Genomic DNA, 67,860 nt, shown 5'->3' on the forward strand with positions numbered 1-67,860 from the left:
TATATATACAGTAAAATAACTGCAGCATCGTGAATAAGAAAAAACCTAGACTATACAATAAAGAAATTATGACATATTACATCCACTGGGCATCAAAGTTCGCCACTATGATAATAAAGCACAAGCAGACAACAGATTACATACACTGGGCATCAAAGATTGCCACCAGTGCAAATAAACACGTCGACAAAATAATATATAAAACCGACAGCACTTCAATGGAGTTCAAGAAAGGTTAGCCCTGCTGGGGAGCTGCAACGCAAGCAGCTGAGCAAGATGATGAGACTTCGCTTGTTCAACACTTATATCTTCCTCACTCTGAAAGATAAACAAGCAGACAGATGACAAATTTTTCACATAAAAGTATCAGTGCTGACAATTCATCACATTCCTTACTGACGAATAAAGTGACACAATTTAAAATTGCATTAACACAATATGGTATTGTTCAGGTCAAGACATGGCAGGAAATGACATTGTGAAGGAGTTGGCAGCTTCACGACACCACTGAATTACAGATCAAGAACTCATAAGTATCAATGGTTAGTGTGCTATCAATTTATCCCATTTTAGATTGGCAAATAAAGAGATGGTTTAAATAATAGTAGAATGATATGACATTGTTCATAGTTAAGACATTGCAGAATATGACGTTGTGCTGTAGTGGGTAGGTTCACCACACCACTGGATTACAGATGAAGAACAGAAGCATACATGCAGTGCAAAAGAAGATCACTTGCTCTGTATAGTTTAATTTACATGGTATGAAGAAGGAACTTGGTTGTACAACTGAAAACTTAAATTGAGAAGGACAAACTTTTGTTTATGAACTACATAATAAACTTTAAACATGCAGTTTGATGGAAACACCAAAAATAAACAGCTGTTGCAGTCATGCCTAACCAAATATATACAACAAAGTTTGAAGGCTTGAGAAGGACAAACTTACATTATTGATGAAGACAGGCTCTATAAAGGCCTTGTCCATGCTGATGGGGGGGGAGGCAATTCAAGAAGTTTACCACATAATCTTCTTCTTAAGCATTGCCTTTATTCTACATTTTGTTAAGAGTAAATATAGATGTGATAATATACAAAAAAATGGAGAATATTTAAGATAAGATGAAGAGTGATGCTACATAACCAAGTAGCTATAAATGTAAGTACAGCGATACAGGCAAAAGGTACAACCAAGAGCAATGCACAGCTAAACTTCTTCAGTACCAACCTTATGGTAAGAGTAAATATAGATCTGATGTGTAGAAAATGGAGGGCAAAGGAAAATAAGCTGCAGAGTGATGGTACATGAACAACTACCTGTCATTATAAGCACACTGATAAAGGACAGCATGTACTTACAAGAACAATGCAGAGCTAAAAAGAACATTGGCATTGGATATATTCTACACTAATGTAACCATTCATACAGATCAGATAATTTGGAGCGAGCAATTGATAAGCAAGCTATCATGCATACTGCTGTCACATAATGAACCAGGTATGTATGCAAGTACAGTGATATAGGACAACAGGTACTAACAAGAGCAAAGCAGCGGGCAACATATTTGCGATATCTTGCCGTTCTTTTCAAACCGGAATTCTTCTTTGAGCATATTTCCTGCAAAAAGATACGTAAGGCACATGCGGAAAAGTAGAAGTTCAAATTGTCATGTGATTTCATAGACATTACCTCATCCTGGGAACGAGACCAGTGCATAACAAGGTTTTTCCATTCAATGTCTTCTAAATTTTAGCACAGGAGACTTCACCGGAAATTCGTTTATAGACTTGCCATCAAAGTGTGATTTCCTCAGGTAACACCGATACTGCTGCAATGCTTCCTTGAAAAGCACAGGCAAGCTTTGCTCGTCATGACTATCCAGATTGACCCTCGCCTAGTTACAACAATGTAATGTAAATCATTGATGTGTTCAATCAGCAGAAAACAGGAAAGTAATAACCATGAATAATAACACTTACACGTAAGTTGGACAGGAAGATGTGAAAATGGTGTTTGTCTTCACTATAATCTTCCCATGATGGGAATATATGCACGTAGTCCCTAACAACATTGAAAGCATTGTCTTTTAAACTAGGAATAAATGGAATGGGGTTCCAATCTGCAGGAATTGGCCGTCTCTGCAGTTAGGATAGGTCTTCAGCCGGTGGACTTGCTGTACCTTTTGCTGGAGTGAGATTTTTCTGTGGTACGGCTGGTGCTATGGCAAATGAAATCGGTATACCTTTTGCTGGAGTGCAGGTCCTGTGTGGTGGGGTTAGTGGTGTGGCCAGTGAAGTATGTGTACAGTCTGCTAGAGTCGGTCCTACGTTTTGTGTCACTAGTCGTACATCCAATATAAGTGGGGTGTTGTCTGATTTCTCCGGCACCACCACGTTTTTCAAGGACTTTGCTGGTGCTCCTTCAGGTTCGGCAATCACCCTCTTCCTTTTTGATGTCTGATGCACAAGAATCGCATTTGAGTGAAAAAATATGGTATGATGACAGATGGAATATGTATTGATAATGGATGGGCATGGCATCTCGACATATATGATGAGTAAACTAAGCAGATGGCGGTGCAACAAAGTAGAAGAAATGCAAGACAACATATGCAAGATACCCGCAATCAATAAAACCTTGCCAAATTAGAACAGGCACCTTGATGGGTGAACAGGACAGGCCATCTGCCTTTGACTCCTCGAGGTTAGAATAGTCATTAGGATCATATTCTGAACAAGAATCAACAGGTGGGGAGCGTATGAGTTTCATTGCATCCAGAATGGCACTCAATGCCTTGGTGCCAATTTTGTAAGTCATTGTAGTGTTTAGCTTCAAGAGTGCACTGCTGCTAGTGCGACACAAAGCAGCTACATAGATCATAGTGTAGATATAACGGGGAAAACCATAAGCATCAGAGTAAAATCAGCAAAGTGGAACTTGCTGGAATATATGTGCTAGTATTGCCGGTACGACTAGAAAGGCTTCGGATACCAGCTCTCTTCAAGTGAAGGTGCGGTACTGTTAATATTAGTGTAACTCTCAAAGGCGACACAGCTCCCCGCATTTCCTTGCTATTCTTATAGGATTCAAGTGGGCAGGCCACTACAAATCCTATTCCTATGTTTACAAGATCCTACGAATCAAAGAGGCTCAAAGTGTCCATCACAACCGACCGTATAGACCTCTACACTGCAAATGTCCCTGCTCATCTTCAGTACAAGGAACATACTATACTACTATCATACTCCCTCCGTTCCAAAATATAAGTCTTGGTAGAGATTTCCACTATGGATCACATACAGATGTATCCAGATACATTTTAGAGTGTAGATTCACTCATTTTGCTCCATATGTAGTCCATGGTGGAATATATACAAAGACTTTTATTTAGGAATGGAGAGAGTACATATTAAAGAAGAACGGAAGAGGAACATGGTAAAGAAGAGCAAGCAGATTTTGGATAATAAAATGTTGGTTGCGCAGTGCCCACACATGATGAACCAGAGCGCATTAAGAATGCAACTCCCAGCTGTCTCTCGACCATTTCAGGCGGTTGGATGAAGATCCTATGTCTCCTAACCCTTCTTCTTCCTCGTCTCTGCTTCTTCCCATACAGAACACCGCACGGGCCGCCGACCGGACCAGCAGCCCTCACCGCCTATGTTCCTTCGCCACCCCCACCCCCAACCCCCACCCGCGTCGAGTTCTCTTCGTTCGGCGAGGCCCCACAACCACCCGATCCCCTTCGTTCGCACCGACGAACTCCGGCAAGCTTTGAAAAATCGACTGACCCAATTTTGAAATTTAGTCTACTGTGATTTAACTAGTGTGGAATATAAAAGGGGAAAACCATAAGCATTGGGAGTATAGTGTTGAGCGTGCCATGTCGGATCTGAAGGTGCAAACCGGACAAAGGCAACTTCGCAACCAAGACAAGAAATCATAGTAAAGCAGTGGCGATCTATTTTCTTGCTGTGATAAATAAGTTGAGCAGATACGAAAGAGTACCGCCTCTGGTGCGACATCGTGTAAGCATCTGCGGAGAATTTGACGGTGCTGCGGTAGCGATGGCGGTCGGCAGCGTGGAACCAGATCTAGGAGGGTAGACGGTGGCGGCATGGCGCGGTGGACGAGACGGTCGTAGGAGCGGCGCCGACATGGTGGACGACGGTGGGGATGAAGCGAGAGGACGTGATGCAAGGATCCCGGTCCGAAGCCGTGGATGAGAGAGGTCGATCTCTTGTAATGGATGGCGGCGTCGGGGTATCAGCTTCGACATGGTGGAGGAGGACGGCAGTGGATGGGGTGGCGGAAGGCGGCAGACGGAGGAGGGTGGGGTGGAGAGGGTGTTTTGGCGCCCACGGAGTACGAATGGGGAAAAGGAAGGTAGAGAGGAAGGGGGGAACCATGTATTCAGGGCGCGCTTGTCTCAAATGCGAGGAAATTTACAAACTTAGCCCCGTTTCAAATTTCTACTACATCACAGCAACATTAGTCGGTTGGGGATAGGATGGTAATCTCGCATACACCGAATATTTGCCGACGAGAGTTTGTTTTTGGCACCCACCATGTATGAATATGAATCGGGGAGGGAGTCGATTTCGGCCGAGGACACACTGTGTTTTGGCGCCCACCGTGTATGAATCCGGGTGAGAGGCGGTTACGTCACGTTTGGGTGAAATTACAAACCTACCCCTATCGAAACCTATAGAAATCCAGTAGATAGGCTTTGCATGATAGGCAGTAGTAATTTCCATCTTGCAGATCTTGGTTTCGGGCGGTTACTGTGACTTTCCTCGCTTCGTTCAAATTTTGCACAATGCACATTTACCGTGCCAACTCAATTCGAATCTCATTTGTATTCTATTTTTTTCAGGCGGGATCCATTTTCAATTGGAATTACATTCTATATACATCATTTTTTATATATACTTTCAAAAGCACAACAAAGAATTATGCTCCTTTATATGTATAATATGATTTACAAATACAACGATCTCAAAATCTTAAGGTTGAGTTCGATTTTTTAACCAAATTATGTTCTACTAAATGTAGGGATCAGTAATATCTACATATTAAATAACATAGATGTGCATGAATTCATATGAGTATGCATGTTTGATAGATCAATTTTGGTTCGAGTATGGATTACATGTATCATCATCTCGAATTCAAATATTTGAATCCCTTTTCTGTTCACTCCTTTCACGCCCATCTCTCTCGCATGCATGCTCCTTCGGATAGCTATCACTCTCTTTTCTCCAGCTCACCCGCACGCTCACTTCATGTTTCTCCTATCCTCGCAAACATGGTCTCTCACGTCTCCCTTGAGAAGTGTCACACTCTCCCTATCATTATACATTACATGGTTTTCATTATCTCTCACGTCTCTATTGTTCTCTGGTATCACTCGGTACCTAAGCTTTCTTTTTCACTGCCACACACACAGTCTCCACTTGTCTTTCACTTTGTCTTTCTCTCTATGGGATTCTCTCTCACACCCTATATGTCTCTACATATGACCCATACCACTAAAATTACTCTCTCTCTCTCCTATAGACACAACATTTGTTGCGGTCTCCTTTTCGTCTCCATCCTAGACTGACATTATTCATTTGTTTACCGATCAGACAACCCCCCCTCCCTCTCTCACAGACACACACACACAACTCCTGCTTCCACTCCCCTTCCTGACTACCGTCTCTCTCTCGCACACACAAAACTCTTGCTTTCGCACCCCGACTCATATTTCTCTCACAAACATTTATCGACTAGCTAGCCTCTAGATAGGTTTATACACCCGCACACTCGTGCTTCCACTATCGCATACATGTCTCTCTCCCGCTCCTTGTATCTATGCAGATTTTTCTTCCCTTCTTGAGACACGCCCTCTCGATCGTGCACACACACACTATCACCTCATTTTAAGTTGATACCTATCGCACACACACTCCTTGTGTTTTTGTCACACATGCACTCCGTCCTCCTCCACTCTCCCTCTCTCTCACACACACATGGGCTTTTTGCAACAACTAGCAAGATGCCCATGTGTTGCACGGAACATCAAGATGCATTTGTATGAGTAGTTTATCTTGTGGGGGAAAAGGATGAACGAGGGAAGGCCTTATTTGCAAATGTGGAGAGGGGTGTAGGTACCTTTTTGCAAAATTACCATAGTTTCCTTCCTATCCGTCAGATATAGATCGGACGGCCTATATTGCAGGATGGCAGGCACACGATCATCACCGACAATGCTTTTTATAAGAGTAGGGATAAAAAATAGAGTTGGTGATGATGGTGGGCCTGCCATCCTGCAATGTAGGTCGTCCGATTTATATCTGACCGATAGGAAGGAAAATATGGCAATTTACCCGCACTCTTCACCACATTTGCATATAAGGCCTTCCCTTGTTCATCCTTTTCTCCCACAAGATCTTGATGTTCCATGCAACGCACATCCATCTTGCTAGTAAGAGTAGATATTAGACATATACCACTTCTCGAATCTTGAAACCAACAACATTCCTCCCTTATCTCATCAGAACCACCAAAGGAATATATTTTAAGTGAAGCATAACATATTTTTAGTGATATACGTATTTCAAAACTAGACTTCTTTTCTATCAAATCGGTGAATATGTATTAATCTGCTTTGATCGTGTGGCAACGCATTGGCACATTGCTAGTACTTATTATAATTTTTTGGACACCAGACAAACGGTGGAGTACATATACGAAGAGAAGAGGCTCACGCACGCAGTCGGCCTCTCGCTATCTCACACACATGAGTGTTACGTAAAGGCGACGTTAACAAATAAACCCTAAAACCCTAGGTGCACGATTGCTGCATTCGCGGGTACCGGGTACGTGGTGGGGCACCTTTGCAGGAATAGTCAGATCGCGTGATAATTTGATCCGTAGGAGTTGATGGTCGGGACCACAGGTGAACGACTTGGAGCGCGGTGGTTCGCTAGTTGCCACAGATCGAGTAGCCACATTTAAAATATCATTTTTTTAGCGCGGTTAAGAGTTCCAATTTTCAATGGCGCGTTATAAGTAGTAACTAGTTTTTAGAACGATTGGTACGGAGCGAAAATGGAATTCATAGTACTACGTACCTCCTTGGCATATGGTTGTATGGGTTTATGTTGCGAGATGCTGAACCTGGTAGTTCTAGGGCAAATACTATGGTTTAGATTTAGATGCTGGTTTTCAGTAATGAAAATCGGAAGGGGAAACTCTTCTTTGATTAAAAAACTACTACCTCCATTCTGGTTTACTAGTCCCCATCATTCTTTGGGTCAAAGTTTGTCCATGAATTTTACTTGTAAAATGTGAAATTAATGGAAAACGGGATTTTGTTATACCCAAACAAAAAAGGACTGGAGGGAGCGATTGCTCTGACACGGACATGACCTCTCATAGCGCAGGCATTCAACTGGCATGCCGGCCAAGAGGGCCGCACTCGCTGCAGGCCCGGCTGAGCATGCCTCCTCGCTGCATGCAACCAGCTTAAGACTGCCCCGCCTGCCTTCATTGAATCCGCGCGTGTGCCGGCAACACGTCCTTCCGTGAGCTGGCATGCATTTTAGAACACAAAAAATGACTAAAATATAATTAATTTACGCATGGTTTTGACTTGTTGTGCTCGCACTGGTAGCAGGAACTAGTAGAGGTTTTTCTTTATTTATAACTCTCCTCACATTTTTTTGGCTTTGAAGTGAATCATGGTTGTGGACATTATGTATGAATGTGCAGATATCTGTGAACATGAGTTTGATGTGGAAGTTGAACTTGGAATGTCGGGCTTGCGCGTGAACTATACCATGTCCAATGCTTCGTCTGTTATTGTTTGGAAAGTAATTGCTGTTATTATATGACCAGAAAAAAACATTTTGTGCCACATCAGTAGATGCACGGACATCACAACAGGCATGCTGACTGGATAAACATTTGAACCTAGCTATTATGAAGGAAATTTTGTAGTGACAACAGTTTTAGATAGCAGGAGACGCCTAGCCTGCTCGGCCTCTGCTAGCTTATTTCTGGCTTCTTCCATCTCTTCTTTGGCTTGGGTGAAGAGAGCATCTGATTGCTCGTTTCGCTTCTTCAGGAACTCAGCTACATTCTCAAGGGCTGCTGCACGCTTTCTTTCAACCTTTACTAATGCCACGAGGACACGAACAACTGACGACTCCACCTGGCTTGTGTGTAATCCAGCATCATCTGGGAATTTGCACCTTGTGTCTAATCCAGCATCATTAGGGAACTGGCACCTTGTGTGTAATCCAACCTCATTTTGGAAACATGATCTCGAGGTTGACCATACTTCCCTCCTCGCAGGAACTGCATCCAGACATGAAGTTACTTCTTTTTTAGATCAATACTCAGAGCAACCTAGATCCATTTAGTAGAAGCCAGATAAACAGAACTCGGAGAAGTGAATTCAAAACGAAAATAAAAAATAAAAACAGACTACAAGGTGAGAACACCCACTTCCTACATCAAGCTAAAAATGAAAAGCATTAGGAAAATTAAGACTCTTCTTATTACACATCGAAGAACACCACGCTTAAGAGAAATAGAAACTACAACATATACACATCGAAGAACACGAGGCTAAACGAAAGTAATTGAAAGGGTGTTACTTACCAAAGCTCGTTTTACAGGTTCGGTGCAGCTCCTCTTTAACTTGCCACACTCCTTGAAGATGTCCCGAATATCCCGTGTTTGGTCTTCATTGCTCCTCTGCATGTTCGCACTCATGGTTTTAAAATCTTAACATGGCAAGAAAAATATACTACTAGTAATACTCGTGCATCTTGTGGGCAACATTAAAGCACTCGTCTGCCATGTTAGAGCATCTCCAACAGAATCGCAACGCGTGGCGCTTTAAAAAAGCGTTTACAGTGCTAAGATCGAGAAGTAGAGACTAGAGAGTAGAGGATAGTTCTCAGCATAGATAGATAAAAAAAGATAATTCAACTACTCCTCATCGTCCGACTCCTCCTCGGTGATGTCCTCCTCGGACGTCTGACTGTAGGCGTGAAGATACCAATAGTCATCGGATTCCCAGGGCGACGCTGCTCCTAGCCTCATGTTGAATTGAGCGTCCACTTTTCACCTACGCTTGTCCTCGCGATAGGCGGCTCGCTCCGCCCTCCTCTTATCCCTCTCCGCCCTCCTTTGTGCGTAGAACTCGCGCTCGTTGATGATGTCCTGCGGGAAGTGTTGGTGCCACAACGCCATGGCTTCCTCATCCATCTCGGCGATGCCGAGACAGTGCTCCCGCCTCCGGTTGTCGTGACGATCCTCGTCGGTGCTAAGCCGCAGCAGAGGCGCGAGCTCCTGTGCCCGCTCCCGCGTCGGCACGTTGGGGAAGTTCAATGTTATATGAGGCCACCGGAGGCGCCACGCTGCCACGTCGTACGCGCGGGCGGCCTCGTTGACAGTGTCAAAATTGCCGAGGCCGAGACGCATCCCGCGGAACCGGATCTCGGCAGAGAAGCCGCCGGAGGGGCGCGCGCGGATGCCGCGGTATCCCCAAGTTTCCTGGCGACGCGGCAGCATGGTGGCGCGGCGACGGTGAGGTGAAAAGGAGCGGGGAGAGACACTACAAGAAATATGTCAACTTGTGACCACCACTATTGGTCACTGAAAGGTCACAAATTTCCATTTGCGACCTTTTTGTGACCAAAAACACAAGGTCAAAAGCTGGCCATCATAAACTGACTATAGCGACCTTTCTTCTGGAATGGTCGAAGACGTTTACGACCAAAATATGTCCACTATGGCGTTTTGGTCACTAGCAACCTCCCCAGGCCACGTAGGCATCCAGCGTGGCACGCTGATGTAGCACAAGATTCAGCCCGGTCCAATTCAGTTTTCTACATGGGCCTAGCCCATTAATTCAGCCTTTCTATATTTTTTCTGTCATTTTTTGGTCGACTTCATGGGCCTGGCCCAACATTGCAGCCTTTTTTTTATTATTGGGCCTTGGCCTTTTCGTCTAAATAATTATAATTTCCTTTTTTTAATTAAATGGGTCGACTAGTTAGATGGGTCCCGGTTGTCAGGTTCTGGTAACTGGGTCTGACTTGTCATGTTCTGGTAAGTGGGTCCCATCTATCAGGCTCATATTCTTCATATTCGAACCAGTATTTAAATGGGCGGACAAAAAGCACACATAATACTTTAAATAAGAGCAACCAGATCCTTACAAGTGTAATACAGTGGCAATCACAGTAATGACTACAAGTGTAATACAATACTTTACAAGCTTTACAAGCAATCACAAACTCACAACATGCCAAACTCGTTGGACTACAATAGTGATATGAACAACATGCCGAACTAGCTGGACAACTGTAGTTAGGGCTGGGAACAAACAAAACGACCTTCAAGAAAACAGACAACATGCCTTCCTCGGTCGCCCTGTTACATGAATCAGCAGGGAAGAATCAGAAAAGGTGAAGAATCAGAACAAACCATTCAAGAAAAGGAAACTTATTTATAATGACAACAAAAATTGAGCTAGTACCATGCTTTTTGTTCTCCAGCTAGTTAAAATGAGATAACTCGTTCATACAAGAAAACAGAGACGCAATATGAACACACAGCAGGATTGACAAGTACACAGCAGGATTCAATAATGTTTTAGGATCGCAAGACACCAATATAAGCTAGAATTGACAAGTACACATCAAGATTCAATTCATCTTGCCCATATACAACAACCAACAGAAATCTAACATTTCAGCATGCACATACAATTTATTTACTTATTTTTGAGCAAAACCGCCCACTGCCAAACAGAATGTCCTTTCATTTGATAAACAAAATGCATACAAACTAATTAGCAGTACTATATATGATGCAGCATACGGACAGAATTTCTACCTTGTTATCATTAGGGAGCAACAGGGGGTGGGGGAAGATTTCGATCGGCTTCGTGTCAGCTGCCATCACCACAAACTCAGAGTCTTGGTAGCTGGGGAAAATAGAAAACGGAGATTAAAAATCATAGGAACTGAAATTAGTAGGACCGACCAAAGCACGCAGCTAGGGACTGGTCACCTTCAAGGTAGAACAATGAATTAACTAGTTTTAGTCAAAGTCGTAAGCATGCACATACAGACATACATACGAATTGAACCAGAATCCATGTATGTCTGTGCACTTAATTGCAGGTTCTATCCAACTTGCAATTGGAAGGAGTACAACCTAGTTTACTAGCAGCCTAACAAAAGATTCAGGTTCTTGGTTTGGTGCATGAATCCTGCTGTCGTAGACAGACAAAGAGGAAAGAGCACTGACGGCACAACTACGACAGCAGAGCGATGCGAGCCAGTCAGGCAGTGTTTGATAAGCTATTGATAAGCAGTTTGCACACAATTAGCAGGCAACCAAAAAAGTAATGTTGTATACTGTTCTGCAGTAAAGAGTAGAATTTCTTTCTGTTGGCTCTAAAATTTCTGTCCATGGTGCACACATGACATACCATCGATTTGAATGTGAAACTTAATTCTGCACAATTTAGTTGCTTATAAATTTCAGCACCAGATTAGCATGTCTCGTTACTAATGAAGTACTTCCTTTATCAATCATAGAATGGAAGGAATCACACAACATCAGGTAGTACTGTAATTGGATTTAGTAGTAAATCTGTAGATACATGTGGTTGGTATCTACTAGTATCTGGTGTTCTAATTAGAGAGTTGCTAGTGTGTTTTACTTACCCTTCTCTGCTCTTCTTTTCTACTCCCTCCGTCTGGAAATACTTGTCGAAGAAATGCATAAAAATGAATGTATCTAGAACTAATATACATCTAGATACATCCATTCCTCCGACGAGTATTTCGGGACGGAGGGAGTACAAGCAAAAGCAGAGCAGGGAGAGCAAGCACACTACCATAACATACAAAGCCATCTACAACCAGCCCAAAAACATACATACCTACAGGACTCACTCACGCACTGCCATTGTGTTATGGATGAGCAAGTCTAGTGTGCGAGAGAAAATGCAGACAAGTTGAGGTAAAGTGCTGACCCCACGCTGTGAGGAACAGATCGAGGAGCTAATAACTGGGCAATGCAGCACCAAGTCCGACTCTACTGCTACTACCTATGATGCATCATTGTTGATCCATGGCAGATAATAGTAAAGATTAGAATCCATGATTTTGATACATAAGTTACCTAGCCTGGTAGCCTAGCATAGAACAACACTACATAGTACTTGGCCAGCAATTTTGAGCAATTCAGTGACCGCATCGCATGACAACAAATATAAAAACTATGAACAACATTGCATACGATGTGTGACAACAGAGAACACATTTGACAATGCAGAACGCATGCGCAACCACACATCCCATAACAGGGTTACAATCTAGAGGCAGTTAGCTAGCTGCTACCAGATCGCTCACTCATCAATATAGAACTGCAAAAGAGCGCAAAAGAAATAAATCAACGAGAGCATAAGGCATACTGTAGCCAGCTAGCTAGATTTCATCTTGAGACTTATCCTTGTGCTTCTGTAGCATCTCGATAACTTGGTCCAGGGGTGGGTCTCCGGCCTCCAAAAAACCCGGTCGCCGATCTTGAACTTGTACGCCTCCGGTTGCACAGAATGAACTCCTTCAACTACAAAACACATACGGAATTAAAAGGATGCCGGTAAGAGCAGGGAAGAACAACGTTCGATAATGCTTCACAGTAACTAAGTAATCGATCCTTGATAAAGTTGTGCAACATTATTATTTCTTAGTGTATTGGCCAGTCATAACATGCACATTTTCAGTATTTGTAGTGTCCTACATCTGAGGATAATAAAGGGGGCAAAGATAGTAGTATGAAGGAATGACACGTATGATTGAAGATTTGTAGTGTCCTTTGTGCTACAGCAGTGGTATAGTGGGACAAATGCACCATAAAAAAGTGGTGATGGTAACTGCAACTGATTCCCGGATATTTGATGTGCAAACAAGCATGTATTGTAAGCAGCATTTTGTCCCTTGGAAATCAGCATGTACATACAAGTCGATTTGAAATATTTCCCCCCCAATGCAGCACCCAGTACATTGGTACAGGCACTAGTGAATCAGAAAACAAAATGATGACTGCACCAATGGTAAGCAACTGCAAGCAATCTTCTGTCCCCAAACAGTCGATGAGTCAACAAGCATGTAACGAGGTAAACAACAATGCAGCAAGTGCAGGAAGATGAAGCTGCTCCCTCCAACAGGAGGGAAGCCACAACAACAATTAGATCTACAGAAATCATCTACAAATCTATACTAGGGAGGGCGTTCTTAGGAAACAGCAGGGGGCAAGGTACAATATGCATCCATGGGGCAAGCAAAGCAGAGCGGATTATTAGGCGAGAACCATGCCAATAAACCTACTAATATGTTAGGCATAGCTACTGACCACAACTAGCAGCTGCTTCAAAATGTTACACAAATCGCAAGGCGAATGAGAGCAGGAGACCTTGTAAGAGGCCGATTTGAGAACTTGCTTGCCGAGGATGAGGAGGTCGGGGGTCTCCTGGAGCGCGAGGGCGCGGAGGATCTTGGCGACGGCGAGCGGGAGGACGCGGGCGAAGCCGTCGGTGATCCCGCGGTAGGGCCGCGTGAGGGCGCCCCAGCGCCGCATCTCGGCCTGGTTCTGCAGCAGCAGCTTGACGCGCTCCACCGGCGCTGCCCCCGTCTTGGCCAACACCGCCGCCGCGCCGCCCGCGCCACACGCGCACGACCGTCGCAGTAGGAGGCGGCGCACGGCCTCGGCGTCCGCGGATCAGACGGACGCGAAGAGCGCCTGATGGGAAAGCGGCGGGAGATCCATCATCGGGCGGGCGGCCAACCGAAGAGCCGGCGCGGAGCTGACCAAACGGAACCCTAGCGCGTCGGCCGACCTGCTCGACTCGATCTGGGGCATAGGGTAAGAGAGATGGCGAGGGAAGGGAGTGACGAGGTCGGCGGCGGTGGTGAGGAGGGCTACGAGGTCGGCGGTGGGTGGGAGCGGCAGGGAGAAGACTGGATCGAGGGAGGAGGTGGCGGCGGCTGCGAGGAGAGGAGGGAGTCGATGGGATCTGACCTAGGGTTTGGGCAGCGTGTGGGGGGTATCTATTTTTCATTTTATTTTCTTTTTTTTCAGTAGATAGATGGATGGATGGATGTGGGATGGAGAGATGGATGGATGGATGGATGGGCGCCATGTCATCGATCCATGGGAAGAGTCCTGATTGGTTCAAAAACCAGTGATTTAAAAAACTATCTAAGTACTAAAAATAGAGGGATTTTGTGAAGTAGCTATCAAAAATATTTTGCAAAATGGCACCACACAAATTTTCACTAGAGTTAGACCACATTTTATGGATAAGGACTAATTTCAATGCATTTCTGATCTTTCTAGCTATTTTTAATCATTTTCCGAGTGCCCGAAAGGAGGTTTTTTTGTGAAGGAACTACCAAATAATTGTTGTAAAATTGGACCAAATCATTTTTCTAAAATACTAGGACATATTTAATGCACAATTGACCAAATGGTTGGGTGTAAAAAGTTTTGATCCACCTCTCGTGAAAAAGACAAATTTCCCCCGATTCAGCTGGAAGCGGGTCAAATTTGAACTGCAGCTGCCTCGTAGTTTGCTATTTATTTTTTCCAAAAATCATTTCTAGGTACATAAGTATCTATTTAATCAGAGAAACACCAAAAAAATTTCCAAGATTCAACAACTAGCTAGGAACGGTCATTCCCGCCGTTTTGACCGCATTTTGAAACGGGCATAAAAAATTCAAAAAAATCAAAAAATTGGGAAACCTTTGCATTGTGTCATTATATGTGGCCAAGTTGCCAGGAAAAATAACAAACTTGTAATACGGCAATTATTTTAAAAAAGTGTTCTCAGAAATGAGCTATCATCTCTCAAGATTCATGGCTTTCAAGGCAAATGATCAAACTTATGGCCACATTCGTGGCATAGTTTGTTCAAATGATCTCATATTGTGCACAAGGGTGCATATTGGAATGGCAAACAATGTTGCCTAAGGAAGTTTTCATTTTTTTTGGACGAAAAAACCATTTTTCATTTTTCGAGTGCCCGAAAGGAGGTTTTTTTGTGAAGGAACTACCAAATAATTGTTGCAAAATTGGACCAAATCATTTTTCTAAAATACTAGGACATTTTTAATGCACAATTGACTAAATGGTTGGGTGTAAAAAGTTTTGATCCACCTCTCGTGAAAAAGACAAATTTCCGCCGATTCAGCTGGAAGCGGGTCAAATTTGAACTGCAGCTGCCTCATAGTTTGCTATTTATTTTTTCCAAAAATCAATTCTAGTTACATAAGTACCTATTTAATCAGAAATACATGGTTTGATGGAGAGACATCGAGGTTTCGACGGTGGCCGAGGGCCCCAACTCTAGAGCGCGTAAGCTCGCATGCCCGCCACGTGGTCACGCGTGACCGTGGCGTTGCCATGTGTTCTGGGCGGCCTAGGCATATCTAGTGGTTTGGGAACTCCCCAGGTAGGTGCTAGGAAGAAAATCACAACATAAGATTCTCACGAGGAGACCGATCGATGCTTAAACATGAATAAGCAGCCAAGTGTTTGATTAGCGGTACGGGAAATGTACATGGCTAATGGCCGTGAGTTTGGCTGAGGATGATCAGTTACTAAGAAGACCGTCTTCACAAATTTTCAGCTCAAAAGGAGGAGCCTAGGTGGTACTTGCTTTGCAAACCACCACACTGGACATAAATACGAATGTTGAAGCCCGGCTCAAAATAATGAATGGATTGAGCTGGCATTTGGTGGAGGATGGTTAGTTGGGCATAGGAAAGCACTGTAGAAAATGGATACTATTTGGACATGCCAAAGTGGTACTTCCTTCACAAACTGTTGTTCTGAACAAAATAGGAAAATGAATATTTTTGAATTATTTTTGAACTAGGAAAGGAAGGTTTTACATATTTGACGAAGATATGACCCAAAGAATTTATGAGCTTTTTTTGGGAATTTTGGGAATGACAGAAATATAGGTTCCTTCACAACCTAGGGCAAAAACTGCCACATGGACATGACACATAGGCAAAACTGATGAGATGGCGCCTAGTCATCGCAACCCACCACAATTTACAAGGCTATGACCATCTATATTGGTCGTTAACAACTAGAAATAAGGCAGCGGACTAGCGCTGTTTGCTTTATGACCATTTCGTGTAAGGAAATTACGACCTTTCTGACCAAAATGGTCGCAATGGTTTAGGGTTTGGAGCCCCCCGAACAGCTTTTGACCAATTGGTCTGAAATGGTCATAGATCTATGACCAATTCTTCCAGGGTCACTGACAGAAGGTCACAAGTTGACATATTTCTTGTAGTGAGAGCGGTGGCGAGGCACAGAGCGGGGAGAGAGGGGTGGCAAGGCACAGGGCGGTGGGAGGGCGTTGGATTTTATAAAGCGCGCCGAACGCCGCGCGCCAAAACTAGCGCACGCTCGGCCGCTTTTTCCCGCCCGCGCGCGATCCTTTCCCGATGTCTCTGCTATCTCTACTCTCTTCTCTACTGTTATATTTATTTTATATTTAATATTTAATATTTATCTCTACTTCTCTACTGTCTACTTTTTTCTCTATACTTTTTTTCTTGCAATATAGGCCGTCCGATTTATATCTGACAGATAGGAAGGAAACAAATGGGAATTTTGCAAAAAGATACCCATACCCCTCTCCAGATTTGCAAATAAGGCCTTCCCTCATTCATCCTTTTCTCCCACAAGATAATCTACTCATACAAATGCATCTTGATGCGTTCAATGCATGGGCATCTTGCTAGTTCTAAAAACCTTCCATCATTTGCCACACTACTGGTTGCGGATGAAAAACCTACCCAAGCACAACGCGATACAGGAGCGACGCACAATTACAAGCTGATATTCTGTTGGACAATGGAGGCTATAACCAATTACTTTTACGGGAACAATAGCACCTAGGAAATTTGAAGGGTAGGTATGAAGAAAATTGGAACTGCACATGTACTGCTAAGTGATTCAATAGACACATTACCAATCGAGGAGGAGAACGATGGTCGCGGCGGCCTCTGTGAGTCATGGTTGGCAACGGGAGTCAGTTCATTGTCCATGATGGTGGTACTTCTGCGCTTGGCATCGGCTTCCAGGAAGCAGATCCGAGACCGTGGAAGACGATGTCGGGGAAGAGGCTCCGTGTACGACGACGGCGGTGGACCGGCTCCAGTGCGGCGTACGAGGTCGTCGACGAGGTAGATGCGCTGCGGTGGACGAGTGCGCCGATGTAAAGGGGGAGGAGCACGAAGGCTGCGGTGCCGTGGAGAAGTCTATTTTGTGGTGGGGATAGAAAATGGGGAGTATTCATGTGTACTACTCTAGGTGCCGGGGTGGGGTTAGCTGGGTAGGGTGAACCTGAAGTTACGAAAACAGCCCCTACCAAGCATCACCCGTAGACCTGTTCCGAAGGCTATGATGGTAACTTCCCACTGCTCGAATCAGGGCCGCGGGAGATTTTCCCGCCGACCTCAAAATTTTGTGACACTAGACTCCCCGTGTGGCGTGTTGAGTGATTCGGCTAAGAAACTAGCGAGTAGTAGTAGTAAACTCTGCATATTAGGTTTGACCGAAGTCAAACTTCCTAAAGTTTGACCAAGATTATAGAAAAATATAAACATTTACCATAACAAATATGTATGATGTGAAAGTACATTCAATAATGAATCTAATGGTATTTATTTGTTATTATATATGTTAATATTTTTTGTTATAAGCTTTCTGAGAGTTTACAAAACTTGACTTTGACCAATGCTAATACGTGGACTTAAACAAAAACGGAGGGAGTACACATTTGTTTTCTTAGTTTGTAGTGAACTAATCATTATTGAAATTGTGAAATAAATATATTAGGCTATTGACTACGAATGTAATGGTCTATACAATTCAATAGTTACAATCATTGTCGAATCCCAAGATGTATACAAGGTCTATAGTACTTCACAACATGCTCAAACTCACATAATCCCAGTCAAATGAGAATCTAAATGCATTTCATAGTTATTACTTTGTAGGATGCAACAAAAATAACCATAACTCTACATCAGCCATTATAGAAGCAACATTTTGACATATCCCAATGTGTGAATGAAACGTGCAGAGAGAGCTTTTGAAGATGGAGCAGATAGGGCGGAAAAGATTGTATGTATGTGGACAAGAGAGTAGGAGACAAACCTAACGAGACAGAGAGAGAGAGAGAGATAGAGAGAGAAAGAGAAAGGAAGAAGTTAGGTCTGTGAGAAAGATGGAGACATGTAATATACGTGAGATGCATGTGCATCCGGATTCTATATACGTGGAAGGAGAAGAGACACCATGTTTGATGAGAGAGCTGGAAAAACATGGACGAGAGGGGAAGGATCTCGTGGGTTGAGGGATTGACAATTTTGTGCGGGGGAGAGAGGGATTGGTAATTTTGTGCAAGAGAGAGAGAGAGAGGGTGGGGGGAGTAGTCACTCAGCCGTCATCACATCACCCTGCTTCCAAATGACCCTACATTCTCTAGCGCGGTGTGGTCGCCGTCTTCGATATGCTCGATGCCCTCTTTGAAGATTGAGGTGTTGTGCATGTTGGGGTGCAAAGAAGCACAAGCAAGAGTGGTCGCCGCATAACCTTGGATGGGGATGAATTGTGTGCTCGGGGGAGGGTGTGTGTGTGTGTTGTGCTGCGTCTCTCTCTCTCTCTCTCTATATATATATATATGTGTGTGTGTGTGTGTGTCAGATATTGAGAGAAAACAAACCTAAGGAGAGAAATGGGTATTCATGAAGAGATTGTGCGGGCCTTGAGGTGGGCAGGGGCCGGGTGAGGGTGTCAAAATGTGCGTGTTGATGCATGTGTTGCATGCAATCATGCGAGGGATGGACGAATCGAGAGAGATGGTTGTTGTGTTACGGATGCTCCTCTCTCTCTCTATCTCTCTCTCTCTCTCACACACACACAAGTAAACTAGAAGACCGTTCTCTCATGTATACACACCATATCGGCATCTGTCTATGTCTCACTCATGCATGATCATTTGCACATTCACACCTCTCTATGTCTGTATCACATGCACACCGTCTCCAGATTGCCCTTCCGCCACAACACACATATGGACACATACACACGTTCTCTCTCAGTCACACACACAAAATCAGTATTAAAAAAACTAGGGCACACCTAAAACGTCCAAATCCAAATAAACACGAACTGGAGCTAAATTCAAATATATGGAAATATTGCAGCGTCAAGAACTTTCCCAGGAAAAAAAGTTGAGTAATATTCGAGGATTGTTTTCACACACAAAAAGGTTCAGTGGATGTCCTTCGAGTGCGACACGGTGACGTACCGTTCGATCGACCGTGCGGCCGCGGTTTACGCGCTTGCACAGGATTCCGTATCATGGCTGTGGTACTAACTAATAAAAGCGCTGCCTAAGTCTAATGTTTACGTGTACTAGTACGGTTTTCTTTTAAGTTTGACCAACCTTATATAAAACTAAAGTAAGCTCCCACACGTGCACTCATCAATATGCCGCCGTCGCCGTTGCGCATGCCGGCACCAGCCTGCTCTGGCCAACAATTTCTCGCCCATCACCGCCGTGTCGCCGCCATCCCTGTGCCATGAAGCCGAAGGCTCACCCGCTCACGTCGTCTGCAGTCCCTCCTCGCGATGCCGCCACGCTGCCAAGCACGCGAGAAGCTGGTGGAGCCACGTCTATGCACGCAGCGTACGAAGAGGAGGACGAGCGCGTGCTCCAGCACGCCGGGGAGGAGGAACTAGCATGTCATTGTTGTCTCCGCCCGTGCGGAGGAGGCGTGCATGGTGGCTATCACGGCGGAAACCGGTCATGCGCGCGTCGAGCCTGCAAACCGGGTGCGGACGTGGAATCTACCTTGGAGACCTTGAATGCCACGTGGATCCTGCAATCTGAAGGAGCAATTTGGGTCAGTCGATTCATGTGAGCCGTTTGATGCAACATGGATGTCTAGAAGGGCTTCTTCCACCTCTTCTACCGTCTTCTTCCTTCGCTCTGTTGAACTTCTTTCACAAATCGACTGACTCAAATTATACTACTAGTACGAACGTATTAAGTACAGTAGGAACACGAAGATACGAGCAGTAGTACCAACTGCAAGAAGAGCAGTAGTAAGACATAGTACTAGTACTACTGTACGTACTAAAGAGTTCAAATAACGAGAAAGAACACAAACATAGTTCTGCTGGGGCCTCAGCACAACACACCCTTGAAATAAACTAAGCAACTAGTCCGCTTGACACTATAGTAGAACCAGCATGAGCGACGACACTACCACCTACTCGGAGTCCGAGTCCACGTCCTCGACTTCGTCCTCGTCCCTCTTCCTCTTCCTCTTCGCCGACGCTTCTTTGCTTGAACCGGCACTGGGCTATGCTTCTTCATCCAACCCTTGTAGATATTTAAACAAAGGTAGGCATCCATTGCTGCGTACAGGATGTGATCTTCATCTAATGTCCTTGACTCCCATGCATGATGAAACTCGTGATGAGGATTCTTCAGTTTAGCGTACGAAGGATTAATCATGCCTACTGCCAGGGTCAGCATTGAAGGTTGAGAGGAGGACACCAGGCTTACCTTCTGGAGATTGAAGGGATGGCCTACAACGAGACCTATCCGACGCAGGACATCCCTGTCGTTCAGTAACGAATTTCACTCTTTTGTCCTTGAGGAAGTTCTTAAAATCCTGGCACTCAACGTCGGCATGGCATATGTGGTAGACCAAGCAAACGTTATGTACGCAAACCTGGATTATGCCGGGCTTCTTCCTCTCTTCGTCCTTTAGATCCTTCTCTCGTCCCAGGACTGTGGTGTACTCAACATCTAGCCCAGCGACCCACTCATCCGTTGAACTGTTGAACATGTGTACGAAGCGAACAAGCCATGCTTTCACCGTCGTGGATCCACGTGTGTAGATGACGATGAACTGATCACCGGTGATGGCTCTAACTTGGTACTCAACGGCGACCATGGAGATTTGGGAGGCCATGGATTTTGGAGGAGGGTTAGGAGAAGTTGAACTGTTGCACCCCGCAAAAAAAACCCGGGAGCGAACTAATGTGAAAGGACGAGACGACTGGGAGCGAACTGTTGTAAGGTAGAAGACGGGGACGAGTAGGGCGTGCGAACAGCATGGGGTTGCTGGCTTGCCCGGTGGATAAACGGCTGCAAGCCCCCAAAGAGTTCTCGAGAACTATGCGGGACCCACTAGATGTCATGTCTACTAGACCCATATCGTAGGCCTGACGGTATAGCTTCTGCCTGTTCGCACGCCATGCCGGCGCGTGGATGTAACTTTACTTAATTCCGTCAACCGTCGCGCCTCCCACGACCTTCGCCTCCGTCGCGCTGTCACGCCCTTTGAGACTTCGATCGGCTATAAATGAGCAATTTTTTTGCCTACTCCGCATGCATGATACTCCATCTGGTCCTTTTTACTCCTGTCAACCATTTGCAAAGTGTTTGACCAAATTTATACTTTTTTTGAACACCACCTTATATTAATTAACCAGCCACACCAGTACACTCATTCGATACGATATTCACCACACAGGGCGGTAAGTTATTTACAAGAATACCATCTAATCTATTGTCAAAGCTATGCTTAGCGATTAAGTGTGCCACCTTATTGGCCGAACGGCTAATCTTTGATAATTGAATATTGTTGATCAACTTCGAGATGCTCAACGCTTTCATCTTCAGGTCACGCATAGCAGACCTGTCATAGTCCCCTGATGCAAGAGACGCTACCACAAAAGCGCAATCAGTCTCTAAAATTACAGGACTATGAAGATAAATACCTATGTAGAGACCGGCAATGCAAGCCCTAAGGTCCGCTTCCTCCACGCTTTGACAGGCATCAATGAAATCCCACGACCACATTTATACTGAAAATATCAATATCTACAATAATGATTATAATGAGTATAAGAACTATATTTTATAATGAGTGTAAAAATATTGATTTGACATTGTGAATGTTGATAGTACATTTTTCTATAAGTCTGGTGAAAGTAGAGGTACATTGACTTCAGACAAAACTTAAATGCACAATGCAGACTAGTTCCTCCGTCTAGGTGCGTGGCATGTCCTATCTTGTCATCACAACAAGGTTAGCTATTAGAGTACCACTACCTCCCTTCTAGTTTAAAGGGCTCGATTCAAAAAATTCACCTACTCTTAGCAAGATAGTAGAGGCGATGGAATAGTTTTTGAAGTCTGCAAAAGTACTCAACTAATGTTGTCGTTCTTCACAAAAAAATGTGTTTACCAATGCATGCATGAACACTAGTTACTCTACCCCCCTCTCTTCTTTAATTCTTTGCCACATCAGCATGTGTTCTATTCCCGTGTGCATGATACCAGCTAAGATACCACCATTATGGCCAGCCTTAATCATCGCATGCAATAATTTAGTGCACCTTGAAATATGAACATGTGTGGGGCGTGTATGTTTTTAATGACTTGAGACTATACCTAGCCCGGCATGCAAGATGACTTATTATTCACCGTTCCCCATACCTGCAGGAAGCCCGTTTGTCTCCAAATCTTTTCCTCTACATGTGTGGAAACAATATGCCTGCCAAACTCTCCTTCTCCCTCCGGCGGTCCCACCACTCCACCCCGTGTGAAAAAATCTGCATGCATGACTCTCCTTCCCCCACGCTCGTCCAATCCGTTGTGACCAATAATATTTCCACCCCTTCCCTCCCCCGTAATTTACTCCAACAAATATTCCCACGAAGCTGTTACTTAACTACAGGTGCACTGGGTCACTGTCATATGGGCCCAACAGGGGTCTGGCCCTCATGTCAGTGATGCAACTGGACCTGTAGTTAAGTCGGTGCAACTCAGTCCATATCTTACGTAGGTGCGCCATTGCTCGCTTTAAATACTGCGCCTCCCACAACATCGCTATCTCCTCCCCCTCACGTTCACGTTCATCTCTATCTCCTCCCCCTCCCTCTCACGTCGACCACCATGACATCGCCCCTCCCAAGCCCTAGGAGCCCCTCGCTGCACCGCGCGGACCGTCATGCGTCGCCGTTCCGTTCCTCGCCGTCACTAGTCAAGGAGGACGCGTTGGTGTTCAGCTCCTTGCCGCTACGTGACGCGTCGCCATTCCGTTCCTCGCCGCCACTAGTCGAGGAGGACGCGTCGGTGTTCCGCTCCTCGCCACGACGCGACGCGTCGCCGTTTTGTTCCTCGCCGCCACTAGTCGAGGAGGACACGTTGGTGTTCCGCTCCTCGCCGCGACGCGTCGAGGTGGACGCGTCGGCGTTCCCAATCTTGCTAGTACGTGCGTCAAAGGACGCGTCGGCTCCCCGCTACAAGGAGAACACCGCACCGCCCGCCGAGCCCCCCAGCCTTGAGGAGATTTGGAAAGAAATGGATGTCGCCTTATGGAAGGCTTTGCCTCCAGCAGAGCGCGCCAGAATAGAGGTGGAGAAGAAGGCCGAGGAAGAGAAGCGCACCACGGAACAAGCTGCCCAGGAGGCCTATGTCGCGTCCGAGAGAGTCAGGCAATTGGCTCTTTGGCAGAAGGCTCGTGCGAGGGCCGTGAGGGTGGCAGAGGACGCCCGTGCCGACGCCCTAAATGCAGTCGGGCCCAAGCACCTCATCTACGCTTGGCGGTACGTATACTGGGTGCATGCTTCCAGCGAGGAGGAGTAGCTGTTGGCGCCAGATCACGACACAAATGAGATCGCGCTCGCCCGCAGGCAATCTGCCAGTCAGCACCTCGCGAGTTGCGAGGCTGAGGAAGAGTCATTGTGTCAGCATGCTGGGAAACGGTCACGCACCAGGGCACTCGTGGCGCGCCGCAAGCGCTCCTGCGAGCGTCGTGGCTTTTAGGAGGAGTATAATTTTTGGTTCATAAGGCAATCTCATTAGTTTAGGGATGCAAATGATAAATCCCGAACATTCAGGAATTTTTAGCGTCCTTAATTAAGTATGTAAAAGGGAAAGTTTGGAAACCTTGTGTATTCGTACGCATTTTGCAAGTACGTGCATATAGCACAAAGTTTACTATATACTATCGCACTATACGTCTCTCTCGATATATGCTTGCAGACTGTGCTACTCCCTCCGTCCAGGTCAATAAGTCATCTTTGGTTGTGCACCGTGACCAAGAAGGAGGGAAGACTTATACACCTAGACGGAGGGAGTACTACTATTACTTATGTACATGCAAATGCATGTTTTAACATTACGATGCGGTTTTTGTAAAAGTAGAAAAACAACACTAGTCAAGCTTGTGAAAGGATTCAATGCAAAACAAATGCAAAAATGCTCGTTTGATTGTTTACTTTTAGCTTCCTTCTCTATGGTTATTTCTCTGTCGTACTTTGTACGGAGTATCTCACTGGTTGGAAAGGCATGCAAATGCCCAAACCGCTTCCTACACCCTGTATCGAATTTTTTTCCTAACAAGTTGTGTCGTGCAATTGGAATTCCAACTTGAGTACTACTACTAGTAGGAGTACCAGGGGCCAGTTCTTTTAGGCTTCTAGATTAGTAATCCCATAACTACTACCTTTGTCCTAGTTTGTTGGTCCCCATTGTAACATGTGTCAAATTTTGATCATAAATTTAACTAATGAAATGTTAGTGCATGTCACATGCACTACTCCATCCGTGTAGGTGAGAAGTCATCTTAGGCTGTGCACCGTGACTAAGGAGGAGGAGAAATGAGAAACGTCAATGTTTATTTGCTAATTAATAATATTGCATGTAATGAACTAACCACTGCACGTCCTGTTTGATATCTCAAGTCATTAAAAGCATGCACACTCTTTATCTCTTATTGGTTGATATGTCAAGAAACAAGAAACGAGGTAGAAGTTAATGCACCGCGCATAAGTGTTTTAGGATTATTTGGTTTTCGTAAGATGACTTAAACACCTAGACGGAGGGAGTAACATTTTATCAGTTAAATCTTTGGTCAAAATTTAGCACAAATTACAATGGTGAGGAATAAACCAAGACGGAGTAGTAGTTTAGAAGACCAAATAAATGAGTGAGGCGCCTTATTGTTACTCTCCACTGTGAGTAGTCTTATGGGAAAAGCTGGGGAAGCCGCCAAAAGAACTGGCTCTAGGAGTAGTAGCTAGGGATCGAGTGTGCGAGATGAATCGGAGAAAGTAAATGCAGAGAGATGAAATGTAAAAAAGACGGAGGGATGTGATGGTTTCTTGTCCGTTTATTTTACCATGCCACTTATTACTAGGAGTGGTTGGGTTTTATGATATGATGGCTTTACTGCTGCGCCACAAGCGGGGTGAGAGGCGAGACTCCCATGCAGCGCCGCCCTCTACACTTGTACTACATCGGTCGTGGTTTATTAGTACCCCATTGAATTTGACTGAAGATTTAACTGACAAAATGTTAGTGCATGTCAACAAAAACTATATCATTTGAATGATATAATTTTAGGTGACATGCATCAACATTTATCATACTATATATAATGTTAGTTCAATTTTTGGTCGTACTAATCTATAGTAGTAAGGTGCCCGTGCGTTGCACCGAAGAGTGAAATGCATTGATCGGGGAGTTGTTTATTTTGACAAAGGATGTAGGGGTCATCTCATGTGTAACGGGTATCGATAGGTTTCTTCGGATATTATTTCATCCCTAGAGCTTAGAAACATCCGGGTGAAATAGATAAAAAGGTATCTTTTGCAAACAAAAGCGTTCAACTATTCAACCTGCATCCAAAACTTGTGAATAAATAACACTTATTGTGCTTTGCAAGAAATGGTCTTTAAGAATTAGTTTTTGAGTATCGATTTTATACATGTTGGCTTGCTTACATTACTGTCAACTATGACAATTTTACAAAAGATACCCACACCTCTCTCCACATTTACAGATAAGGCCTTGCCTCGTTCATCCTTATCTCCCACAACCTCGTGCTCCTCCCTTAAGTCTCTATCTCTACTACTCTTCTTTGTTTTTTATAACAAATCGAATAGTGCTGCGCCGTCCGCTGCACGCCCGGCTGAACACGCCTCCTTGCCTCCATCATCACCAACTGAGTCTTTTATATGAGTAGGAGTAGAGAAAAAAATTGAGTTGGTGTTGATGGTGTGCCGTGCAATGCACGGGCATCTTGCTATTTTTTGCATATAAGTCCAAACACCACGTAGACACAGTCTTTGAGCACGGTTCGTAGTCGTTCCACGCTCGGGCATTGAAGTTATTTTAGATTAGAATATACTACTCCTCTGGTGCTAGTAGTAGAGCAGAGTCCTACTCTACTACTCTACTCAAGCAAGTTAGGGCATAGTACTATAGGGAGTACCAGTACTATGATCACTCAAGCAAATTGTCTGGCATCGATATGACCCTATGCTGTTGGTATGTGTCTCATAAGTCAAGCAGCGTGCTGTAGTCATCATCACCTGTCCACTTCCCGCAGCACATATTTGCTTTTCCATCTTTGTCCGCACATAATCTCGTCCAATCTTCCATCCCTGCTAATAGGCCTGGGCATTCGGTAGAAACCAAAATTTCAGTTTCTGCTGTCTTTTTTTGTGAATTCGGTTTGCGGAAGTGAAAACCAAATTTGACACTAAAATTCAGCTAACCGAAATTTCGGTTAACCGATATTTCGGTTCGGTTTTTGGTTTAAACCGTATTATGTAGCATGTACAGAAAATGCACTTTCAGAACATATATAGTTTGTTAGGCATCCATCCTTCCTAGCACTGAATCTCTCATCTCTCATCCCTCTATACTAAAGAACAGTGCATCCAAGATCCAACTGCCATGTACATAGTCATACAAAATAGTGAACGAAGAATGAAACAAAAAAACGAGACAGAGAATGGGAGATGGGGATAACTTAATGCTCAGTTACATTCAGTGAATGTTCAGTTTCTTCCGTGGAGACTGGAGAAGACACCGCCAAGCGCTGAGATGCCGCAACGGACCGACGGTCGCTGCTGAGTTGCTTGCCGATTTGGAGAGTTGGATGTTGTCGAAGAGTCGTAGCTCGAAGGTTAGTGGGCGCCGCCGCGCCGGACGGATGGTCGGGGGCCTGCTCTTCTGGTGATCTGGTCCTCTCTCCTTCCTTGTGTATAGCGAGACCAGCGACGGGGGTCCGTGAGAAGGCGAGGGCGGAGGGGCGGCTGGGTGGGGAAGAAGATGCGGTGGCACTGGGCGGCGGCGGCGGCTCAACCACTCATCAGACGAGAAGATGAGGCAGCAGCTGACTCGGGGTGGACTGGTGGTGCCGTGTGTGGTGGTAGAAAGGAAGGGGCGCAGCGGCAGGATCTCTGGAGTAGTGGAGTTCGTGGGTGCCTGGGAGGAATCGTGGCTGCGATCTAGGTCAAGGCGTGGGAGTGGGTGGGCTTGCTTGGGCCGTACGCCATGAGCCGAGCCTTTCCGTATTTTTGGTTAACCGAAAGAAATACCGTACCGACCGAATTTGGTTCGGTTAGTAGGTCAGCTAATCGAATTTTCTTCTACAAACAACAAAAACTGAAAATTCGGTTTAATCGGTTTCGGTTTCGGTTCAGTTTTTGGTTGGTCGGTTTTTGTGCCCAGGCCTACCTGCTAAGGCGCCTCCTCCCCTCATCCGAAACCCAAGCACTAACAATGGTAGAACCGAGCAGCATCCACCGAAAGAGTGGCTGGAATTCGCTCCCCACAGAGGTAATCAAGCTCATTGTTTCACGTGTGGACAATCTCAGTACCATGCCGCTCGCTGCGTGCTCGTCGGGTCTATACCGTTTACTCAAAGCCCTCAGGCCGGAGCTTTTTAAGACAGCTCCTTGCTTGCTGATTCCGCCTGATCTTCAGAAATGACATGTCACGCAGCATAACAATCATAGGGTGGCGAGCATCAACCCCCTTGACTGTGATCCGATCCCTGTCAGCCTCAACTACATTAACGGTATGTACTCGGTCGTATATCTGGCCATGGGCCGGGCCGGGCCGGGCCTGAAAAAGCCCACGACAGAAAACTGAGGCCCAGGCCCTCCCAGACCCTAGTACTGGGCCTACTTTTCAAGCACAAGCCCAGCCCATCTGGTAAAAAGCCCTAAAAAGCCCTGAGGGCTTAGGGCCGTGGGCCGGGCCTCTTTCTTAAAATGCCAATATGCCAAGCCCAAGCCCGTCCAGGCCCTACTGATGGGCTCAAAACTCAGGCCCATGCCCGGCCCATGGGCAAGCCCATCGGGCCTAGGCCCTGGATTTTAGGGCCGGGCCTGGGTGGGCCGACAGGGCCGGGCCTGAGATGGCCAGGACTACTCGATCGGCATGAACATGTCTTGGATGGTGCTCGTCGACGGTCGCGGCAGCTGGATGCTCGTGGAGGTCTACACCCGGCGATTGATCCCCCTTCATTCAATTAACACTGCACTGCTTTGGCACCGCGGCCCAGAATACTCGGAATCTTACAGTAGCCAACATGATACCAAGTTTGATTTGCTCAAGGTTGTAATCTGCCAAGTGCCCACAAGATCTGCGAATTATAAAGACTTCAGGCTAATTGCGTTCTTCAACAGCGGTCTCGCCTATCTGACAGGTCACTGCGGGAAGTGGATAAATCTGCACGTCCATCGCAGGATCATACATCCTCCATGGTTCTCTGATGCCATTGAACACAAGGGCTTCATTTATGCCGTCGACTCCTTCTATGGCTGGACGTATTGCTGGCCTACTCCAGTCATCGCTACAAATGGCTGTTACAGTAGTATGTTACTTTCCTATGATATCATGATGGCTTGCTTATATTACTGTCAAGATTTACTGAAAAAATATTCATGCTCATAACATGCTGTTCTTAAGATTGACTAAATCAAGAGCCCTTTTTTATTTGACTCCAACTTGATATGATGTTGTAGGCCGCCTGGTGTCCCTACCCTTCCTAATCCCAGAACCTTTCAAAGAAAAGCGGCATGGCAGTTGCAGGTGGTTCCTGGCTCGATCAGACGACGACGAAAGATTGATGATCGTTCGCACGTACCGGACGTGTTGTTTCATGGAATACAATCACAGTCACTGCAAGGTGTTTGAGCAGGATCCCAGCTTCTCTGGGCCTTCAGGAATTTTTGACTGGAGGCTACTAAGTAGCCTTGGTACACGCTCTCTGTTTGTCGGACTAAATTATCCGATTAACCAGGAGATAACCGACGGCAAGGATCATGATGGTAGCGCGGTTTCGTTCATCAGACAAAACTGTGTGTACACAGCGTATCATGCGTCTCTGCATGCACCATACCTCGATATGTGCCGCCATGCTCTGCAGCCCAAAGTAGGAGAGAGGGTCGCAAGTATCAGACTTCGACCTGCCGGCTGGAATTTCCCCCGTCAGGCACCCATCTGGTTCAAGCCGTTAGCCAATCTCCACAGCTTAATAAATAGTAACGTCTAACTGAGCCATTTAGTTAGATGCGTACACTTGGTGTAGTTGGATCTTTATTTAGTTTGATGCATACACTTGTTCTTTTTTGGTAGCCATTTTGTAATGATGGCTGATGTTTGGTTTGGAAGAGAGAGCTGCGTCTTCACTCTTCTGGCCTACTTACTGCTTATGTTGCACCCCTAGCCCTGGTTGTTGTTGCTGCTGTTTTCAATGTACAATCAGTAGTATATTTCGTCTGTTGGTTGACTAAATATGTTGTTAGTACGACAAACACAATGTTTTGGAAGTCGTTGCACGGTTCGATCCTTTAGTGCCCCGTACCGAACGTAGCTCATACTATTTTTCGTACAGAACACATTTTTCACTTGTTGATAACATGTAGCCCACTGATGAAGGCCCAATAGAGAAGCCCATAATTAACTGGAAGGGAGGCTCTCACGTGAATCCGGCCCAGGTACATGCTCATGGTCCCCTAAACATAAACAAGTAAATAAATAAATAAAGCTAAATGCTCATGCACCAGTTCTTTGGGAAAATAGGTAGCCCAGTATTTCTTTTTGAAGAATACCCAAGCTAGGCCTATTTGTTTTCTCTGAATTACTGGGCTGCAAATCTTTCAAGACAAGGAGGGATGCATTCCGGCCTGGCCAAAGAGTATGATCAATGTATGTTAAAAGTAATATCAAAAGGGGTTGAAAATTCCAAAAAAATCATAGCAAATGGGATATTAGTTTCTTTTTTTGTTTTTGTTCTTCACTGGTATCTTATATGTATTTCATTGGATTTAACATGACATAGTACTAATTTATTTTTAAATTTGTTTTAGTATGGCTATTAATTTTTGGATTAAGAATATTTCGTTCCCCAGCAAAAATTTGCGAAATTTTAAAATTTCCCACATATTTAGTTAATTTTTTGACCCTGGTACTGACCAGAAAATGGCCGGCAATTCTAAAAATGGAAAACGGGTTGCAATAAAATCCATATAAATTAGAAAATGAGTAAAAGATATAAAAATAATAGCAAATGGGCTGTACACGCCACAAATTTCGAGTCTGACTTGTTTATGCAAGGCTTTGTCAGTGAATACACGATTCTAGCAGCAGTGACTATTGAATGTCCATCCAATGGCCGAGGTGCTTCTTCAATCTCTGATCTTCCTGCTCCAGTCGCCTAAACTAGCGCCGGTGGGACTGCCTACTCCCTCCTCTTGTGGCCCGCTGTGATGCCGCGCAGGCTTCCCCGGCCCACCCTACTCCCTCCGCTGACCTGGCCGCACGCAATCAACTGCCTCCTTATTACGCGAAAAAATGATTCATTCCACTGACATCTGGAGCGCACCGGTTGGGAGACTGACCTGTGGGCCTACTAAGTTAACGCGTACACATGGCTTGTCAACTTAGTCAACAAACGATTCTAGCAGCAATAACCGTTGGATTTGAATCGAACGGTCCTGCTGCTTCTTCAATCGCTGCTCTTCTTGCACCAGCCGCCCAAACCAGTGCCGGGGAGACCGCCTGCTCCTGCCTCTAGTGGCTGGCTATGCTGCCGTTGAGGCCTCATCGCCCCCTACTACTCCCATCGCTAGTCAGGCCCTGCGGCGACGGCAGCCTCACACCACAGACGGACCAGTGAACCCTCGTACTCCTCTCCGTGTGGGCATCCACTGCCGCGTCTTCCCCGGCTCCGCGTCGTCCCCTTCCTAGGCCTCGCCGTCATCCACCGCCTTGGTGCTCTCGGCACGGCTTGGTCAATGTGGCCAACGACATTCCATCGGAAGAGTACTGCACGTGGAGAGGATGACAGCTGGGTCCACGGCCACAATCTAGTTTTTTTGTGATTTGCCAAGTAAGTCGCTTTGTCAGGCTTGTTGGGATGCAAATCTTTCAAGACGAGGAGAGCTTTCATTCGGTTGGCCGAGAAAATGGCCCATCAGTAATGAGAAATGGGTTGTACATTTTTAAAACACATCAAATCTGCAATTAGTTTCAAATATCTTTTTTTTCATTTCGAGATTTTAAATTACATTAATTTTTATGCATGGAGAATTTGTTGGATTTTATATTGATATACCTTTATTTTTAAAATCAGTTTGAATGTGAGTCAAAATTTCGGAATTAAAAACAGTTCAAACCGCACCAAAATATGCAAAATTTTGTATAATTTTTTAACCGTGGTCACAATATGGGTTGTAATGCTAACAAAAAGAATATGGGCTCCAAAAAAACCTTAAGAATTAGCAAATGGGCTGTAAATTATTAGAAATAATGGCAGATGGGTTGTATGCTGTTTTCCACAAATTTGAGGCTTTCCTAAAAAAAGGTTGACGCACAAGCAGTGACTGTTGGATGTCCATCCAACGGCCGTCGTGCTTCTTCAATCTCTGCTCTTCCTGCTCCAGCCGCTCAAACAAGCGCCGGCGGGACTGCCTGCTCCCTCCTCCCCGTGGCCGGCTCTGCTGCCGCATAGGCCTCACCGCCCCACCGTACTCCCATCGCTGGCCTAGCCATCCCTCACTCACCCACACCTGGTGTTAGTCTCCGACGACGACAGACGAACCAGTAAACCCTCGTACAGTCGTACTCCCCTCCGCATGGGAAACAACTGCTGAGTCATCCCTGCCTCCGTGTCGTTCCCTTCCTAGGCCTCACCGTCGTCCACCGCCCTGGTGCTCTCGACGCGGCCTGGTCAACGTGGTGAACGACCTACATGCATCTGAAGTGGACTATACGTGGAGAGGCCGACAGCTGGATCCACGGTCGCACGCAAGGAAATGCCTCCTTATTACGCGCAAAATAATGATTCCTCCACCTGACATCAGGGGCCCACCGAAAGTGCCTCTGTATTTTGTGAAAAAAACGTTACCGCCGCTGACAGCTCGGACCCATCAGCTATATCTTCGCACGCAAGGAAGTGCCTCCTTATTATGCACAAAAAAAGAATACTTCCCTGTTAGCTGGGACCCAGTATAGTGGCAGGCTGACTTGTGGGCCTACTAAGTTGACGGGGACGGAGGGCTTTGTCAACTTAGTCAATATGCACGATTCTAGCTCCAGTGACCGTACGATGTCCATCCAACGACCGTAGTGCTTCTTCAACCTTTGGTCTTCTTGCTCCAGCCGTCCAAACCAGCACCGGTCGTGCCTCGTGCTCCTGCTTCCCGTGGCCGGATGCGATGCGACGGAGGCCTCACCGCCCCTACTACTCCCACCGCTAGCCAGGCCATCCCTCTACTCATCCACACCCCCTGTTGTTCTGCGGCGACGGCAGCCTCACACCGCAGCGAACCAGTGAACCCTCGTACTCCTCTACGCGTGGGCATCCACTGCCGCGTCTTCCCCGGCTCTGCGTCGTCCCCTTCCTAGGCCTCGCCATCGTCCACCGCCCTGGTGCTCTCGGCGCGGCGTGGTCAACGTGGTCAAGGAACGGCTTCCATCGGACGTGGACTGTACGTGGAGAGGCTGACAGCTGGGTCCACATCGGCCGCAAGGAAGTGCCTCCTTATTACGCGCAAAATAATTATTCCTCCACCTGACAGCGTGGACCCACCGGATGGGCCACCGTATTTCGCAAGAAAAAGTTTCCCCCCTGACTGCTGGGACCCACCAGCTACACCTTCGCATGCAAGGAAGTGCGTTCGAAAAAAAACGATTCGCCCCCCTGACTGCTGGGACCCACCAGCTACAACTTCGCACGCAAGGAAGTGCGTTCGGGCAAAAAAAGACAAAACAATTCGCCCCCCTGACTGCTGGGACCCACCAGCTACATTTTCGCACGCAAGGAAGTGCCTGACAGTCGGGACCCACCTGGTCGAAGCGTACGTGGCGTTGTCATTCTAGTCGCGAACATGTACGTACATACTGGTCGATGTAGAGGCGCGCACATGCCATAGTAGAGGCGCGCACGTAGCATGTTCACGTACGTACAATGGCCAGGGTGCAAGAAAGAAAATATGGCCACGTATGTGTACATACGGGTGGGGTCTCAAACGCCTACTCGCGCATACGTATGGCCAGGGCTCGTGTACATGGCTGGGTCGGAAGGGAGAAACAACGTCGTCGTCGTGTTCATGGGGAGGCAACGAAATGCGTCATGTTCATGGGGAGGCAACGGAATGCGTCGTGTTCATTGGGAGGCAACGGAACGCGTGGAAGCCAACCGGTTGGGTCGGAACGGAATGCGTCATCGTGTTCACCGGGAGGGCTTGGACGGAACATGCGATGGAAACGAGGCCTGGCATACTGCAGAACGGAGGAAATGACCTTGTATTCGACTGACCATGTTTGAAACGGGATCCTGTTCATTGGGAGGGGTCTGGCGTACCACAAAACGGAGGAAACAGACCTCCTACGGTCGAAACAGGGGTCCTGTTGATTGGGAGGGGTGTGGCGTACCGCAAAATGGATGAAACAGACCTCCTAAGGTCGAAACGGGGGTCCTGTTGATCGGGAGGGGTGTGGCGTACCGCAAAACGGACGAAACAGACTTGTGTTGGAGCGCTACGGTCGAAACGGGGGTCCTGTTCATCGGGAGGGGTGTGGCGTACCGCAAAACGGGACTCCACGGGATACTGTTCATATCCACCGTCGACCTCCTCCAGCCTCCACGGGCTACCGTCTACCTCCTCCAGCCTCCACGGGCTCCTGTTCATCCAGCCTCCACCACGCGCTACTCCACCGGCTACTGTTCAACCACCCCTCCACGGGCATCCCTCCACCATCTATTGTTCATCCAGCCCTCCATGGGGTCGTCCTGTTCATCCAGAGGAAACGCCACGGGGTCCTGCATCCACCCCCACCGCTCACTGTTCATCCAGTCGATCGGCTTCAGTTAGCAGCAGTAGCGAAGGAATCGCTCGATCGGGTTCTGTTAACAGCCATCGATCGATCACTCGGGTTCAGTAACGCGTAGCCTGCAATGCAATCGCTCGGGTTCAGTTAGAGCCCAATGCCTCGCTCGGGTTCAGTTAGAGCCAATGCCTCGCACACACGTGCGTACGTTTACAAGAGAAACACGCATCGCTCGGCCCCCGACCGCCCACCGTAACTGGGAACTCCCCGAAATTTTCCTCGCCCTCGCTTTCTACCACGGTTTTTTCCGTCATGGACGGCCCAAAGAATGTCATGCAGCTACGTCCCCGGCCCGCCCAGGACGAAAAGCCCATTTTATGTCATGATTTTTTGTCATAGAAGCAGGAGCCCACCACATTTATGATGATACCGGATTTTGTCACAATTATCGTCATAGAAGTGTCATATGTATGACAGAAAAAAAATTCGTTCGACCCAAAATGTCATGGATGTGTCTTTTTTTTGTAGTGAGGGTACACTTGCAACTGGACAAAAACGACTACATGCCCAGTTGCGAGTCGAGGGTGGACTTGCAACTAGGACAAAAACCAAACTACAAGGACCAGTTGCTAGTCGAAGGTGGGCTTACAACTGGGACACAACACAACTACATGTCTAATTACGAGTTAAGGGTGAACTTAAAACTATGACGAAAACCAAACTATGAGTCGCAATTATGAATCGAGGGTGGGCTTGCAACTAGGACAAAAACAACTACATGCTCAGTTGCAAATCAAGGTTGAACTTGCAACTGGGACAAAAATCAAACTACAAGGTCAAGTTGCGAGTCGAGGATGGGCTTATAACTGGGACAAAAAACTACTACGGGTCTAGTTATGAGTCAAGGATAGGCTTGCACCTGGAACGAGAAAAATTTCGACCTAGTTGCGAGTTGAGGATAAGGTTGCAATTGAAAGAAAAACAAATACTTGCCTAGTTGCGGCTGGAAGTTAGACTTGCAACCGGAAGAAAACCAAACAAAGTAGCTCTAATTACGAGTTGAAGGTGGACTTGTAACAGATACAAAAACAAAAATATGGGGCCTATCACGAGTCGAGGTGTGGCTTCCAAGTTGTGGGTGATGTGCGCAATTATGGTGATGAACATACCACTAACACCGACAAAAAATACGAATTTAAATGAATAAATGAAAAGGAAAAAAGGGAAAAGGAAACAATACAAATAACAAAACGGAAGAAAAAACCCTATCAAAATTGCAAAAAGAAGCTTCTAGAAACTTTCAAAAATCTGTAGAAAAAAGAGCCCAACGGTGCAGCTCACGATCATACATGTACTACACTAACAACCTCATGCAACTCACGGTCCTAAACTACAGGAAAATGATTAGCATGACTAACAGACGCGGGGTGAGTGGCACAGACTATGCCTAACAAACAGGGACATGTGTTTAGAAAAACAAAACGGGACATGCATAGAACAAAGGGCCAACAAACGAAACAGGCGAAAAAACAGCGGAGCTGAAAAAAAAAAGGGATCTTGACAAGTTAATCTGGTGGTGGGAGACTTAGATATGAGATAGCTATACTACATCTAGATGTGAAATAGCAATCCCGTAATTATATTCTAAAACGTACTAGTCTTATTCTTCCTCCAATTGTACGCCGCCCGTTAGAGATTGTATAAATTGCAATGAACCAACTGTAAAGAAAATGGACACCTGCAAACTCCTGCACATACCAGGCTTGAAATTACACTAAAATCAATTTGGATTGAAGAGAAAATGTGTAAGAAAACTTCTTGCCCGCATCAACTCATTGCAACTTGAACGTGCTTATGTACGATCTGCTTCCTTAACGGGGCCGAGAGCTCGGTCTAGTATCAAAAACTGTTTGTAGATGAACAAATGCATAAGCAAGCACGGACCGAGCCAGAAAATGAAGATAGGAGGGCAGGGGCTTGAACTAGAAGAGTCAATCACAATCATAGAAGAGACAATTGTATAGGCATATAACATAGCAAATATGATGAGGCCCGTGGCTCTGCAATATGAATAAAATTTGCATATTTATCTGACGGGATAATTCTTCAGAATTGGTGACTAGTTTCAATTGGTAGGAAATGTTCTAAGGAAACTCTTTCTCTTCATGCCTGCAAATCCATAATTTGACAGTCAATTTTTTCTGAACTTTCTTTTATTGTTCTAGGTTTCTAGTTCTATGGTTTTTAAGGCACACGTCAAAATAAAGTGTAGACTGAAAGAGGAAGTTAGAAATCATGTTCACGTCATTTAAATTAGCATCATGTTCACATGACCGAGAGCTTGAACCAATTGGCATTAATTGACTGGGCTCTCTTCCTCTTCATGTCTACACACACATAATTGGACAATACAAGAATTTCTAATTACAATTTCTAATGTCTATATTTATTCAATTACATTCTAAGACACAGACTTATCTAATGCTGAAAATAAACTGACCTTTCTTGATCGTTTGGTCGCTCATCTGGTCTTCTGATTGGCACGACAGGGAGTCGGGCCATAGGGGACGGTCGGACGGAGGCCTTCCCTCCTCGGCGGACGGAGAGATTCGGTGGAGAGGATGGACGATCTACTAGGTTGGTAGATCCCCGCTCCCCCTCGCGTCGTCCTCCAGGGGCGACTCGGGGGGCGACAGATCTCGTCCGCCGCTACCCCCTCCCCTTCGCATCTCCCTTGCCGCCGCCGGAGGCAGCCGCCGGCAAGCCCGGCGGTCGTCGATGAGGGTGGCGGCGAGGTCTTCGGCCGCGGTTCTTCCTCGGGAACGGGCCTAGGGTTCCAGGCGGCGGCCTGGTGGTGAGGGCGGCGCCGTCCCGGCGGCCAGCGGCGTTCGCTGGAGCTGTGGCCGCCTCCCCTCGGCTGCGTGGGTGGCAAGGCGGCGGTGGACCTGGGCGTCGGGCGGCAGGACCCCCGCGACCTGCTGCGCCAGATCTGAAGACGGCGCCCGATCGCTTGCATCAACGTCTTCCTCGTCTGGTCCGGCGGGATCCGGCCGGATCCGGCTGTTGGCTGCATGGATTTGGTGTGGGAAGGTCTGAATCGGGGTAACCCCTTGGCCGGCGGCGGCGGCCACCTCGTCGGCGGCGCTTCGGGCGCTGTTCCCCTTCTTGAAGGCGACGTTGAGGTTCACCTCCCCTCCTCCTCCTTCCCCTGCACCCGGGTGAAAACCCAAAACTCCGGTTTGGGCGGCGGCGGTGCCATGACGGTGCCCTTACCTTCTTGAAGGCGCCGTTTTGGGTCTGTGGGGAGGCGGGTCGGTTGCTGCGTGCTTCGGGTGCTCTTGGTGGCGGCGATTCTTCTTCTAGCGGTAACACTTCACCATGGATGACCGGTCCGCTCCTCTGGCTGCCGTGCTCTCCTTCGTGTGGTCCTGTCAGTCCGGCGGATCGACGCCCTCGGCCTGGGCTAGAGGGGATAGTGGTCCCCTCTGCGGCGATTAGGACGTGATGGTAGGTGAGATGGTGGCCATGGCGTGCTCTGTTTCTTCCTGGTGGGCTTGGTGTTCCAATCATGGACGTGTCTTCTTCAGACGCCCCTGTCCTCTAGCTAGCGTCTGCGGCATACTTCAATTGTGGGCAGCAACTTCTCTAGCTGTAGTCTTTTTCTTCATTGGCCGTAGCATTTTTGCTTTCTTTCAGCTCCTTGTATCGGCCGTTGCGGGGTTGCATCCCTGCTTTCTTTTATGTCCTGGTTGTATGGTTTGTTTCGATGTATCCTGACCGGTTGATGGCTTTGTTAATTTAAAGTCGGGCTATGCTCGAGCCCTACTCGGGCTCGGGTTGTGCCTTTTCTCTAAAAACGATCTACTAGGTGGGCGGAGAGATTAGATGCAGCGAATTTTTTCAATCGCAGAAACTAAGGAACGACGAACGAGCGGATTGGAAACGAAATGACCGTGTGTCCATCATGGGTGGACTCGCTCGTTGTCGTGCGTATTGCTTCCAGACTCTTTGTCTTCCACATGGGCTGTTTTTCTTTTTCTTTTTACTCATATTAGGCCTTTTTTTGCGAGTTACTCATATTAGGCCTTGGCCTACTGCACATACATGGTTCTCTCTCAAAAAAAAAAGTGTACGTATATGGGCTAGGCCTGTGGCTATGGGATGGCCGGATGGATTTCACACGGGGGGCGAGACAAGCAAGAATTCTGTGCGTAGGAAGAAAAATTATACGTGGTACCTATCGCTATTAAGGGGTAACGAGATCGTTAGTTGCCCCCCCCCCCCCCCTCTTAGAATCATCCATGTAACTGTAAGCAAGAATAAAAATATATCACCCTAAAAAAAGAATAAAAATATATCTAGTCGGTCATATGTTTCAAACAGACCTATGTGTCTGGCCTTAACCCTCTCTAAACCAACCTGAGTGCCATGTACAGCAAAAGCGTCACTCTACCATTGATCTACCCCCTCCGTTTTATAATGTAAGACAATTTTTGACACTTACATTATGAGACAAAAGGAGTAATTTAGAAAACATCAACAAAAAGCACAAGCATCATACACTGAAACTAATGTTGATTCGCAGAAGAGGGGATGATAACAATATCAGTGTAACATCCCAATTTTCAATTTGAATGTTATACATAGATCATCATATGCATATCATATTTATTTTACATTTTGGTTGTGATCCAAGAAATCTTAAACAACTCAAGGACCCAAGGAGAGAGTTGGAGGTTTCACAAAATTCATATTTGAATTTATTTCAAATTTGAAAAGAGGATGAATTTGATTTTAATATATTTCTCTCCAATTATTTTCAATAATAAAATAAATGAGAGAAGATAATATGACTTCTTCAACAGAAGAGAAATATTGAAGAAGAAATTTTAAAATAAAATTATTATTTTATTTGTATTCATTTGCTATTTTATTTGAATTAGAGAAAACTTGCATTTTTAAAAATTTCATTTTAGTCCAGAAAAATGTTCATCTTGTCCTAATATTAGGTTTGGACGGTGAAAATTGTTTCTGGAATTTTTAGATTTTTTAATATTTTTTCATTAGAATTTTCTCTATGGCGAAATTATTTAAAAAAACTGTCCCGGACCGACTGGGCTGAAACCAGCCGGCCCACCCGCGCGCTTCGCCGTTCCCACGCCGGACTCCCTAGGAGTCCGAGCCGCCGGCGCCGTCCGACTTGGCCCCCCAAGCCGGGAACCCCCCGGGACCACCTTTATATACCGCCGCCGCCGCACCCTCCTCTCCCCCAAGTCGCCCCGCCGCCACAGCTCGCAACCGCCGCCGCCGAGCCGCGCCGCCGCCACCCGAGCCGCCGCCGCCGCACGCCACCGCGTCGTCGCCCGCGTCGCCTCGCCTTGCCTCGTCGTCGCCCCGTGCCGTCGCTGGAGCCGTCGGATCTCGCCGCCGTTCGCTGTCGGTCAAACCCGGCTAAACGGTATAAAACCGTTCGGTTTATTCCGGTTTTTTGGTTTTTAGGGTTAGATCGGTTTAGTTTTTTGTTTTAGTTTAATTTGTAAACGTTCACTCGTTTGTTCGGTTTAACAAACGGTTTTCGTTAGTTTCATTCTGTTAGCGAACGTTCACGCGGTAGATTTTTCTTTTTATTTTTATTTTCGACCAGGGACCTATCCATGAATAGTTTTATCGCGATTTAGCCCCTGATCTTAAAACTAGCGTAACTTTTTACTCGTTTGTCCAAATTAGATGAAACCAGCGCCTAAATCTTCAAAACGATCTCTTCTTTTCAGTTAACCAACTTGAACGTGATTTTACAATTTACCATTTGAGTTTAGTTCATATTAGTAAATGATCTTATTTCGTTCGTATCTTGAGTTTCGTTTCTCCGTTTAAGTTGTTTCTTTTCGCAAATTGTAGCTAATCACTTGTGCCTACAGTTAAGATCTAATCCACATGATAATAATGTTGTTAGGATTTGTTTTGTGTTTAGTTAGCCGTTTGCTTGTTTCGTGTTTGATTTGGATCTTTTCTCGATTTCTCGTAGTTTCATTTGAGTGGTTGCTTACGTATGCTACTGTTTGTCTACGCTAGATTACCCGGAGTGTGAAGCTTGTTACTACGAATCTCTAGAGTTTGCAGATCGTCAGCAAGGCAAGTTACACTTTGATCATACTCTTTTATACCCAGTTTTTACTATGCATTAGTATTGCTCCTCAAATATTTGCATGAGTAGGATTGGGAACATGTGGTTTGGTTGTAGTACTTGAGGTAGGAACCTAATAACTTTTGATCACCCCGGAAATATACGTTATGCTTCATTAATGCTTAGCCATGTTCGTAGACGGGGATTGGATCGTGATTCACATGGAAGTTATGAGAATTACTAATTTTGGATAACATTGGCAACTTTAATACACCTATGGGTGGATTGGTTGGGGCACCTGGGGAATTCAGTGTTGTCCATTAAGGGAAATCCCGGGGTATCCGTGTGATTTTTCCTCGGTTCGCCACCCAGGCTCAAAGGGATCATATGATATTTCATGACTAGAAACTTCTGTCTGCAGCCACAAGTCATTATGGGTTCTGACATAGTTGAGTAAGTTGTATGAGCTCTTGAAGAGGTGGAGTAGCAGATGTAGAGGAAAAGTAGGTGTACCGGTCTTCCCGGAGTAGGGAGTTAATGCTTCAGAAAGACTATGTCTCGATCTTCCGATCATGGATGCGGTCGAGTCTTGTGGGGAAAAGTGTGCAACCTCTGCAGAGTGTATAAACTAATCATGATTAGTTGTGTCCTCGGTTATGGACATCTTGAGTATCTGGAATTGGATATTATTGTTGATCTCATCACTCTTTAATTAATTGATTGGGTTTAATGATGATACTTATTTAATTGGGATTTTGAGTTGGGGGAACCTTCTCAAATATTGGAACAACTTGGGTGTAGTTAAATAAATTTATTCCTTTGTTGTAGGGAAAAACTAGCTTTATGCAAAATCTTTAAACTTAGAGCCTCCATCAACCAAATATTGGATGTAGATATAGTTCTTGCATTCATTGCTTTATAGTGTAACTCTGCCAGCATATTCAATATGCTGACCTACACGGCTGCAATGTCTCATGTAGCAGACTACTCAAACGACGAATAAGGTGTTGTCGTTGTCTTGCACTCAGCTATGCCGTTGGAGTTGATGGACTCATTTACCTTCAAAGCTTCCGCAATTATTTAGTTTAGATGGCCTTAAACAATGTTATTTTTGTGTAATCATACTCTTTATGAGGACTCGATGTAATAAGTGTGTGATTGAACTCTGTTATAATTCATCGAGTACTGTGTGTGTGTCAGTATTACCAATCCAGGGATGACACTTAAATACAGAGACTTCGGTCCATTGGGATCGTGGTCGCTATAATCAGGCTACTACATGGTCCAAACCAGATTATCCATCAAAAACAAAATACTATACCACGTGGCGTCATACAGACCGCTGCGTCAAGTGGCAGATAGATGTGTCATACATGCCATTGTTTGGCGGGGCGACAACGCCGGTCTGTTCGTGCGAGGGCATCACGCCGGGGCATTGATGTGGTGGTGATGGCTAGTTGCTAGCCTGGCGGCCAAGGCAGCATTAGGGGCTTTTGATGGCAATTTCTCCCTAGCGAACGTCGTCAGATAAACAGTCAAAATAAAACCAGGTAGGACTACGTGCTTGAGTGAGAAAAACGAGATATGATTTTCATGTTTGCTACTACTTTTGTACAGAGGGCTCTCATAGCTACCCTTTTTTCACTTCGTTATAAATCTGGTGTCGGATTTTTTACCATGACAAATTGAACTATTTTTTATGGCAATTTGTGTTTACTGAGGATGACAAGTTTAGTTGGCAAGCATGTCAAATCCACCTCAGTTTTTTTGCCCGAAAATTGTCATGCTCGTAAGCTAAATTTGACATCCCCACGCCAACTAAAGTTGCTATGAAAACGTTTGATTTGTCATGCTAAAAGTCAGACATCAGATTTTTAAAAAAAATCGTGAGGTGCTCCCATGGCTACGGTTGTGCATAGATCGAGCGTAAGTTATGATTGCTACTACTTTGTGCGGTGAGAAGAGGATAAGAGACACAAGAAGAGAGAAAGTGAGTGAATGGAACATATTTTCTGCTCTATGTACTATTACTCCGGGCATGTGTGTTGCCGTTGCTTCAAGTTTCACTATTGGGTCAACTATTTAATATTTTGGCTATTTGAATTATGAATTACGGGGTGCACCTAGAATAATAAAGTTCGACCCACTAAGTGATCACCAAACAATTTCGTAAGCAACTATTTCTTCATGCATAGCTCTAGGAAGAAAATGATGCAACAAAGCGCGCGTGCCAAACACTTCTAGTATTATCACTATCGATACTAGATTTGTCTTTCTCTTTGTTTCTTGTGCTTATATTTTACTCCCTCTGTCTCATAATATAAGAGCGTTTAAAACGCTCTTATATTATGAGACAGAGGGAGTAGATAAGTTGGGTGCACCACAAGTCAGGGAAGTACACCAAATGCTCTTTCTTGATAGATTTATTGGTGTGTTATTTTTAAATTTGTTGCATCGGTGATGTGCTGAACCTCTCAGCGTCAAGATGACAATATGAGGCGAGGTGACAGAAGAATCTTCAGCAGCGGTGTTGTTCTTAGCCCTCAAACCCCAACCCGGACCGCAGAGCACTTAGAAGTCTTGTTTATAACCCATAAAACATAAAGAACATACATAACTAAGCACACAAAACGAATGCTAAACTTAAAACAAACACTTACTCGAAGAAACTACTAAAAACAAGAAATGAGCCAACATGTGCCGAAGAAGAACTCGGTGGCCAAGAATTATTCCTCCACGTTAAGCCCGAAAACTGCAATCAGCAAACCAGGCTGTGCTTCTTCCTCGCAACGAAGGTCCGCCAGTAGGTGGTCACCTCCTTCTCAATTTGGTGTGCTGTCTTCTTCACATGCTCGTGATGCCCATGCTTCTTGGCATGCGCGTCCATCTCCACCATGACCTTCTTGAGGTCGGTGATGAGGCGCTCGGCCAGGCCGCGGCTGAAGTCCTCACGGATGACCACACGCATGACAGCGATGTGCTCGGCGTCGGCGGGCATTGTGTATGCCGGAACAATCCAGCCGAAGCGGCGCAGGCTCTCGACCACCTCGAACACCGTGTATTTGGACGAGTCCTTGAGGGAGAAGGCCACGAGCGGCACGCCCGAGTCCTTGGACACCAGGTGAAAGTAGCCCATCTTCTCGACTCCCTCCCGGAGCACCGTTGCGTTGTCCCGGCAATTTTGCATGATGTCCTTGTAGCCCTGCATTGCATTTTTGCATCACATAAATAGTTTTTCAAACATAAATTGCTTTATTGACTGCTACCTAAAGTTTTTTTTAGAAAAAATAGAGAGGTTAGCAATGTGAAAGAACATGCCGATGGCATGGGCAAAATACAAGCAGGATCCTAACAAACTAGACGTCCACCTGAAATGCATGAAGTGCATGGACCACTGGTGTTTCTTCGCTTGCAGAGACAAAGCTACAACACATGTTTGTTGCGTTGCTTGCAGAAACAAAACCAGCATAAAGCACAAGGCAAAGGATGCCCGTCAGAGATTTGCAACAACACATTACACATGTGCAGATATTCATCAGTGATTTGCAACAGTAGTGCAACACTTTGGGAAATAAAACCCCAACAAAAACGAACAACTGTAGAAAAATCGTGGTTAATTACCTCGAATCCGAGACGGATGAGTTGATAATACTGCGCAATGATCTGGCTCGAACCTGTCCAACAGAGCAGCACATGAAGAGCACATCAACTTACTGGAAAAACTAACCAATGATCGACACCGAATCCGAGACGGATGAGTTGATAATACTGCGCAATGATCGACGCGCACGGTGTTGTACCTTTGGAGAAGTTGAGCGTGAAGGTTGGCTGGTCGGCGCCGAGGTAGTTGATGTGGAAGATGAGCTCGTCGGGCAGGTCCTCCTTGTTCCTCCAAATCACCCACCCGACGCCGGCATATACGAGGCCGTACTTGTGCCCGCTGACGTTGATGCTCTTCACCAGCGGCAGCCGGAAGTCCCACTCCAGCTCCGGGTAGATGAAGGGCGCGATGAACCCGCCGCTGGCCGCGTCCACGTGAATCGGCGTGTCCCACCTGATCAATCGACGGAACCAACAGATCGATCAATCATATCTCTACCATATCTGCAGTTTTTGGCATAAGATTAACGCGTACCCTGTCTCTGCATTCTTGGCGACGAGGAGGTCGTTGAGCATCTTGACGTCCTCGAACTCGCCGTTGAGTGTGGAGCCGAGGATGGCGGCGACGCAGATGGTGTTCTCGTCGACCAACTCTACGGCCTTCTCGGGGTCCATGACGTAGTACCCTTCCCTGAGCTTCACCTCCTTGAGCTCTACCTCGAAGTACCGCGCGAATTTCTCCCAACACACCTACAAAAGCAAGACATCCAGTGATTGGATCCGGTGGTTGAATTATCCTGCCGGTGATCCAGCCGGCATGCACTGCAAATGTCTCAGTAATGTGACTGTGTGCTCGATTCGCAGTTACCTGGACATTTGCGCCGGTGACGATGTTGGGCTTGTCGTGGGGCTTGCCCTCGGCCTTCATCTTGTTCTGCCACTTCCTCTTGAAGGCCAGCCCGGCCAGCATGATGGCCTCCGAGGAGCCGACGGTGCCCACCCCGACGGCCGTCTCGTCCTCGCCGATGGGCGCGTTGAAGAGATGCGCGATCATGTTGACGCACCGGTTCTGTTTCAAATCCACAAACAGTAACATACGTCGCCGGCCGTAGTCGCGTAAAAATTGCATCAAAAACGAAATGATAGATACCTGGAACTCGGTGGTGACGGGGTACTCGTCCATGTCGACGTAGTTCTTGTTGACGGAATCCTGGATGAGCTTGTCGCACTCGGGCTCCATCCAGGTGGTGACGAAGGAGGCGAGGTTCAGGCGCGGGTTCCCGTCCAGCATCAGCTCGTCGTTGATGATCTGGTACGCCGCGTCCTTGGGGATGGACTGCTCCGGCATCCTGAACCTCGGGAGCGCGGTGCGCACGTAGCGCGACGCGAAGGTGGAGGAGATGAGCGACTCGCCGGAGCTCGTCTGTGCCCTGGACAACGCCATTTGACGCGGCGGCCGGTGGCTAGCTGGACCAGTTCGCCGTGTGTCGTACGAGAAGAGAGGGTGAGCAGTGGGTGTCACAGGCAGGTCGACGCAGCAGATCGAGCTGGAACTAATTAATGGTGGTTCTTGTTCTATAAGAGAGGACGGTGCGCATGGGCGCGACGTGGTGGAGGCGCCACGGTTCTTGGGGGATGGGGCTTCCACGCCATCCGCTCGCACGTCCGGCCTCCTGCACGGCTTCCGCCGCTGGACTCGGGTGCATTCCTTTTCTTGCTCCTCTCGCCCGATCTGCTGTGCTCGTAGCTGTGTGCCTGTTGCTTCTGTGTTTCGAATACTGTTTTGGTTTTGTCTTTTGCGTTCTGAATTACGGCTATATATCATCTCGATGGAAAATGCAATGCCGGAGGCGCTTAGTCACGCTTAGGCATTAGGCAATGACCAAACGGCCTCCCGTAAGACATAGGCGAAACTCTAGACATGCAAGCAAAAAATTGTCCACAGAAGTGTGAAATCATGCCATGTTACACCAACAGACCAAATTGACCACCTTCCAATTGCAATAGCTGGTAGCTTACTCATGTATATTCTCTAAATCAATATCGATACATAAAATTTCAAAAAATTCCAAATACAGCCTGATAGTAAAAACTGTAGATCCTTGTACAAACATCACACAAATTTGACTTGCTTAGAGCATCTCCAACAGCTGCCCAACGCGCGGCGCGTTAAAAAAACGTTTGCAGCGCGCCAATCGTCTGTTTTTGTGCGGCGCAAAGCACTAGCTCCAGCGGCCGCTGTAAACTTTAGCGCGCGTGATAGCTCCAGCAGGCGCTACAAAAATACTACGCGCGCTCTCGCACAAACAACATATGCACTCCAAACACAACCAAGAAGATCAAACACAAACAAAATAAATAACAATAAATAGTTCAATTTCGTTATTACAACTCAGCCAAATAGTTTATCTTTCAATACAACAAATACTTCAACAATACAATATCAAACGCACAAATCATGATGCTCTTTGTCGGTCATTCCATGCCCACCACTCCTCGATGAGGTCCTTCTGAAGATCATCATGCGTTTCGACACGTCGAATGGCATGATGGGAGGCAATCAAACGGGCCACCATGGCTGCCCTCAGCCGCACTCACACGGGATGTCCCACGAGCTCATAGTGAGAGTAATCTACATCTTGGCCACACTCATTCTCGATGATCATGTTGTGCATGATCACACAAGCGTGCATGATGTACCAAAGCATCTTTTGATCCCAAAATCTAGCCGATCCTCTCATAATAGCAAATTGTGCTTGCAAAATTCCAAAAGCTCTCTCCACATCTTTTCTAGCCGCTGCCTGAGCATTGTGGAAATCAAGATTTTTCTTACCTTCCGGTTTTTTCAACGGCTTCACAAATGTTTGCCACTTTGGGTAAATGTCATCCGCAAGATAGTAGTCATAGTTGTATGTACGGCCATTTGCTACAAACTACACCGGTGGCAGTTCACCATTTGCAATCTTATTCATCAGTGGTGACCGATTAACAACGTTGATGTCATTCAAAGATCCGGGCATTCCAAAAAAAGCATGCCAAATCCAAGTCTCTTGATCGGCCACCGCTTCAAGGATTATAGTGAAACACTTTTTTTGGCCATGGAATTGGCCATGCCATGCCTTAGGATAATTCTTCCAACTCCAATGCATGCAATCTATTGAGCCAAGCATACCTGGGAAGCCGTAAGCTTTGTTCATCTCCAATAGCCTTGTGGAGTCTTCGGCATTGGGAGATCTCAAATACTCCTGACCAAACACTTGCACAATTCCGACTGCGAAGTGCTTGACACACATGATGGCTTGACTCTCATCCATGGCCAAGTGATCATCAACTAGATCAGCGGGGATACCGTATGCCAACATACGCAAAGCGTCTGTCACCTTCTGAAAGGTGCTATGCCCGAGCTCTCCGGCGACATTCCTCCTTTGCTGAAAAAACCGGTCATGGCTCGCTAGTTTCTCTGCAATGCGCCTGAACAACTCGGTGCTCATCCTAAACCGGCTCCGAATGTACGACTCGGGGTACACGCGAGGATCCGCAAAATAGTGCCTGATCAATCTATTGTGGGCATCAATCCTATCCCTCCAAATTTTCTGTCGACCCATAACCGAACCGCCATGCTTCGGTTTTTTATTGATGTGCATAGCTAGGATCATTGCAAGATCCTCCTCCTCTTCAATATCAAATTCTTCTTCAGAAGAATCATATGACGAACTCATCTACAATGTTCGATTTAAACTAGGCTATAAAAACTACAAACAACATGCACCAAATTCATGTAAAAAATGTGAAGTTGAAGCAATACATACCTTGCAAGCATTTTGTCGAACACCTTGCGGGCGCCGAGCGGCAGTGGGCGGCCGGGCGCTGTTCGTCGGAGGAATGTCGCGCGCGAGGGGCGGCGGCGACTAGAGGGAGATGGAGGAAGCAGAGGCGGCGCGGGATACGCTGGGGAAGCGCCGAAACGGTCGCCGAAACAAATGGATGGCGCGGGCGGCAGCGGCGCGGGCGGCTGGATGAGGGTAGGTGGAAGTTGCGAGCGGGCGCTCGAGAGTCCAACGCGCGAGAGCGGGGCAGCAAATAAACGGCGCGCGATGGCGTTTCGGCCCGCGCGCTGAACTAGTTATGCGCGCGCATGGTTTTTGCACCCCCGTTAGAGCGCCCGGAGCGATAACGCGCACAAAAACCACTAATTTTTCAGCGTGACGCTTATATAGCGCGTCTGATGGAGATGCTCTTACCTTGAGACCGTTCCAACCTTTGGTTGACCAGGTCAAGGTCCTTCTGAGACCTCTCGAGCTTCTGATTCATCTCCGCTATCTCCTTGGAGACGGAGCCAGGAACCGTGGTCGAAACCCGTCAACAGAACCCCTTATTACAACGCCCACAGTCCAAACACTTATCCAGGACGACTGCCTAAAGCAACGACCTGGGGGCTACATGAAAAACTCCTGTTAATTCATACGAGCCCAACGCGGGTTTCTCGAAACCACCTTTGGGATCGGGGGCTACTCACTCACTAAGCTGTTTATAAAGTTACAAGACATGTCTTCGCACAAGCGCATAAATCTTTAATAATATTAAAATAAGGGATAGAAGTGTACCTCAAAGCTCATCACAAGGCTCTTAAAAGCCTCATGCAGACCGGCCCTTGCGGACCGGAAATCCTGCAAGGCCGCGCCTATTAAGGCACGGTCCTCTTCCTTAATGAAGGAACCCTTCAGGGTCTCCTCCATCTCCTCGGTCCACTCCGCGCCGGCCCGTCCTTGGGCACTTGGCGGGGGTGGCGGGATGACCTCATACCTAGGCACCGACGTGCCGGGCCGAGCAGGCTCCACCTGCGGTGGCGGAGCTGAAGCAGATATTGGCTGAGCCAGCGACTGACCCAACGCCTCCTTGTTGACCTAGGGAAGTTTCTTTCCCAGGTTTTGTTGGACCGAGGTGTCGACCTCGGCCACAACGGTCTCCTCCTCGGCCCCCGTCGCGTCGACATCAGGGGCCAGGTGTTGGGGAACACAGTAATTTCAAAAAAAAATCCCCGTGCGATGGCCGCGTCCTCCCTGAGCGCCGCTGCCTACGCCGAGAGCGCGGACGCCTACACCGAGAGTGCCGCAGCATTCGGATTGAGCGCGGCCGCTTCTGCCGAGAGGGCGTCTGCGGCAGCCGACAGGGCAGCTGCAAACGCCAAGAGTGCTCGAGCTGCCGTCCGTGCCACCGATGTCGCCCTGGCCCGGGTCGAGGCCATCCACGCCAAGATATTCGAGGCCACCTCGGAATCCAGCATGCAACCCACGTCCGAAAAGGCGACGATGGCAATGGAGCACCTGCTTCCTCATGAGGTCGTCGAGCGGGAGCTGGAGATGCAGGAGGCGGCGGAGATCGAGGAGCGCCGGGAGGAGGAGTTGCGCGTGGCCCAAGTTAAGGTAGAGAAGAGTCTGTCCGTCGAGGAATCGGTGGTGGAACCACTACTACGAGTAGTACAACCTTGAGGGCTAGGACGAGGACGAGGACATAGTCGACTTTAGCAGGGGGGCGCAGAGTCCACCAACGGCGGCATGTCGCCAGGACAAGTCGTCGACATCTCATCTCACACCGGTGATGCATAGGCTGGCACGGCGACGGATTTGTTAAAATTATTCGTACTTAGGCTTTGTTTTTAATGATGGTCTTTTGTTAGAGCAATGTTTAGGTGAACTATCTCTGTTTAATTAATAAAATTGCTCGATTCAGTAAGTCTGGTCTGTGTGCTGTACGCTCTTTTGTTTGCCCAAATTAGCAAGCGATGTTAAATTATGCAATTACGTATGCGGGGAAATTTCCACCAAAATTTCAATTTTTAAACTCATCCCATGCGCGTTAAGCAGAAGAATCGTTTGCGATGCACACTATCGTTCAAAGTGAATGGTGTCCGGTGGCACCGCGCGCAAAGTTTCCCTCCACATTTCGAAATTTTTGGCCTACCGCCGAAATATCTACCCTCCCCCTCCCCATCCCCTTTTCTCCCCGACCACAAGTCACATTTCCCCTGTTTCCCCCTTCCTTCCTTCCTAAGCTATAGCCGCTTCCTCGCTTGCTTCCTCGCTCTCGCTGTCTCGCTTCCTACCGCCGGGTTCGCCATGGTCATCTTCAAAGACCTCTCCAGCGGTTCCTACTCCGACGACGACTCCACCACCTGGGTATGCCTCTCTTCTCTCTCTCGGGCTATGACTTTGATTGAAGGATTTTTACCCGACGGTTGATTTGAGTCATTTCTTCCTCTTGTAGTTCCCTAGGACCTTTAGTTGCAACGTATGGAGCAGGGTGGCTGAAGATCTATCTGCTCGTTGTCACCATCAATCTCCATGCCTGAAGCTAGTTGCGTTTGAATCTGTGGACAGTGGGAGAAAGTTTCTGGCATGTGCAGAGAAGGTTAGATCCTCTTTCATTGTTACAAATTATTTGTTAGATGTGATTCAGACACTGTCACGGTCCCAACCTATTCATACCACACCTTCAACCAAACGCATCCTAAGACAGTGTCACAGTTTGTACCTAGTATCTAAAAATGTTGCCATCTCATCAGTGGTGCCATTAGAAAATTATTTGACACCGCTTCAATAGTTTGTGGAGCCAACTTATCCACACATCCGAGCAGCCAAGCAGTAAAATACTAAATCTTCATGCCACGAAGGAACTGGGCGTCGGAGCAACTAGGTGCTCTGGAGTTTGGGTCCCTGATTTTTTTCTGCTGCATCGGCTCACCAGTGCCGGGCACAGGTGCGAGATGTAGAACAGTTGTCTTTACACCGGTTTTGGCATACATAGTGGACGCCTTAGTGCTATTAGTCTATGTTCCTAAATTTGTGCATGTACACACCTGTTAGTATCAATTTGTTGTCATTCAAACACTGTTGCTATGTTGTTGCAGTTATATTTACCTTCCTCATAAAATGTTCAATTTGTTATTTATAGTACACGAGTAAGAACTTGTAGCGTTGTTGTAGTTAATTATAGCTTCTGATGTTTCAGTATCTGGTTGTTGTCTCAGTAGCAATTAATTCATTTGCACATTGATCTTTTGGAGAAGATATGTCATAATTAACCTGTTTCTTCAGTTTTTCAAAATAAGTATTTGGTTATTTTCTATGTCGCTATAAACCCATTTCCCCTACAATTGCTACTGATCTATTTTTAAATATTATAGGATGAACGGAAGTGTTCTTGCTTGGAGTGGGTTGATCAAGAGTGGCCACAGTCTTTGAAGATGTGCCTTGCAAAGCTTTGGAGCATGTATGAGGAAGAGAACAAAGGTAGGCTTAGAGAAAGTGTTGTCAACGCTGAAGAATATTTGAAGATGCGGGATAAAAAGAGGAAGGTGGAGAATGAGCTCAGATTTTTTAAATCAGACTTTGCTAAGATGGTGTTGGTGAAGCAGGAGACACTTTCCAGTTGGCTAGTGCAAAACAAGTTCTTAATGAACTCAAAGCAGAGGTTGATAAGATGAGCCTGGATGATCTCGATTAGGGAAATGAATATTTTTTTAATATTGTTCTTATAAAGCTGAGCTAGCTATATGTTGTATTGTGCTTATTTCAGGTAGCTATTGTACTGTGATGTTAAAATATATTTATGTGCCTGATATGAAATTCGCAAATAGCTGTTCGATATGAAATGTGAATTTGCGTAATACTAGAATTATTAACTATAAACTAATAAACCTGCTAAATGGGTCATGGAACTTTGCAAAAGGTTCTAGTAGTAAAAACGCTTGTAATGGATAGCTCAATGCCACACAGTTTTCTTCATCAAATCGTGTGTGATATAGTTGATAAAAGCAAACGGTTAACCAAGGCAGAGCGTGTGTGATAGTTACACGTATCACACACAAGCCTATACATAAACCTGTGTGGGATGTACATATGAACGGAAACGTTTTCCCTGGATTGGCTGTGTGCGATGTACATAAAAACGGAAATGTATTCCTTGGATTGACTTTGTGTGATATACATACCTATGGAAATGTTTTTCTGGGATTCACCGTGTGGGATGTACATACCTACGGAAATGTTTTCTGGGATTCACCGTGTGGGATGTACATACCTACGGAAATGTTTTCTGGGATTCATCGTGTGGGTTGTACATACCTACGGAAATGATTGGATTTCTGTGGGTCACCTGATCGCACACGGACTCATTTGGTGTCCCAGGAGGGCATATCCCCGATGATTTTTGGGTCGTGTGGGAAGGACCCCCTAATCGCCCACACTCACTAGGTAACGGTTCCAAATGTCGTTGCGAAAAGGGGTTTAAAACCTTTTGTATAGTACCAACGTGTACCAGTGATGATTAGATAGATGTACGGTGTTCCTTGCGGCCGGTACGAGCGGTTGTGGTTGTACTCGACACCGCCAAATGTTATGTTGCCTCTTGTGCTCCTCAGTTGACTTGGCTTAGTTCCCACACTTTTGCATTTACATGTATAATATGATTTCCTTCTCTCATATGGTTCATTTTTCACAGAAACACATTTAGAAAGTGATTTCATAATTTCTTGCATTCATTAGTTAGTAGTGACAATATCGAAGTGATCTGCTCAGTAATTCGGGATTATTCGGTTTTAAGCAATGGTGGAATGAATGCAAAAATACCACCCATCACTAATTATCTATGAATGTGGCACAATGGCTAAATCACTATAGTAATAACAAAAGTACAAACTTACCCTATTGACTACAAGACCATACTTTCTACTTGTTTGGCATACAAACTTGCCGTGTTCTCCACCAAGAGCATATATGGGCTGTTCCAGAAACCATAGCCAATTCGAGGTATCCTCTTTAGCAACAATGTTAAATGCAATTAGATAAATGATGTTGTTGCCATATCTTCCAGTTGCTACAAATATTTGAGCTCATGTTTTCGGTTTTTATGAAGCAATCGTCCATGCCTAGGAATGGCTCACATCCATTTAGAAAATCCCTATATCCAAGATTTTTATCAGTCATAGTCTAAAGATAATCTCTAATCATGTGGTCTTGCTTCTTGTGATCACCTAGCACCATCTCCCCGGTTTTGTTCTTTGTCGTGCATGTTGCCATCTTGGCCACATCCACCCTAAAGTCGCTTTGTCAATTAAAGAAGTGATGTCTGTATTGGGGTCTGACCTAACTTTGTCCATATAAAATTTGCTAAGCCACTTTGCGTTGACCCTACCGCCCTCAAGCTCAGTGAGACATGTGTGCTCCAAATGCATTTTCTTAATGCAACTGCGCTCTCTTGCTTTAACTTAGATGCTATATATAACAAGGACAACCAAATTTATCGTTCTCATTATAGTCTACTATTATGATGTGTCTGCAATTCCTATGATAATGGGAATTTCTACTCTGCACAATGTGCGTTCTAGATAGTGCCTCTCTGAACTGATAGCCATCTCTGAAACAGAGCTTCAACATGAATTGTTGCTCTGCATTTTCCTTTACCTCATCATACCAAACCCTCTCTTTCTTTTCCGTTGCTCTACCCTTTCTTCTTTTAGGCAATACAAATGATAATGGCTCATTTCCGTCATCATCTTCATATTTAATAGAACCTAGCTCCTCCTCATAATCGGAAGGAGACTAGTTTGACAAACTTCATTTCTAACTGAGAATGTGATCTCATTGTTGGGCTCTGCCTCTTTGCTTTCTTCTTGACAAGCTCTTCAACATAAATTTCTTGACCATATGACTAAGTGTCATAGATGTCGTCCACATCTGTTTCGCCCTCCATGTGCAGAAATGAGTCATTCCTCTTCATCTCTACAATTGTGTTGGTCAATTCATCATCATCTTCCTATCTCATCTCCCCTGAATGTGTTGGGTCATTCCTCTTCCTCCTGATATCTGCAAATATTATCTTCCACTCTTCATCCTCTTCCAGTCTCATATTCTCTGCATGTATTAGGTCAAACCTTCGTACATAGTAGAAACTATCACTCAATCTATCATCAGATGACTCTTCATCCTCTTCCTACTCTTGTTCTTCCGACAAAGATTTTTCATCAGCTTTGTGTGTGTTAGTTCTAATAGTGCACACTTTCCTACGAAAGTAGTAAGCAATGTCCCGCTCATCCTACTCTTTTTCAGGCATGACCTCACTATCATTTCTAGCCACAAACTCAAAATTAGACTCTTTACGGCTTGTGTGATACATCCAAAGTGACTCATAGTGGACACTCTGTTGGGAGCAAACTCGTCATATGTTTTATGTACATCTCCTACTTCATTTACAACAAAAATAATCCATGGGGGAAGCATTCTTCAAATATAACAGAATTAGCCTTGCATTTCTCTAAATTTTTGCTCTTCAATGAAGACACAACAATTGCATACCGCCCCTTATTCCTCACCATAGTTAGTACCAATTTCTTAGTACTTTCATATTTTCTAATCATGTCGGTCACCTTAGCATTGTTGTCAACAAGATCAATCCCCTGCAATCCCTCGCCTTCAGCTTTCACATAATACATGGAATCCAACAGGCTGCATTCCTTCTTTTTTTATGGAAAAAATTTCTGATCTATTTATCAAGTGTCAGGTAGTACAAAGAACACCAGAAGTAAAAATTACATCCAGATCCATATAGCATATAACGACGAGTACAAGCACTGGAGCTAGCCGAAGAAGCACCGCCGTCATCACCCCTCCCTTACCGATCCGGGCAAACCTTATTATAGTAGTTAGTCGTAAAATCGTCGTGCTAAGGCCCTACATGACCAGCGCACGAGAGCAACAACCGTCATCGATGAAAAAAAGCATAGATTGAAAGGATCCAACCTATAGACACATGAACGCAAATGAACGAAGACCTACAGATCCACTGAATACAAACAACGGTTGAATCCCGCAAGATCCGCCGGAGATAAACCTCGGCACGCCCTCTGACGACGCTGGAAGCACCATCAGGACGAGGGCTAGGCGTGGACATTCCATATATTCATAGAGCTGACGCCGCCTCACCTCTCTGATCAGGACACAAACCCTAACAAAAATCAAAAAAATATAGAAAAGAAAGCCCTTTGATAGCAAATTCAGAAACCTAATTGCTTTTCATGGAACGCACAAGGAGGTGCTACAACTCGGTCTTTCTATTGGCTCTTAGGATATGAACTACGGTGGCATATGGATACACATGCCCCATGAGAAAATGTAATATGAGGCATAAACATTGATTTTTTTTCTCCCCAACACATGCATGCCATGCATCTCTACTCTCTGCTTCAATTTTTGCAACTTTATGCCCCATAACACAATTTTTGCAACTTTATGCACCATAACACACTTTTTTGCTGCACCATCCAAACATATTTCTCTTCACATACGATCCTACATACCTAGGGGCATCACCCTAGCTTTAGGGCATGTACAACGCTCCAACATGGACCGATGCCCCAGCCGCCACATTGTCATGCCCGATGCCACCTCCTCCAAACCTGTCGCCTGCAGAGCAAAACGAGATCCCACAAAAGAGCCCGCCTCTTCCCTGACGAAACAACGAGGCAACTGCTCGAGCGACGCGGTGTGGGATCCGTTGCCTCGCTCGGTATGTCACCACACTTGCCCAGCTAAAGCCACCGAGAGCGAGAGGAGAAGGGCGGGAACCAGGCGCGGGAAGGGGAGAGGAGAAGGGCGGGAACCAGGCGCGGGAAGGGGATAGGAGACGGGTGGGAACCAGGGGAAGGGGCGAAGCAAAGGAGAAGGCCGCGCTCCCTCGTCCTCAGCTCGCCGTCGACGCCGTCTTTTTTGGGGAACGTAGTAATTTCAAAAAAATTGCTACACACACGCAAGATCGTGGTGATGCATAGCAACAAGAGGGGAGAGTGTGTCCATGTACCTTCGTAGACCGAAAGCGGAAGCGTTAGCACAACGCGATTGATGTAGTCTTACGTCTTCACAGTCCAACCGATCAAGCACCGAAAGCACGGCACCTCCGAGTTCTTGCACACGTTCAGCTCGATGACGTCCCTCGAACTCCGATCCAGCCGAGTGTCGAGGGAGTGTTCCGTCAGCATGACAGCATGGTGACGATGATGATGTTCTACCGATGCAGGGCTTCGCTTAAGCACCGCTACGATATTATCGAGGAGGACTATGGTGGAGGGGGGCACCGCACACGGCTAAGAGATCAATGATCAATTGTTGTGTCTATGGGGTGCCCCCTCCCCCGTATATAAAGGAGTGGAGGAGGGGGCCGGCCAAGGGGAGGATGCACGCCCAAGGGGGGAGTCCTACGGTCCCAACTGGGAGTAGGACTCCTCCCTTTCCTATTTGGAGAGGGAGAGTGAAGGAAGAGGAAGGAGGGAGGAAGGAAAGGGGGGCCGGCCCCCCTCCCAATTCGGATTGGGCATGGGGGGGGGGCGCCCCCTCCCTTGCTCCTTTCCCCTCCTTTCCACTAAGGCCCATTAAGGCCCATATACCTCCCGCAGGGTTCCAATAACCTCCCGGAGCTCCGGTATTGTCCCAATCTCACCCAGAACCTTTCCGGTGTCCAAATATAGTTGTGCAATATATCGATCTTCATGTCTCGACCATTTCGAGACTCCTCGTCATGTCCGAGATCACATCCGGGACTCCGAACAACCTTCGGTACATCAAAACACATAAACTCATAATATAACTGTCATCTAACTTTAAGCGTGCGGACCCTACAGGTTCGAGAACTATGCAGACATGACCGAGACACGTCTCCGGTCAATAACCAATAGCGGAACCTGGATGCTCATATTGGCTCCTACATATTCTATAAAGATCTTTATCGGTCAAACCGCATAACAACATACGTTGTTCCTTTTGTCATCGGTATGTTACTTGCCCGAGATTCGATCGTCAGTATCTCAATACCTAGTTCAATCTCGTTACCGGCAAGTCTCTTTACTTGTTACGTAATGCATCATCCCGTAACTAACTCATTAGCTACATTGCTTGCAAGGCTTATAGTGATGTGCATTACCGAGAGGGCCCAGAGATACCTCTTCGACAATCGGAGTGACAAATCTACACTCGAAATACGCCAACTCAACAAGTACCTTCGGAGACACCTGTAGAGCACCTTTATAATCACCCAGTTACGTTGTGACATTTGGTAGCACACAAAGTGTTCCTTCGGCAAACGGGAGTTGCATAATCTCATAGTCATAGGAACATGTATAAGTCATGAAGAAAGTAATAGCAACATACTAAACGATCAAGTGCTAAGCTAACGGAATGGGTCAAGTCAATCACATCATTCTCCTAATGATATGATCCCGTTAATCAAATGACAACTCATGTCTATGGTTAGGAAACTTAACAATCTTTGATTAACGAGCTAGTCAAGTAGAGGCATACTAGTGACACTATGTTTGTCTATGTATTCACACATGTATAATGTTTCCGGTTAATACAAGTCTAGCATGAATAATAAACATTTATCATGAGATAAGGAAATAAATAATAACTTTATTATTGCCTCTAGGGCATATTTCCTTTAGTCTCCAACTTGCACCAGAGTCAATAATCTAGTTCACATCACCATGTGATTTAACACCAATATACACATCTGTATGTGATTAATACCCACAGTTCACATCGTCATGTGATCAACACCCAAAGGGTTTACTAGAGTCAATAATCTAGTTCACATCGCTATGTGATTAACACCCAAAGAGTACTAAGTTATGATCATGTTTTGCTCGTGAGAGAAGTTTAGTCAACGGGTCTGTCACATTCAGAGCCGTATGTATTTTGCAAATATTCTATGTCTACAATGCTCTGCACGGAGCTACTCTAGCTAATTGCTCCCACTTTCAATATGTATCCAGATTGAGATTTAGAGTCATCTGGATCAGTGTCAAAACTTGCATCGACGTAACCCTTTACGACAAACCTTTTGTCACCTCCACAACCGAGAAACATATCCTTATTCCACTAAGGATATTCCTGACCGTTGTCCAGTGATCTACTCCTAGATCAAAATTTTACTCCCTTGCCTAACTTAGGGCAGGGTATACAATAGGTCTGGTCCATAGCATGGCATACTTTATAGAACCTATGACTGAAGCATAGGGAATGACTTTCATTCTCTTTCTATTTTTTGTCGTGGTCGGGATTTGAGTCTTACTCAATTTCACACCTTTGCAACACAGGCAAGAACTCTTCCTTTCACTATTCCATTTTGAACTACTTCAAAATCTTGTCAAGGTATGTACTCATTGAAAATCTTACCAAGCGTCTTGATCTATCTCAATAGATCTTGATGCTCAATATGTAAGCACCTTCACCGAGGTCTTTCTATGAAAAACTCTTATTCAAGTATCCTTTTATGCTATCCAGAATTTCTATATCATTTCCAATCAACAATATGTCATCTACATATAGTTTTAGAAATGCTACAGAGCTCCCACTCACTTTCTTGTAAATACACGCTTCTCCAAAAGTCTGTATAAAACCATATGCTTTGATCAACTCATCAAAGCGTATATTCCAACTCCGAGATGCTTGCACCAGTCCATAGATGGATCGCTGGAGCTTGCACATTTTGTTAGCACCTTTAGGATTGACAAAACCTTCTGGTTGCATCATATACAACTCTTCTTTAATAAATCCATTAAGGAATGCAGTTTGGACATCCATTTGCCAGATTTCATAAAATGTGGCAATTGCTAACATGATTCAGACAGACTTAAGCATCGATAAGAGTGAGAAAATCTCATCGTAGTCAACACCTTGAACTTTATCAAAAACCTTTTTCGACAAGTCTAGCTTTGTAGATAGTAACACTACTATCAGCGTATGTCTTCCTCTTGAAGATCCATTTATTTTCTATGGCTTGCCGATCACTGGCAAGTCCACCAAAGTCCACACTTTGTTCTCATACATGGATCCTATCTCAGATTTCATGGCCTTCAAGCCATTTTGCGGAATCTAGGCTCATCATCACTTCCTCATAGTCCGTAGGTTCATCATGGTCTAGTAACATGACTTCCATAATAGGATTACCATACCACTCTGGTGCGGACTGTACTTTGGAAGACCTACGAGGTTCTGTAGTAACTTAATCTAAAGTTTCATGATGATCATCATTAGCCTCCTCATTAATTGGTGTAGGAATCACTGAACTAATTTCTGTGACGAACTACTTTCCAATAAGGGAGAAAGTACAATTACCTTATCAAGCTCTACTTTCCTCCCACTCACTTCTTTCGAGAGAAACTCCTTCTCTAGAAAGGATCCATTCTTAGCAACGAATATTTTTGCCTTCGGATTTGTGATTAGAAGGTGTACCCAATAGTCTCCTTTGGGTATCCTATGAAGACGCATTTCTCCGATTTGGGTTCGAGCTTATCAGGTTGAAACTTTTTCACATAAGCATCGCAACTCCAAACTTTAAGAAACGACAGCTTATGTTTATTGCTAAGCCATAGTTCATACGGTGTCGTCTCAACGGATTTAGATGGTGCCCTATTTTAACGTGAATGCGGCTCTCTCTAATGCATAACCCCAAAACGATATTGGTAAATCGGCAAGAGACATCATTGATCGCACTATATCAAATAAAGTGCGGTTATGACGTTCGGACACACCGTTACGCTGTGATGTTCCAGGTGGCATGAGTTTGTGAAACTATTCCCCATTATTTTAACTGAAGGCCAAAATCATAACTCAAATATTCATCTCCACGATCAAATCGTAGAAACTTTATTTTCTTGTTACGATGATTTTCCAGTTCACTCTGAAATTCTTTGAACCTTTCAACTATTTCAGACTTATGTTTCATCAAGAAGATATACCCATATCTGCTCAAATCATCTGTGAAGGTCAGAAAATAACGATACCCGCCACGAGCCTTAATACTCATTGGTCTGCATACATCAATATGTATTATTTCCAACAAGTCAGTAGCTCGTTCCATTGTTCCGTAGAACGGAGTTTTAGTCATCTTGCCCAAAAGGCACGGTTCGCAAGCATCAAATGATTCATAACCAAGTGATTTCGGAAATCCATCTTTATGGAGTTTCTTCATGCGCTTTACACCGATATGACCCAAACGGCAGTGCCACAAATAAGTTGCACTATCATTATTAACTTTGCATCTTTTGGCATCAATATTATGAATATGTGTATCACTACAATCGAGATCCAACAAACTATTTTCATTGGGTGTATGACCATTGAAGGTTTTATTCATGTAAACAGAACAACAATTATTCTCTGACTTTAAATGAATAACCGTATTGCAATAAACATGATCAGATCATATTCATGCTCAACGCAAATGCCAAATAACATTTATTTAGGTTTAACACTAATCCCGAAAGTATAGGGAGTGTGTGATGATCATCATATCAATCTTGGAACTACTTCCAACACTCATCGTCACTTCCCCCTCAACTAGTCTGTTTATTCTGTAACTCCTGTTTCGAGTTACTAATCTTAGCAACCGAACAAGTATCAAATACTTAGGGGCTACTATAAACACTAGTAAGCCACACATCAATAACCTGTATATCAAATATACCCTTGTTCACTTTGCCATCCTTCTTATCCACCAAATATTCAGGGCATTTCCGCTTCCAGTGACCATTTCGTTTGCAGTGTAAGCACTCAGTTTCAGGCTTTGGTCCAGCTTTGGGATTCTTCGCGGGAGTGACAACTTGCTTGTCCCTACTTGAAGTTCCCTTTCTTACCCTTTGCCCTTTTCTTGAAACTAGTGGTCTTGTTAATCATCAACACTTGATGCTCTTTCTTGATTTCTACCTTCGTCGATTTCAACATCACGAAGAGCTTGAGAATCATTTTCGTCATCCCTTGCATACCATAGTTCATCACGAAGTTCTAGTAACTTGGTGATGGTGGCTAGACAACTCTGCCAATCACTATCTTATCTGGAAGGTTAACTCCCACTTGATTCAAGCGATTGTAGTACCCAGACAATCTGAGCACATGCTCACTAGTTGAGCGATTCTCCTCCATCTTTTAGCTATAGAACTTGTTGGAGACTGATACGTCTCCGTCGTATCTACTTTTCCAAACACTTTTGCCCTTGTTTTGGACTCTAACTTATATGATTTGAATGGAACTAACCCGGACTGACGCTGTTTTCCACAGAATTGCCATGGTGTTGTTTTATGTGCAGAAAACAAAAGTTCTCGGAATGACCTGAAACTCCACGGAATATCTTAGAATAAATAATAAAAAATCCTCGCCAAAGATGAAGACCAGGGGGCCCACACCCTGTCCACGAGGGTGGGGGGCGCGCCCCTCCCCCCTGGACGCGCCCCCTACCTCGTGGGCCCCCTGGTGGCCCTCCGACGCCAACTCCAACTCCATATATTGGCTTTCGGGGAGAAAAAAATCAGGGAGAAAGTTTCATCACGTTTTACGATACGGAGCCGCCGCCAAGCCCTAATCTCTCTCAGAAGGGCTGATCTGGAGTCCGTTCGGGGCTCCGGAGAGGGGGATTCATCACCGTCGTCATCATCAACCATCCTCCATCACCAATTTCATGATGCTCACTGCCGTGCGTGAGTAATTGCATCATAGGCTTGCTGGACGGTGATGGGTTGGATGAGATTTATCATGTAATCGAGTTAGTTTTGTTAGGGTTTGATCCCTAGTATCCATTATGTTCTGAGATTGATGTTGCTATGACTTTGCTATGCTTAATGCTTGTCACTAGGGCCCGAGTGCCATGATTTCAGATCTGAACCTATTATGTTTTCATGAATATATGTGTGTTCTTGATCCTATCTTGCAAGTCTATAGTCACCTACTATGTGTTATGATCCGGCAACCCCGAAGTGACAATAATCGGGACCACTCCCGGTGATGACCATAGTTTGAGGAGTTCATGTATTCACTATGTGCTAATGCTTTGTTCCGGTTCTCTATTAAAAGGAGGCCTTAATATCCCTTAGTTTCCAATAGGACCCCGCTACCACGGGAGGGTAGGACAAAAGATGTCATGCAAGTTCTTTTCCATAAGCACATATGACTATATTCGGAATACATGCCTACATTACATTGATGAACTGGAGCTAGTTCTGTGTCACCCTATGTTATGACTGTTACATGACGAATCGCATCCGGCATAATTATCCATCGCTAATCCGGTGCCTACAAGTTTTCCATATACTGGTTCTCGCTTATTTACTTTTCCGTTGCTACTGTTACAATCACTACAAAATACCAAAAACATTACTTTTGCTGTCTTTACTTTTGTTACCGTTACCACCACTATCATATTACTTTGCTACTAAACACTTTGCTGCAGATACTAAGTTTCCAGGTGTGGTTGAATTGACAACTCAGCTGCTAATACTTGAGAATATTCTTTGGCTCCCCTAGTGTCGAATCAATAAATTTGGGTTGAATACTCTACCCTCTAAAACTGTTGCGATCCCCTATACTTGTGGGTTATCAAGATCTTTTTCTGGCACCGTTGCCGGGGAGCATAGCTCTATTCTTTGAGTCACTTGGGATTTATATCTGCTGGACACTATGAAGAACTTGAAAGACGCTAAGACAAAAATTTATCCCTCAACTACGAGGGGAGGTAAGGAACTGCCATCTAGCTCTACACTTGATTCACCTTCTGTTATGAGTAAGCTAGCGACACCTAAACCTGCTTCTGCTATGAATTCTGATATGTCGCATGTTATTGATGATGCCACTTCTGCTATGCATGATACTTATGATGAAACTACTTCTATGCTTGATACTACTGTGCCCCTTGGTGAATTTCTAGATGAACAAATTTCTAGGTCTAGAGAAAGAGAAATTATTGAAACTGAACACGATGATGTTAGTGATGATGAACTTATGCCTTCTATTCCTGAGGGTTATCTATTTAATGCTGAATCTTTTGAAGCTGTTCTTGCTTGCCATGATAAACTTGAATGTAAGAGGTTACTAATTAAGTGGAGTAAGGAATCTTTTAGAGGTAGAATGAGACCTGACCCTGCTTTTGCTACTTCACCTATCTGTGTTCCTGATCAGGATTATTATGATATTTCTGTTGATCCAGATATAATTACTTTGGTTGAATCTGATCCTTTTTATGGCTATGAATCTGAAACTGTTGTGGCACATTTTCGTAAGCTAGATGATATAGCTGCCCTGTTTACTAATAATCTGAGATCGCGCCACTTTTATTTACTCAAAATATTTTTGTTCTCATTAAAGGGTGATGCTAAGAAATGGTTTAATTCTCTTGATCCTGGTTGTGTGCAAAGTCCCCAGGATATGATTTATCACTTCTCTGCTAAATATTTCCCTGCTCATAAGAAACAAGCTGCTTTGAGGGAAATATACAATTTTGTGCAAACTGAAGAAGAGAGTCTCCCACAAGCTTGGGGGAGGCTTCTCAAGTTACTTAATGCTTTGCCTGATCATCCTCTTAAGAAACCTGAAATATTTGATATCTTTTATAATGGACTAACTGATGCTTCCAGAGATTACCTGGATAGTTGTGCTGGTTCTCTTTTCAGGGAAAGAACACCGGATGACGCTGAAATTCTATTGAATAATATGCTGGCAAATGAAAATAATTGGGCACCTCCTGAGCCACCTCCTGAGCCTATTCCTGAGCCTACTCCTGAGCCAATTACTGAGCCTATTCCTAAACCAACTCCGAAGAAGAGAGGTGTTCTATTTCTCAGTCCCGAAGATATGCAAGAGGCAAAGAAATCTATGAAAGAAAAAGGTATTAAAGCTGAAGATGTTAAGAATTTACCTCCTATTGAAGAAATACATGGTCTTAATTTACCGCCTGTTGAAGAAGTATATGATCTCAATTACTTATTTACTGAAGAACCTCCCGATATCCCGACACAAGTAGTAAAGGTAAATTCTCTCTATAGATATGATAAAGCTGAAGTCCCTCCTACTAAAATTGCTAGTCAGTGCTTGGATGAGTTTGATGACTTTATGTTTAAGCAAGATGACTTTAATGCTTATTTTGGTAGACAATTAAAATAGAATACCTTTATGATTAAACACTTGAGTGATTATATGGCTGATATTAGAGGTGAACTTAAACTTGTTAGCAAACATGCTACTATGGTTACCACTCAAGTAGAACAAGTACTTAAAGCTCAGAAAGAAATGCTAGATGAAATGAATAGTAAGAAAAATGATTATGCTGTTAGAGTGGCTACTAGAACTGGTAGAATGACTCAGGAACCTTTGTATCCTGAAGGCCACCTTAAGAGAATCGATCAAGATTCTCAGAGAAATAATGTTGATATGCCTAGTTCTTCTAAAAGGAAGAAAAAGAAAAATGATAGGACTGTGCAAACTTCTAGTGAACCTATTGCTGAACCACCTGATAATCCAAATGATATCTCTATGTCTGATGCTGAAACACAATCTGGTAATGAACATGAACCTAGTGAAAATGTTAATGATGATGTTCATGATGATGCCCAACCTAGTAATTATAATGAAGTAGAAGTTGAACCTGCTGTTGATCTTGATAACCCACAATCAAAGAATCAACGTTATGATAAAAGAGACTTCGTTGCTAGGAAACATGGTAAAGAAAGAGAACCATGGGTTCAGAAACCCATGCCTTTTCCTCCGAAACCATCCAAGAAAAAGGATGATGAGGATTTTGAGCGCTTTGCTGAAATGATTAGACCTATCTTTTTGCGTATGCGATTAACTGATGTGCTCAAAACAAATCCTTATGCTAAGTATATGAAGGATATCATTACTAATAAAAGAAAGATACCTGAAGCTGAAATTTCCACCATGCTTGCTAATTATACTTTTAAGGGTGGAATACCAAAGAAACTTGGAGATCCAGGAGTACCTACTATACCATGCTCCATTAAAAGAAATTATGTTAAAACTGCTTTATGTGATCTTGGAGCCGGTGTTAGTGTTATGCCTCTCTCTTTATATCGTAGACTTGACTTGAATAATTTGACACCTACTGAAATATCTTTGCAAATGGCTGATAAATCAACTGCTATACCTGTCGGTATTTGTGAGGATGTGCCTGTTGTAGTTGCGAACGTTACTATTTTAACGGACTTTGTTATTCTTGATATTCCCGAGGATGATAGTATGTCTATTATTCTTGGAAGACCTTTCCTTAATACTGCAGGGGCTGTTATTGATTGCAACAAAGGCAATGTCACTTTTCATGTTAATGGTAATGAGCATACGGTACACTTTCCGAGGAAACAACCTCAAGTTTATAGTATCAACTCTATTGGAAAAATTCCATCGATTATATTTGGAGGTTTTGAATTTCCTCTCCCTACTGTCAAGAAGAAATATGATATACTTATTATTGGGGATGTCCATATCCTTGTTGAGGTAACATAGTGTTATTCGAAATTTCTCCGGTTCCATGTTAATCGGAATGAGTTTGTTAACAAGACTTGATCAACCTTGTTAGTGGATTCATTTTGATGAGCATGAGATGGATGAAACTAGAAGCACAACCTTCTGTACCCTCTTTATATTTTCTGTTCTTTAGTAGAAATAAAGTAAAAATAGTATTTTTTCTGTCTGTTTCCTGATTTATTCGTGCAATATAAAAATATCCCGAAAATAAAAGTCCTCAGAATGCCATGCCAATTTAATATGATTTTTTCGGGAATATTTGAGGATTTTTAGTGCAAAAATTACCGCGGGGGGAGCTGCCACCTAGCCACGAGGGTGGAGGGCGCGCCCTACCCCCCTAGGCGCGCCCCCCTACCTCGTGGGCCCACGATGGCCCTCCTCCACTTATCCCTGCATCCATCTTCTTCCTCTGTCTCACACAAACATGAAAAACCAACTCAAGCATGAGTTCCAGCCCCCGTTGCTGTGATTTTCGATCTCCTTGCTCAAAGCACCTCTCGCAAAACTGCTTGGGGAGATTGTTCCTTGGTATGTGACTCCTCCTTTGGTTCAATTAGTTTTTGTTCTAGTGCTTTATTCATTGCAAATTTGTGCTGCATAGGTGACCATGTTCTTGAGCTTGCATGACAGATTTATATGGTTCCAAGTAGTTCTAATGCTTGATATATGCTCTAGGCACTTGTATGAGTAGTTGCTATCAGTTTTATTGAAGTTGGTTCACTTTTGTTTGAAGTTACTAAAAATTTCAGAATTATTTTCAGAGAAAACAATATGCTTAGGAAGATGTTCCAAGGTGGTTCTTCAAGGAAGAAAGGTCCCAGGCTAGCAATGCGTGATGGTGACGAGGAACCACCAAGAGACGCTCTAGTGAGGCCCTGTGAATGGACTTCGGAAAATTTTATGAATCAAGTGGGAATTAAAGAAGAATTCTACGCATATTTGCGTAATGCCGGTCTTGAGGACTTTGAAGCTGATAAATGCCCCCAATATCATGATCTCACAAGTTCATTTGTGGGGAGGTTTGATTTTTCATCTTCACGTAATTCTCCTTCAGTCATGTTTGACCTTTATGACAAATCTTATACCATGGACTTAGAGGATTTCACTCTTGCATGCAAACTTCCATCATGGGGTAGTATCAGGGATCCCCCTAAATCTGAATATAGAGACTTTCTTGCTAGAATAACTGTGGGGGAATCTAGAGATATAGCGCAGGCTACTATAGGGAGCATTCACTTTCCTGCTATACATTATTTTGCTCTCTTCATTGGTAGAATCATAACTGCTAAGGATGAAGCATGTCACATGTGTGCCCCTAATCTCAGCATTCTCAGAAGTGCTGTGTTAGGAGACCAAGCTTATCATATGGGAGCCATTGTAGCTCATAGGTTGCATCTTAATAGACGTAATGGAGATTTCTTTGGAGGAATTTATGCAACCCGCTTAGCTAATTTTCTTGATATAGACATTCGTGAGGGTGATGTGGAGTTGCCCACTTCTTATTTAGATCTTGATTCTATGTTTTCCCATCAGTTCATTGAGAGGACTGGACCACCTTACCAATATCGATTAATATTTGACAAACGGCATGTGGTCCGTGTTTCTCTTCCTGCCCCTACCTTCTTTGATTTTCAGGCGAGAGGAAAATATATTATTACCAGAGAGGAGGCAGATGAGTACGAGAGGGGAGTGGAGGCAGCTCGACGCCACGCTGCTGCTCAGCAGGCGGTAGCCGCTGCATCGTGGTACGACCCCAGCTTCACCTACGGGTATCAGCCAGGCTATCCCTGGCAATAGACCAACTTAGGCCAAAAGCCTAAGCTTGGGGGAGTATGTATTTCCCACCGACATTACATTCATGTTCACACACACTCATTGCTAGATGTCGGTGCTCATACTCTTTCACTGTAATATCCATGCTAGTTTATTTTCTTTTTCCTACTTTCTTCTTGTGTGTTTGATAAACCTTAAGAAAAACAAAAAATTAGTTAGTCTACTCTCTATGCTTGTAGTAGTAATAATTAAAAAGAAAACCCAAAAATATTTCCTGTTCTTCTTTTGCTTGTTGGGAGCTTTCCCGTGTAAATAGTTTTTATTTCTTTTCCTTTCTTTGGGGGTCGAGAAGACTATATTGCAAATGCTTAGTGGCTCTCATATGCATGATCGTTTATTTAACTTAGAGCCCATATTACCTGTCTTCTCTTTTGAGTTGAATGTTTGCAGATTCCAGCTTAGTCCAATGCACGTGCACTCTTATTATTATTCATACCATTCGGTCGTGCAAGTGAAAGGCCATAATGATGATATATAATGTACTTATTGGGATGAGAAAAGCTGGTATGAACTCGACCTCTCTTGTTTTTGTAAATATGATGATTCATCGTTCCTCATTCAGCTATTATGAAGTAAACATATTTGCAATGACATTTAGAGATTATAGTTGCTTGTGCCATGCTTGATTAGCTATGAGTTATAATGGTTTACCTTGCGTGCCAACATGCTATTAGAATGA

General features: G+C 45.1%; 1 protein-coding gene across 1 annotated transcript; it reads right to left on the reverse strand.

The window, feature by feature from the left end:
* Positions 1-42,953: 42,953 nt before the first annotated feature.
* On the reverse strand, positions 42,954-45,733 carry LOC123045593 (glutamate decarboxylase). Its single transcript, XM_044468709.1, has 6 exons — positions 45,146-45,733; positions 44,864-45,064; positions 44,531-44,745; positions 44,196-44,449; positions 44,017-44,069; positions 42,954-43,597 (listed from the first exon to the last, which is right to left on the reverse strand). The coding sequence occupies exons 1-6, from the start codon at positions 45,437-45,439 to the stop codon at positions 43,154-43,156; spliced, it is 1,461 nt and encodes a 486-aa protein (XP_044324644.1). The 5' UTR covers positions 45,440-45,733; the 3' UTR covers positions 42,954-43,153.
* Positions 45,734-67,860: the final 22,127 nt, after the last annotated feature.

Source organism: Triticum aestivum, chromosome 2B (genome assembly GCF_018294505.1).
Source record: "Triticum aestivum cultivar Chinese Spring chromosome 2B, IWGSC CS RefSeq v2.1, whole genome shotgun sequence".
Lineage (NCBI taxonomy): Eukaryota > Viridiplantae > Streptophyta > Magnoliopsida > Poales > Poaceae > Triticum > Triticum aestivum.

Excerpts from the sequence above, each read along its gene's own strand:
- LOC123045593 (XM_044468709.1), bottom strand. The coding sequence starts at position 45,439 with ATGGCGTTGTCCAGGGCACAGACGAGCTCCGGCGAGTCGCTCATCTCC. Across the intron at positions 44,746-44,863 it reads TCACCGGCGCAAATGTCCAG|GTGTGTTGGGAGAAATTCGC; the intron begins GTAACTGCGAAT and ends TTGCTTTTGTAG. Across the intron at positions 44,450-44,530 it reads GCCAAGAATGCAGAGACAGG|GTGGGACACGCCGATTCACG; the intron begins GTACGCGTTAAT and ends TCGATTGATCAG.